The sequence below is a fragment of the Mesoplodon mirus genome, assembly GCF_964341445.2.
Source record: "Mesoplodon mirus genome assembly, chromosome: 4".
Taxonomy (NCBI): domain Eukaryota; kingdom Metazoa; phylum Chordata; class Mammalia; order Artiodactyla; family Ziphiidae; genus Mesoplodon; species Mesoplodon mirus.
In genome coordinates, this window is record NC_138979.1 from 180,479,715 (window position 1) to 180,544,243 (window position 64,529).

Below are 64,529 nucleotides of genomic sequence, written 5' to 3' on the forward strand. Positions count from 1 at the left end.
ACGGGTTCGTGCCCCGGTCCAGGAAGATCCCACGTGCCACAGAGAGGCTGGGCCCGTGAGCCATGGCTGCTGAGCCTGCGCGTCTGGAGCCTGTGCTCCGCAGTGGGAGAGGCCACAACAGTGAGAGGCCCAAGTACCGCAAAACAAACAAACAAACAAACAAAAAGAACTCCTTCCTTAGACTGAAGCTAAATCCCTCTCGCACTGAGCACTGGGCCACTTTCTATCTCTTGGAGTTGGACTGTATAATTTTCATCCTATGGATCCTCCCTGAGCAAAACTTCCACAGCTCTTCAATCAAAATATACTTTCCAGAACAAACCCAAGAAGTAAAGTATCCCTTTGACTCTGGAATCTATAGGGTTCTACAGACTAGAAAAATGTGAACCCCCTCCAAAAAAAATCATCACAGGGCCTCCCTGGTGGCGCAGTGGTTGAGAGTCCGCCTGCCATGCAGGGGATACGGGTTCGTGCCCCGGTCTGGGAGGATCCCATATGCCGCGGAGCGGCTGGGCCCGTGAGCCATGGCCGCTGGGCCTGCGCGTCCGGAGCCTGTGCTCCGCGACGGGAGAGGCCACAACAGTGAGAGGCCCGCATACCGCAAAAAGAAAAAAAAAAAAAAATCATCACAGAACAAAGCAGGGTGGAACAATCACAGGATCTGCGTTCAAATTCTGACTGTTTACTGCTGGAGAAGCTCTCTGAGCCTCAGTTTTCTCAACTGTACGATGGGGATAGTCATGCCTATTTCTGAGGAGCATGGAGAGGTTTATCTCAGATGGTGTTAGTGCAGTGCAAACAGGGGCCAGGCTTACTGCAGGTGCCCACTTAGCAGAGGGATGGCAGCAAGGACCTGGGACTACCAGAGGTGTTGTCTGCCCTGCAGTGGGGTCACTACAGCTTGGGGGTTCCCAGGGAACAGGGTGCCCCAGCATGCCCACGCTCATATTCCTAGGCAGCACATCTGTGGGTGGTAACAGCTGGAGCCCTGTAGCTTTTCCCTTGAGGGCTCAGACCTCAGGTTTCCAGCCCACACTCCCCAGCGCCTCTGGGCCCCTCTGATTTCTCTGGCCAGTGGAACTCGGGGAAGGCGGGCGCAGAGAACTGGCTTCCATACCCCGATCCAAACTCGCTAGCTGGCTGAACCAGCTCAGCGAGGTCACTTTGCTTCTCTGAGCCTCATGAAATCAGCAGCGCCTGTGCCAGACACCTTGTGGGGTGCTGTAAACTGTAGAGTGCCAGGCACTTGGGCAAGCCCAGCGCTTCTGTGGCTGTTACTGTGCTGATGTGTACCTGTGACATTGTGTTCCCTCTTCTTTCCTTTGGGTCCTCAAGTGACCATATTCCAAGGGGGTGTGGCCTGACCGGGAAGACCAGCCACGGACACACACTGCCTTAGCAAATGGCTTTCTGGGGGGAGCAAATTTGAAAGGAACTCAGGCCCTGTCCCTGCCCTAGACCCCAAAGCCACCATCCCCAGACCCTCCTCTTAATCTCCATGGCCGAAATTCAGGGCCCCCAAACCCCGGTACCCAGGGTTGTATCACCGCCCCCTCCCATGTCATTTCAGGAACCAACAGACACACTCTCCCTGAGAACTCGGGGCCTCAGACAGCACCCAGCCTAGCTTCCCTGCAGGTGGATTTGGGCCTCAGGAAGCATCAAGCTGTGTCCTGCCTCTCCCACCCAAACGAAAGCCCCTCCAGGGAAAATACTGAACCCAGCCCAGCACACGGCACCTACTATGAATACCTATACAGCAGGGGTGACACCCTGACGGCAGTAGGGAGGCTCTCCGGTCCTTCCAGAGCCTCTGAGATTGCACCTTCCAGCCAAATGGGAAATTAATCCCATCAAATAATTCAAGAAAAGGAAAGACAAGTTATAGGGAAAATTAGCTGATCAGTTAAACCAGTTCAATTCTAAACGATGGCTAACAAATTGGTTGTACTGTGATTGTGAAGCTTTGTACCTGTTTAGGCAGGATACTTAAAATAGACATAAAAATTAGGAAATAATCTGGAACAAAAAGTTCTTATTATTTCAGCTAAATCTGAAAAGTGAGAAGAGAAAAAGAAGGGAGGAGGAAAAGTGTGCTAAAGATTTTTTTAAATTGAAGTATAGTTGATTTACACTAAAGATTTTATCTTAGCTAGAAGAACAGTTATTTTTCTACTCTTTTTTTTTTTAATGTTGAGCCTTCTTTTTTAATTTATTTATTTTTATTTTTTTGGCTGTGTTGGGTCTTTGTTTCTGTGCAAGGGCTTTCTCTAGTTGTGGCAAACGGGGTCTAACTCTTCATTGCGGTGCGTGGGCCTCTCACTGCCGTGGCCTCTCTTGTTGTGGAGCACAGGCTCCAGATGCGCAGGCTCAGTAGTTGTGGCTCACGGGCCTAGTTGCTCTACGGCATGTGGGATTTTCCCAGACCAGGGCTCGAACCCGTGTCCCCTGCATTAGCAGGCAGATTCTCAACCACTGCGCCACCAGGGAAGCCCTATTTTTCTACTCTTGATGCTAATAGATGGATACAAGTTTTAATATGTTTGTTAAAATTTTAAAGATAACCACTAGAAGAATTGAAGAGTATATATATATATATATATATATATATATATATATATAATTATAGTATGTTATATTTGTAACATGTAATTATTATAAATTATGATAAATTATCTTACATTGTATTCAACAAAGGAAATACATTCTAAGGAATAGTTACAGAAATTGATTATGTTCTAGGCCCTAAAGAAAACCTTAATATAGTCCCAGATATAAAACTCTTACTGGCTGCATTACTTGACCATACTGTAGAAATTAATATCAAATATAGAAACTAAACATCACAAATCACTTGTAAATTTTAGGAAATGCTCTTCCTCAGAGCTCTCCCGTCAGAGATCATCAAAGCTGAAATTACAGATATCTGAGACAAGATCAGTTACAAGAACACTGTTAATCAAATTTATGGGATACAGACAAAGCCATACTCATAGTTGAACTCATGTTAATAATAATAATTATGATGATGATTATTATATTATTGTTTATAGAGATTGCAAGTAAATGAATAAAATGTTCAGTTCAAGAAGCTGGATGGACAAAAAAAGTAGAAGAAAGAACAAAAGAAGAAAGAAAAAGAAGTAGAAGAAAGAATAATGATGACAAAACAAAATGATTCATTAGAAAGGAAAAAAACGTTAATATCAGTATTCCCTCTAAGGAAAAACCAAAAGCTGGCTCTTCGAAAATAGGGAAGGGGAAGGAAATATTAGGACGTGATCTGTGCTATGCGAAGAATTAGAATAAGTTGCTGAGACAGGGAGGGCTGGGCTGCCACTTTATTTGTGGTCAAGAGTGGCCTGCAGCAGGGTTTCCCTGGTGGCGCAGTGGTTGGGAGTCCGCCTGCCGATGCAGGGGACACGGGTTCGTGCCCCGGTCCGGGAAGATCCCACAGGCTGCGGAGTGGCTAGGCCCGTGGGCCATGGCCGCTGAGCCTGCGCGTCCGGAGCCTGTGCTCTGCAACGAGAGAGGCCACAACAGTGAGAGGCCCGCGTACCGAAAAAAAAAAAAAAAGAAAGAAAAAAAAAGAGCGGCCTGCAGCAAAGTTGGGGCCCAGCATCCCAGCCTTTCCAGGCTGTGGGAAGGAGGATCTGCCTGGTTGGGGGTTTCTGTTGGCCCCATGAAGGCCTTTTTTCCATACGGGCCTCCTGTTCACTGGGAGGGTCCCATGTCCCTGAAGGTACGAGAGCAGAGCTCAAAGCCCTGCCCTGCCCGCCATGACCTGGGCCTGGAATCCCATCATCTCTGTTTCAGCCTTTTATACCTAAGTCTCAGTCAGAGCCCACGAACCAACAGGCTCACAGATGTGCTAAGTATTTAGCCACCAGCATTTCTTAAAAGAGTCAATATTTTTAAAATGGGATATTGCAGAAAAAAATCAGCTCCCCAGCTTCTCTAGGAATGCAGACAGCTCTGGCAAGGCTGAAATTTAACGCCCCACCTGGCCACACACAGCTCTTTAGGTCAGACCTTGGCCGTCCGAGTGCCGACCCCTCCCCCAGCGCCAGCATCGGCTCTCACCTCCAGCACCCCACTTTAATGGGCCCCTGTGGGCATTTGAATTCGAGGCCCTGCTTGGCGTGTTGGTAGGTGCAGGACTGGTGAAGGCCACTGAGGTAGAGCTGAGCTGGGTACGACTGGGAGGAAGAACTTTCCGAGCAGATGTACGAGGGCAGCCTCTCCCCCAGACAGCCTCTGGGGGCTGAACTCTAAAGTGGGCCTGTGATGGTGCAGCAGAGTGCCTTAGAGATGGAGCACTTCCCAGGCCTAAAGCAGGAACACCCAACCGTGGATCTGAGACCATATTGGAGGGCTTGACTCTTCCAAACAGAGAGGGGAAAAAGCTGGTGTGAAACTGAGGAAACTCTGAACTACCCAGGATCCTAAGCACACGATGCTCTCCAATGCCTCTGAGCCTCCGTTCATGCTGTTCCCATGCCTCTGATGCTTTTCCACACCTTCCTCAAGCTTCTTCTCTTACTCAGCCTTTGAGATGAAGGGGTCCCTCCTTCCAGGAAGCCTTCTACACCCCTTCCCAGAAGCTAGGTCCCTCCTTGGTGACCCGCAACTGCCTTTGGCCCCTCAGTGACAGCACTAGCCATGCTGTGTTGACATAGTCTCTGTGTTTGCCTCTCCTGCAGCCTGCGAGCCTCCTCAAAGGCCAGGGCCTCATCTTACCCCTCTGTCCATCCCCAGCCTGGTCCCCAGGGGACCTGCAGTGCCCTCCTGGCTGTTAGGGCCTGTCCCCTGGTAGGCTCAGCAGGCCTCCTGGGAGGTCGGACTCTACAGTGACAACAGGAAGGGCATCTGGCCATCAGACGCCAGGGCCAGTGAGCACTGGCATTCCCTGAGTGTGGCCTCTGGCCTCCTGGAGAGAGCAGGTGTTCCAAGGAGGCCTTTTTGTCACTGCAGACTAACAGTCGGGTGGCAGGTTTCCAGACTTCCTTTCTGTGGGTCTTGCCATGCCCCTATGTCCTAAAGGCTCTGGGGCACAGATGAGATTTCTGAGCCCACCAGCTCTGAGCCGGGGTGCCTTCCCCAAAGGAATGGGGTCCGACCCAGGGGGTCCCGTGGCAGCCACTTGTAGGCCTGCATCACTCTGCAAAGTCCCTTCTTTTGGACCCTGAGTGCCAGCTTCTGCGAAGGTGGCCTCCAGCCAGTTCCAGTCCCTGGGCAGAGGCCATGGTGGAGGACACCAGCCTCGTTTTCCAACAGCCCTGCATTCTCATCGAGGCTTGGCCAACTGCTTGCTGAGTAACACAGGGCAGGTTGCTGACCGGCCTGAGCCCCTCCCTTCCTACCTGCATCAGGGGATCAGGATGACCATCCACAGCTTTTGTGCAGCCGACCCAGCAGGACTGGGTGTGAAGGTGCCCACACCGTGCAGGGCCCGCTCATTCCTTCCTTTCTGAACCACTCGGGAGAGACTCTCTGGGCTCCCAGCCCGGAGGCTCCTGCCCACGAGGAGTGCGGAGCCTGTGGGAGCAACAGGCGAGGGCCTGGGAGACTTGGACTCAGCACCCTGCTCCTGTGACCCCAGGGGCCAGCCCAGAGGACCCGGGACGGTCACGTCCTCTGCTTGTCCTGAGCCTCCTGAATCCAGAGCCAGGTGGCAGGATCTCCACCTTCCCCTTCCTGGGCCTTTGTGTGCCAGCCTGCCACACACACCCACACATCACACACACACACACACACACACACACACCACACGCTCTCACACACACACATAAACACACACACAACACAGACACATACACACATGCACACGCACGTACACACAAATACGCCACACCACACACACACAGAGCTCACACAGACACACATATACACTGCACACCACACGCTCACACACACTCACATACACACACATAAACACACACACAACACAGACAACAAAGACACATACACACATGTACACACACATACACACCACACACACATTTCGCACACACAAGTATACACAAATAAATACACCCCACACACACTACACTGCACACACATACACACATGTACACACACAGACACACACCACTACCTCTCTGCTGCCTGCATGTCCCCATAAGCATCTTGTGACATCTATGCTCTCTGATTGTTGTTGTGGGCAGGGTTCAAGTTCTCTCCCAGGAGGGTCCTAGACCTTTAAAGTGGAGGGCGGGTCTAAATGGGGAAGAACAGGTGGGAGCCCACCCAGGGCCCCAAGAGTGTGTATCTCGGCCCTACCCTGGGCACCCTCGCCCTCAGAACTCTGCTAAAGCTGCTAAGCGGGGATGCTTCCCCCCAAAGCGCGGACACAATGCTCTCTAGAGATGACAGAGCTGGTCAGAGGCGGCGCTAGGATCGGGACCTGGTCTGGTTCCCCCACGAGGACGCCGTGGCTCCCTGGATGGGCAAAGATGTCAGGGTGGGCATCAGGAGGTGCGCTCAGGCCGGCGGCGGCAAGGAGACCAGCCCTGCCACCGCGGGGGAGGGAGCAGGTGGGGAAGCAAAAGAGGGGCCAGGGCTGGAGATGCCGGGGGGAGCCCAGGCCTTCCCACTCGGGGGCATCATCCCGAAGCCCCAGCTGGGCGCTGACTGCCCTGACTGGGCCGCCTTGCATGTCCCCAGCGGTGTACACGTGTGTTTACTGCAAAAATAAATCACAGCCACGGGGACTTTCAAGTGGCCTGGGGAATTTCTTCCAAGAGCGTCTGTGGACCGTGGTGGCTGTGCCTGAGGGGGTGCGTGTGGGCCCCCCGGGGCGGTCACCGCACAGAACACGTGTGGATCTGGGGTGCCGTAGAGGCAACGGTTACTCCGAGGCAGTACAGGGAGCCGAGGGCTAATGAGATCCTGATGGCCAGGGCTGACCCGCTGGGTCCTCACCACAACCCGCAGGCAGGAGATAATGTCTCTAGTCCTGCACATGGGGGGACCCAGGCCCAGAGAGGCGGCCACCGGCTCAGTCACCCTGTTGGTAAAGGGCAGAGCTGGCGTCCGGTGGCCTGCAGACTGATGCTACCTCCCAGCCTTTTCCGTTTTGCTGCAGGTTTGCCTCAAGGGCCAGCACTGGCCTGACTGAGGATGACCTGAGAGGGTGGTGAGGACGGGCAGCCAGATAACCCAGAGGCGGGGGAACGGGGGGAAAGCGGCGAGCCACACACAAAGGAAGGAAGATCAGGCTGGCTTCAGGGCTTCCACAGCAGAAAATACACCAAATCCAACAGAGGAGCGATTCCAGACTCAGGAGGGAAGCTGAGGGAGGCTGTGACAGCGCAGGGCCTTCCGTGAGTGAAGGGGGCGGAAAGACATGCTGAACGTGAAAGGGCTCAGAGAACCTGCCATCCTTGCAACCATCGTGAAACAAATCCCTCAGAGACGAAACCCAGGTGACAGAGACATGAGTCAAAATGAAGAACAGAGGCTGGGGAAGGATTTTTGGTTCATTGGGACCCCAAATGTAAAAAATCAGGCTGAATCCTGTGACAAGAAGTGGCTTTTGAGTCCAGCAGGAAATCCCACCTTCCCAGAGTCTCCCTCAGCAGCTCCCCACATGGGTGCTCTTTCTTGGGTGCTTAGAAGCCCACTGACTCCACCTGCTTGATACTGACCAGGGTTCTTGGACTTCCCCAAGCAATAGAAATTGACTAGAGGCCAGACAAGAAATTCAGGCAAGACTTATTGGGGCCCCTGCTGCAGCGGGTGGCAGGGGGTGGGTGAAAACAAGTAACAGTTTCCCTTGCTTGCCCCCGCCCCCAGGAGGGGCGAGCTTGTTCCTTATATGGGGTGAGGGTAGGGGTGTGTCCAGGGATCCAGCCAGAGGGGTGGCTTAGGTGTTTTACCCACCCCTCTGGCGGTGTTGAGTGCAGGGGGCATGCGTAGTACACTGCTTTTGCTGGCGACACCCTGTTTTTGCTCCCAGCTCTTCAGAAGTGGCAGTTGGAGTTTTTTTGGTCTTTTTGTGTCTTTTTGTCTGTAATTTGCCCCAGCTGCACATGCACACAGTTTTATTTTTAGTCCCTTATAATTTCTTTGTAATTTGTAGCTGGAGGAGGACGTTTGTCCAGGTGCGAGCACTGCAGCACTGCAGCAAAGGGTCCCAAGTCCCAGCCTGTCTCATGCTCAGGACTGGTGGTTGGGTAAGACAGGACATCACTGAAGAAACAACTCATAAATACACTCAGCATTTCATTTTATATGAAAACAAGATTACGCATTGATTCACCAGTTTTTAAGCAAGCAAGGCCTTTTCTTTGAGCATGAGCTGGCTGATTATCTTTCTTACACAAGCTAACCCATCATTCATTCTCTATTTTGAAAAAAATAGGAGAGAACACTTGGCTTATTTAAATAGTTTCATTCCAAAAAGCAATCAAGGTTCTTCACAGAAAATGTGAAGGCTACTACAAAGAATAAAGAAAACACAAAAGCAGCACAGGGTCCCGCTGGTCAAAGGCAACCACCACTAGTAACCATTTGGTATTTTGCCTTCCAGATTTTTTCCTGCTGTGCTATACACATGATTTAGTGCCCAGCTTTTTTTCCCACCTGGCCTGACATCAGAAGTATTCTCTCTTTTGGTGAACTCTTTGGAGCATCATTTTTCATGTATAATATTTATTCAGTCCCCTGGTCCGAAAAGTTTTGGTTGTTTCTTATTTCCCTCATCAAAAGACAGGAGGCTTTCCCTGTCTTTCTGATTGTTTTCAGAAATCCCAAGCAAAAAGTAAAGGGTATTTTTTTAGGTTCTTGATGTGCTTCATTGAATTATCCCCAAATCAAATGTTCTGGAGGCAGGTTTGAGAGCCAGTCAACCCTCTCTGCCTGACCCTATTTGGAGAAGACCATCGAAGCTGTCGTCTGCCTGCATCCCCACTCCGTGTGTGACTGGCCCATTAAACATTTGCAAACCAGATTGTTTTAATGCGGTCTTGGCTCCGAGGGTTCCTGAGGAATCAGGTCCGGGCAGCCAGGGGCTGGAGGCAGTGGACTTGGCATCTCACCAGATACAAACTCCTACTAATCCCTCACTGAGTGCCTATGAGTGACCAGTCCCATTCCACCGATAAGGAAACTGAGGCTCTGAGGGCTTCAGGGACCTGGCAGTGAGCAGAGGCACAGAACTGTTGCCCCTGTGTCTCCTGGGCAGGCTTCAAGCTGGGTGGGTGGGAAGGTGAGCTGCTTGGTTGTGGCCCCCGTCTGGCACAGTCTCCCCGTAGGCCGGGGACGTCATTTTCCAGGTTCTTCCTTCTGCTTCCCAAACTGGGAGGTACACGGGGATTAGGCAAGCTCGTGGTGTCAGAAATGCTCCTCCATCCCGGCTCAAAGATTTGGAATTTTCCGCTGCTTTAGCACTGAAATGATAAACCCTGGGGCCCTGCACCCACAAGCAGGGTCTGCGGAGGTCTCAGAGCCCCGGGCCAGGACACACAACCCCTTGGGCCAGCTGAGCTGCAAACCAGGCTTCCTCTGCAGGGTTATATAATAGAGATAATAGCACCCTCCACACCCCGCCACTGCTTCTCTCCCCCTCCCACAAGGAGAAGGCAGCCTAGTGCGGGGTTGAATAAGTGCAGATGTTGGGTGGTCTGAGGCCAAACCCTGCTTCACAGCTGGGTGGCCTTTTGCGGGTTAGTGACCTCGTTGAAGTTCATTTTTCTCCCTGAAATCGGATGGTGTCTTACCCAGTGTAAACTTCCTATGGTGTTCTTGGAGAATTAAGGGAGATAGGGTCTGTGAATCTACTGACGTACAATGGGCAATTGCAGTACCTTCATATCATACAAATTTAATATATATGTCTCAAACCAGAAAGGCCGAGGGGCAGGGGAGCCATGCATTGGATGGGACAGCCATATACAGTCCTAGGGCTAAATCCATAGAATTTAAGGAATCTTGGTCCAAATACACCAAAAACACTGCCCAGACTTTACTTGAATACTTCCAATGACAGGGAACTCACTACTGCTAATAGCAATGCAATTCAACAAACATTCAACAAGCAGTTACGTTGCCAGGACTGCGGATTCAGAGAAGCAAAGACTGTCGTGTGCTTGAGCGATTGACAATGTGGCAGTCCGGATGCATGTAAAGAGAAAGAAAATTGCATGTGTGTGTGTGTGTGTGTGCATGTGGGAACACCAATGTCTGGAATATGTATTAAGAGGAAGTCACTACAGTGGGGAGACCCACCCCAGCACCAGAATGAACAGATTTAGAAAGCTGCTAATCACAGACTGTCACAGTGGGAAAGACCTTACAAAATAATCTGTGTAATCACCCCCCTGCTTGCCCTACAGATGAGGAAACTGAGGCCCAGAGAGGGAAAGCCACCTGCTCAAAGGCACATGCTGAGTCAGCGGCGCAGGGTAGGTCTAATAATAGTAATACTAACAATAGCAAAAGCAACTCTGATGGCGGCTACCGTGGGGGGACCCCAGCTCCGTGCCAGCCCCGGGGCTCAGCATCTGACAGCACCAGCTCATTTCAGCCCCAGACAACATGGAGGGGGACACGCTACTACTATCCCTGCCTTGCAGATGAGGACACCGAGGTGCAGAGGGAAGTGGGGAGCTGGGGGTCAAGCCAGGTCTAACTGTCACCGCCCAGCCTTCCCACTGCCTGGCCCCAGGCTGACATTTGGGAGCACTGAGGAGACAGCCCCATAGCTGGGGGACGGGGCTCAGGAGGGGCTCATGAGCGGGGTCTGCCTGATGCACTTGACCACAATCAACCTGGCTATTCTTTGGTTCTTGTCGTCTCTCTGGTGGCTCTGGGAGTTGTCACCTGGGTCCCCACCTAGGAGTCTGTGACCTTGGATACATCACTTTGCTGAGCCTCTGTTGCCTTGCCTATAAAATAGGCGTCACATCCCCTGGCAGGACAATTATGTGAGGATCAGGGAAAGAACCGCTGATCAGGGTACAAACCTCCCTGCCATAAACTGTAAAGTGCAGTGCACACTGCCACTGAGTAACCGGCATCGTGGGGTTGTGTGCAGAGGGGTAGGGTCGGGACACTCATGCACGACTAGGGACAGGCCACCTCCCTCTTAGAGCTTTAATTTCCTCACGGTTAATATAGGGTTGGACTAAAAAAAACTTGTAATGGCGAGATCCTTCCAGCTCGAAACTTCCATGGCCTTAACACATCTGGGCTACTTGGCACTTTACAAAGCACTTTTGTATCTGCAACCCCTGAGTTCGAATCCTACCCCATTCCCACCCACTTAATAGCTGATGACCTTGGCCAAGGCCCTTTACCTAAACTTGGACAAGCCCCTCTCTGGAGTCGGAGCCTGTTTTGTTGCTTATTAAGATGAGAGCAGCCGCATAGCACAGGGAGATGAGATCAGCGTTTTGTGACCGCCTGGAGGGGTGGGATGGGGAGGGTGGGAGAGTGGGAGACGCAAGAGGGAAGGGATATGAGAACAGATGTATATGTATAACTGATTCACTTTGTTATAAAGCAGAAACTAACACACCATTGTGAAGCAATTATACTCCAATAAAGTTGTAAAAATAATAATAATAAATAAATAAATAAAAATTAAAAAAAAAATGATGGCAAGGCTGCGAGCCCCGCCTTTCTTACAGGACTGAGGGAGGCACTTCTGCACAGTTTCCCAGGCAGGGCTCTGCCGCTGAATTTTGCTGAGGCTCAGTTTCCGCATCTGTAAAATGGGGTTAGCAATGCCTGTCTAGAGTTGTTGTAAGGATTGAGTGAGCTGATGCTTGTTATGTGCTCCGAACAGAACTGGCATGTGGAAGATGCTACATGTTTTGCTGTCAACATCACCATCATCATTATTCGTCCTTTCCAGAATACTTCCTGAGGCACCTGCCCTTGGCCAGGCCCAGCGCTAGGAGATGGGGATACAGTGGAGGGAAGACTGAGACATTTATTGCAGTCAGGGTGCTCCCAGCCTGGTGGGGAGAGAACCAATTAAACAAGCTATTTACATAAGTGTACTGAGAGCCATGAGAGCACAGAAGCTAAGGGCCTCTGTGCAGAGACACTCGAGTCCAGGAAGACCTCCCGGAGGAGGTGATGTTAAGCTAGATCTGAAGGATCACCAGGAGTTGGAAGGGCTCCTGCCCTGTGCAGCGGGGTGGGTGGGCAGGGAGGCAAGGCCCTGAGACATGGTTGCTGGGGCTCTGGTCGGGGCAAGTCGGGAATCAACGGTCACATTGTCAGGAATTTCATGAGCTCAACTGGGCTTGAAATCAGCCATGGTAGGAATATTTACAACACGGAAATTTGCAGATGCTACCAGTTAGCGCTTTCCCCCCCCCCCGAGATCCAGTTGGTAACAGGTGCCAGCACACCACTGCCTCTTTCTCCTCTCGGGTGGCCCGAAGAAGCCCACCCTTGCCCAGAGGTCCCCAAGGGCGCACGGCAGGGCAGCAGGAGCTTCTTCCTGTGAGCGCTGGTCCTGGGCTAGTCCGAGGGAACACCAGAGTGTTTATGGAAAAAATGTTTACCAGGAGTCCACCCGTGCCAGGGGCTCAACGGTGGCGCAGGAGGCATGAATGCGGCTCTTGGGGACGAGCTTTCCACGCCAGGACAGGTAGTCCCAGGGTGCTGTACATCGACTACAAAAGGCAGAAGTGAAGGGAAAAGGAAGCTGACAGACCTTCGCTTCTCAAGAGAAGCAGAGGCTTGGGGATGAGAGAAACCGTTAAGGTCTTTCTGTCTGCCTTCTGAGGAGTTGGGGAGCACCTGAGACCCTGCAGGTGGAGGTACCAAGCCCAGACCCAGAGGGCTTCCCTCTGCTGTTCTGCCCTCCCTCTCCCCACCCTTTTCAAGGCTACTGATGTTTCACCTTCTCTGGAGTCCATCCCCCTTCTTCCATTTCCTCCTCCTACACCTCCCCCTCCCTCTCTCTCACCCTTCCTGCATCCCCCCTCCCTCCAGCCCCCCTCCCTCCATATCCTCCTACCTCCATCCCCCTCCCACATCCCCTCTCCCTGTATCTCCCCTTCCCTCCCTCTCTTCCTTCCTCCCTCTCCCCATCCCTCCCTCTCCCCCTCCCTCCTTGCCTTCCTCCCTCCCTCCATCCCCCCTCCATCTCAGGCACCATCTCCTCTCCCACCTGGCTGCCACAGCCTCTGACTCCCTGCCTCCAGATTTAGCCGGCCCCCTCATCTCAGCCAGAGTGATGGTGCCAGTCACCCATCAACAACGTCACGCTTTGGCTGTGCCAGGCGTCCTAGCAGAGAAGCCAAGGAAACAGAGCTGTACATGAGCGCTGAACAGTTGAGATCACCTGGTGCTCTTGGGCAGGGTCCAAATCTTCCCCAAGGAATCCTCCTGTGCTCCCACCCTTGGGCATACTCCCCATCACCTGGGAGACACCTGAGGGCAGGTGCCAGCTCTCGTTTACCACTGTCCTCATACCATAGAGACAGTGTCGTGAGGTTCCAGTGTCAAATCCCAGCTCCACCAGTTACTAGCTGTGTGACTCTAGACAAGTCACTTCACCTCTCTGTGCCTCTGTTTTCTCATCTATAAAATGGGGATAATGATAGAACCTCCATTTAAGATAGGTGTGGATCACCTGAATTAATTCATGGGAAGCACTTAGACTACTGCTTGGCAATCAGAGTGAGACAACTGGAAATTGGAATAGTTGCCTGGATAGTTGATGCTGCTAAGGATTTATTGTTGGCTTCTTTTAGATGGAATAAGGGGTATGCGATTATGCTTTTTGAAAAAAAGGGTCCTTATCTTTTAGAGATGCACCCTGAAAGATGTACAGGTTAATGATAGGCATGTGAGATTTGCTTCAAATCATACAGAAGAGCTGGGGTGGGGTTTGGCATGGAAGAAACAAGATTGACTGTGACTTGGCAATTATTGAAGCTGGGTGGTAGGTACATAGAGTTTCATGATGCTAGTCTATCTACTTGTGTGCATATTCAAAAATTCCATAATAATAAGCTAAAAAACAAAATCAAAAATCAAATCTGGGGGTCTGGCTTAGACCACCTGGGTTGAAAATCCCAGCTCCACCGTGCAGGCTGTGCCTCGGTTTGCCCATCTGTAAAATAGAGATGATAATAATAATAGTTCCTACATGCAGAGGTTACTCTATAATGTACTTAGAAACATGCAAACAAAGTTGCAGGCACTTTACACATTGATGCCAGTCTTCACAACACCCTTTTCAGGGGAAGCGATGCCCATTTTACCAAGAGGCTACGTCGGCTGCCCCAGGTCATCCAGCCAGACAAAAACCAAGACACATCCCAGGCTTGCCTGGCTCTTGCATCCAGGCAGGATGTGAGTGCCAGAGCTGGGGACATGGGCCCAACGTTTCCCTTACTCTCTGCTTCTCCATTCTTGGGGGATTCCGAGCTCTGCAGATCAACTCTAAGAAATATGTACCTCTCCCACTCTTTTCTAAAAAACGTATCACACTGACAGAGCCCAGAGCTCTGGAATTCTGAAGGTTGACTCCCTGGATTCCAAGGAGATCAGCCTCCCTCAGTGGAATTGGGCAGAGGGAAGCAGTCATGTGGCTAGGGCAAGGCTGTTTTTTTTTTTTTTTTTGAAGTATAGTTGATTTACAATGCTGTGTTAATTTCTGCTGTACAGCAAAATGATTCAGTTATACATATATATCCATTCTTTTTCACATTCTTTTCCATTTATCACAGGGTATTGAATATAGTTCCCTGACTATTCAGTAGGACCTTGTTGTTTATCTATTCTATATATACTAGCTTGCATCTGCTAATCCCAAACTCCATTCCATCTCCCACCCCCCTTCCCCTTGGCAACCACAAGTCTGTTCTCTATGTCTGTGAGTCTGTTTCTGTTTCATAGATAAGTTCATTTGTGTCATATTTTAGATTCCACATATAAGCAATATCATATGGTATTTGTTTTTCTTTTTCTGATTTACCTCACTTACTGTGATAATCTCTAGGTCCATCCACATTGCTGCAAATGGCATTATTTTGTTCCTATTTTATGGCTGAGTAATACTCCATTGTATCTATGTACCACATCTTCTCTATCCATTCATCTGTCCACAAACTTTTAGGTTGTTTCCATGTCTTGGCTATTGAAATAGTACTGCTATAAACAGGGGTGTATGTATCTTTTTGAATTATAGTTTTGTCCAGATATATGCCCAGGAGTGGGATTGTTGGATCATATGGCAACTCTGTTTTTAGTTTTTTGAGGAACCTCCGTACTGTTTTCCATAGTGGCTTCACCAACTTACATTCCCACCAGCAGTGTAGGAGGCTTCCCTTTTCTGCACACCCTCTCCAACATTTGTTATCTGTAGACTTCTTCACCACAGCCAGTGAAGGTGAACTTGCTAAGACTGGCTCATTCCGCCCATCTCCATAACAGTTTTTGGATGCCAACGAGTGGGGAGATGAACCCTGAAGATTCAGTGTGCTGACCCTATTGCCTCTGCCTGCATGCTTCTTAGAATGGGGAGCTCACTGCTTCCCCACAGCAGCTCATTTCCCCCCTAGGGACATGGTTCTACAAAGGTCTCCAGAACCACCTAGTACAATCTCTCATTCTCTCAATGAGGAAATGAAGTTCCAGCGTTGTCAAAGCATTTATCCAAGGTCACATGTGGCACTCAGTGATGGAGGCATGACTAGAACCCAGGGCTCTGGTGCCCAGAGGCTTGCACCCTTCCATTTCTTTGCTATAGAGTCTCAGACAAGGGAGAGATCTCTGCTGGCTGAGAAGTCAAGGAAGGCTTCTCAAAGGAGGTGACGTTTGAAGTGGCCCTTGAAGGATGGCACTAGGTTGTGTCTTGATGTCCAAATTCTTTTTGTCCTGCCCACCATGCCTGTGCCCTTCCCATGATATCTTACACTAAGCATGGCAAACACATGGGGAATAGAAGTTTGTTGACTGAATGAATGAATGAATGAATGGGCAGGAAGGCCACTCGGGGGAACTGAACAGGTACCGGTCCCTCAGGAGCCAAGGGCATCTTGTGGGGACCCTGTGCAGGAAGGGATAAAACTCCACCTGCCTCAAATTTGGTGTTCACCACTCCTTTTGCACGCATCTTAGGCAGGACCCAAATCCCTTCACACTACGAAGGAGTTTTTTCTCTGTGGTTGGCTCAGAGACTCCATGGTGTTTTCCTCCCCCATGTTTTATAACCGGGCTGGATGGGAAGACAGGTCATGGCACACACTTGCATGTGGCCGAAGCCCCAGGTCAGCCACCCTCTCCTCCCACCCCAGCAGGGCCAGGGCCACCCCCGGGGCCACCAGGACATTCAAGGAGCTGGAGTGTCTACGGGGAAATGAGCATCTTCAGCTCACCAAGTCCGAGCCGTTCCTGAGCAAAGGCTTTTCTGGAAAACAGACTCCTGCTGGACCCTAAATGGTTTTTGCTTTACCGTCTTGCAAAGATTTCTATTTCTTCCCATTATAAATTATTTACACGCTTGTAACAGAAACCCCAGAATGTACAGGAAAGTGGGAAGAGAACGTCATTCTTTAAAAACATTTTTAATTGGAGTATAGTTGATTTACAATATTGTGCTAGTTTCTGGTGTACAACAAAGTGATTCAGTTATATATATATATATATATATATATATATATATATATATATATATGTATGTATATTCTTTTCCAGATTATTTTCCATTATAGTTTATTATAAGATATTGAATATCTGTGCTATACAACAGGACTTTGTTTATCTATTTTATATATAATAGTGTGTATCTGTGAATCCCAAACTCCTAATTTATCCCTCTCCCACTTCCCCTTTGGTAACCATGAGTTTGTTTTCTATGTCTGTGAATCTGTTTCTGTTTTGTAAATAAGTTCATTTGTATAATTTTTTAGATTCCACATAAAGGTGATATTGTATGATATTTGTCTTTCTCTGACTTCACTTAGTATGATAATCTCTAGGTCCATCCATTTGGCTGCAAATGGCATTATTTCATTCTTTTTGATGGTTAATATTCCGTTGTATATGTATACAACATCTTCTTTATCCATTCATCTGTCAATGAACATTTAGGTTGCTTCCATGTCTTGGCTATTGTAAATAATGGTGCTATGAACATTGGGGTGCATGTATCTTTTTGGATTAGAATTTTCTCCGGATATATGCCCAGAAGTGGGATTGCTGGGTCGTATGGTAGTTCTATTTTTAGTTTTTTAAGGAACCTCCATACTGTCGTCCATAGTGGCTGCACCAACTTACATTCCCACCAACGGTGTAGGAGGGTTCCCTTTTCTCCACATCTTCTCCAGCGTGTTATGTGTAGTCTTTTTGATGACGGTCATTCCGACTGTGTGAGGTGATCCCTCATTGTAGTTTTGATTTGCATTTCTCTCATGATTAGTGATGTTGAGCAGCTTTTCATGTGCCTGTTGGCCATCTGTAGGTCTTCTTTAGAGAAATGTCTATTTAGGTCTTCTGCCCATTTTTTGATTGAGTTGTTTGTTTTTTGTTATTGAGTTGTATGAGCTGTTTGTACATTTTGGAGATTAAGCCCTGTCGGTCACATCATTTTGCACATATTTTCTCCCAGAAGGACACCTTTCTAATCACACAAAGGCAGCAGCTCGTAACGTTTTGGCGTGTGCCCTCACCATCCCTTTGCGTGGGCTGTGGGTATGAGCTTGGGTTTTTGAACATGATCACAATCAGACATTAGCACACAGCCCTGTCTCTACACGGGATGGGAGCAGCTGTAGGACAATAAAAAACAAAAACAAAAACAAAAAAAACACAGAAACAAACAAACAAACAAAACACAGGGGGCTTAGATACTATAATTGCAGGACCTGGGTTCAAGATTGAGCTCTGCCACTAACTGGCTGTGTGTCCTGGGATAATGTCTACCCTCTCTGGGCCTCCGTGTCCACTTATATAACAGGGGCCTGATGAAGTAGTGTCCAAGAGCCCTTCCCACCCAAATATTCCAGGATCCTGTCATGTTAACCCAGGAAGGGTTTCCGGAGCAGGAGAAGGAAGGAGGAATATGCTGGGTATAGGAACCCATGCTTCCATTAAGACGGCCACTTGGGCTCTGTCCCCAGTGGCCCCAGACCTGTGAGTGTGTCCCAACCCCTGGTCACCTTGGGCCTGGAAGAGACCCCTAAAAGGCCACTCCAGGAGGAGACAGGCCAGGCCGTGGCTCTTTCTGCAGGCTGGCATTTACTCGCTGTGTGGCTTTAGGCATCTCCTCACCTCTCTGAGCCTCAGTTTCCCCCTTTGTCATGAGGGGTTGGAGGTAGACTGAACATTTTCTTTTTAAGTAGAACATTTTTTTTCCAATAAAATTGTTTGCAGAAACCTAATACAGAGCAGAGGGGAAGGAAACCCTGACACGTATAGAGAATTTAAAGTGTGTCAGGCATTGTTCTAAGCACTTTATATTCATTGACCTTCCTATCCTCACAGCAACCCCACAAAGTGGGTGCTCTTAGCTTCCCATTTGACAGATGAAGAAGCTGAGGCCCTGAGGGGTTGGGCTGCTTGTCCAAGGTTATACACAGCTAGTAAGTGTTGGAATTGGGATTCTGAGCTGGTTGTATCTCAGTCATGAAACCCCAGGTCCCTTGTCTTTCCAACCCCTTAGGGACATCTCGGGGCACCCAACCCATGTTCTTACACACACACACACACACACACACACACACACACTGTGTCTTGCCCTCTGCAGTTCCAATCAAGGTCCAAACCACAAGTGACTGGCGAGATTGAGACACTGAGCTTTCCTGCCTCCAAAACCCGCATTACCAAAAGGTCCCAGGGACTGAGTCCCACGGGCTGCCAATTTCTAGCCCTGTGCGAATCCCCCTGCCACCTCCACATGGCCAGCTGAGCCCTCGTCTGAGCTGCCCGCCTGCAGCTGCCTGCACAAAACTTCTTCCCTTGAGGAATGAAGTCACAGTGCCCCCTCCAGGCCAGGGACAGCCAAGCCTGCAAGCCCACTTAATCCCTCAACTATTCCGAGGGGGGGCCTCGCACCAGGAACTTCGACGAGGGGGAGATGCTTTCTTTTTTTTTTTTTTTTTTAGTTTCTGCTCTATAACAAAGTGGATCAGTCACACACATACATCTGTTCCCACATCCCCTCCCCCATGCATCTCCCTCCCTCTCACCCTCCCCATCCCACCCCTGCAGGCGGTCACAAAGCACCGAGCTGATCTCCCTGTGCTCTGCGGCTGCTTCCCACTATCTATCTACCTTACGTTTGGTAGTGTATATATGCTTTCTGATGCAAGAAAAATGCCTCGGGGTTTGGAGTCAGGCAGACCTGGGTTTGAATCCTGGCCCTGCCTCTGGCTAGCTTTGTGAGCTTGAACTATCTCAGGTTACTTAGCTAAACCTCTGCCTTCATGTCTGGTATATGGGAATAATGATGTATCAACCACACAGTACAGTCTTGAGGATGTCGCAGGAAGGGCACACAGTAAGTTCTTCCATTTCCCTTCACCTCTACCCTGCAGATGTGTCTGCTGGGGAGAAAAAGAAAAGTAGGGATCGCCCTGCCCTCTATCAGGTCAGTCAACGATCATTTATTGAGTACCTAATAGGCATCAGGCACGGAACAGAGAAAAGAAGAAGCAACATAAGCATCTCTGATAGACCTGCCCTAAATGAATGTCACAGAGAAGGAGGGGGGAAGAGAAGGAAGAGAACTCCACTGCTCAAGGGCGTTCAGCGAGAAAAAGAGCCAGTGGGAGAAATGTATTAACAGATTTATTGCAAGGAATTGGATTACTTAATTGCAGGGCTGGCTAGGCAGGTCCAGAATCCATCGGTAAGGTGGTCAGGAGAGGCAGGCCAGAACTCTTGGATATGCACTGAAGCTGCTGTTCCCAAGTGGAATTTCTTCTGGGAAACCTCAGTTCTGCTCTTAAGGCCTTTCAACTGATTAAGCCAGGCCCACCCAGATACTGGAGGATAATCTCCCTTACGTAAAGTCTGATGAGGGACTTCAATAACATCTACAAAATGCCTTTACAGCGACACCTAGACCAGTAGTAGATTGAATAACTGGGGGCTGTAGCCTAGATATGCTGACACATAAAACCAGCCATCGTAGGGCACTTAAGGAGGAGGTTCCGTGGAAGGGTTGGTGACTCAGCTGGTGTCACCTTCAGACAGAGGACCGAGAAGGGCACTCAGGCAGAAGGGGCAGCCCCAGCAAAGGCAGAGGTGGTGGGAACGTGAGAACTATCCTTGGGATCATCCTGACGGAGCCCCGTGGAAATACATTACATACGAAGGGATCGGAATCGAGGAATGGTTTCATAAACCACAATATACCAATACAATGCATTCTTTTAAAGGCATCCTTATGACAGCAATGGAACCACATGGGAAAATCCCCTTGATGCGATATTCTACAGGAGATGAAAAGCTGGTTGAGTGTGGATATAAAAAGAGCTGTTTGGGGATAGAACTCTGAGAGATTCTAGTATTTTTTTTAATATTTATTTATTTATTTGGCTGAACGGGGTCTTAGCTGCAGCAGGCAGGCTCCTTCATTGTGGCATGCAAACTCTTAGTTGCAGCATATGGGACCCAGTTCCCTGACCAGGGATCGAACCCAGGCCCCCTGCACTGGGAGCATGGAGTCTTATCCACTGTGCCACCAGGGAAGTCCCAAGTTTTAGTATTTTTAAATGCCCTTTACTGTGGTCATATTATCTTTTAAGACAAAAAGGGAGATGTTATTTTTTTTAAGGGGAAGGAGTGGTATTAGGAGATCAGATAGAGTTGCTCATTCCTTAAAACTACAGAACCCGAGGTGAGGGAAGCAGGATGTGCTGAACAGAATAAGCGAACAGTAAGAAACAGGAAACAGATGAAGCCCAGCAGGAGCCGGCGGTGTGTGAGGGGGAGCAGTCAGGGAGGCACACGCCGTCCTCGGCTGCAGAAAGCAGGTGCGGAGAGGGGCTCTGCTTCTCAAGGCTCCCCCCGCTTCCCGCCACCCCACCTCCACCTCCGTGTTTCCAAAACATTCCAGGCCCACAAAGTGTCCAAACACAAGAAGGGCCCACACGGACGTCTAAGGTTGAATGGATCTTCTGATCCAGCTCTTTAGGTGTTCCTGGAACCGAGGTTGAATTCCCAGAACCCCATCCTTCCCCGACAGACAGCTCTGACCTTTTCTCAGGGAAAAGGCGAAAAAGCCCCTTGGAAACTGTACTCAGGCCACACTTCTCCCTACAGACAGCATCCGTAATCAGCGATCACATAAAGCAGATTTTAGAGGAAAACATTTATTCCGGGGAGAAGTCCAGGGAAGGGCTCTGAGCTGAGATTTGGGAGACCTTGGTTCTTTGTAGCTCTGGCCTTGACTCCAATTTGCTGGGTGGTCTGAGAGATTTTACTTATTTATGGAGTAAATATTTTCCAAGAGACTGGGATGTGCAAAACACAGCAGCAGGCACGGCAGAGGGTGGAAAGACGAGCGAGGCAGGTGTATTTAATATAACGGGACAGGAGCATGCGTGTATCCACACACAGACACACACAGAAGGCTATCACTGTGAGAGGGGATGCCAAAGGCGAAAGGGGACCGCCCTCCCGACAGGATAGAACTGTGTGGTCTTAAGGGTTCCCCTGGATCAGCAGGCTGGTGATGTCCCAGCGACACACTCATCTCTCCATCCAGCTGTGGAGCTGTGTCTGAAAACCTCAGCTGGGCTGTGGGTGGGAGAGCAGGCCACGTGGGGGGCTCCTGCAGCAGACAGGCACCCCTGGGGAGCGGGGGTGAAGCAGCGCCCATCCTGGACACGTTCACCACATGCTTCATGCATTGGACATGGATTCACTCATCTAGTCCTCACGGCCACCCTTGGTGGTGAGGGCTCTTTTTATACTAGCCCCCATTTTACAGTTGAGAAAAACGAGGCACCACGAGGTTAAATAATGACCCGATAGAGGGGGACCCAATTCCAGCTCTGGCTCCAGAGCCCGTAAGCCTGACCGTGGGGCTGGGTTTCCCGTTTGTGACGTGAGTTTCCAGCTAGACTCCTCAGACTGTGTTTCCCTCATTCGGTCATTCCATGCACAGGCTCTGACATCTATGTCACCTGTACAGTTACTTCTTTAATAGCGGCTCACTTCTGAACTGGTAACTCCATATCACCAACTTAAATGGGAAATGAGTATCATCTGTCACCAAAAAAAAAAAGCCTGTAAAAATAAATACAATGGACCATAAACAATCCGGTTAAAGTCTGGCTAGATTTGGGGGCCAGCCCAGGTGCTGGGCCTGCTGTGTTTGTTGAAAGGTGGGTTATAAACACCAGAGAGGTGCTGAAGACACTTTCTCCAGGGCTAACCCAGAGGAGTGGCTCAATGATTCGAGGTTATTTACCGTCCAGTCCACAACCTTCGCTTTGGGAAATACCTCCTATCTCCAACACACCGCCACAAAACATGGGGCATGAGTTGGCTACAGGATCAGGGGCTCCATACAAGGCAAATCCTGGCCCTTGAGAAAGTGACACTGTGTGTCCTGGGGTGGCCACAGCCGCAGAGCCCTCAGACATGGATTCTTGGGCAACCAAAATAGACTCCCTTGGAGACTAAAATGGAAATACTCTCCAAAGCACCAAGAGCCAGTGTTTATGTGATTCAACCAAAGGAAATACTTTTAAAGTAAGTCTTCTTGGACCAATTTCTGAGGGAGAATGTTGGATGTTTCTTCTAAAGCATCAGCTTGCAAAACAAGGGGAAAGCCCAGCTGCGGAGTCATCGGCCCAGCGCCCCGACCCAGACACGAGGATCAGAGTAGAGGCGGGAGGCGGCATGGGTCCATCCCCCTGCCCGACCACCGCTCCCACCCCCAGCCGTGTCGGCGAGGACACCGAGGCCCAGGGGGCTAAGGGGACTCCCTCAAATAACACCCAGAACCTCACACCTGATCGCCACCACCCTCAGCGCCGACGTGCCCGCCACACCACGCCCGCGCCCTCCTCCCGACAGTCCCTTAAATAGTTCTCTGACATCTGAGTTTATAATCCCAAGATATATTAGTCAGGGTCCAGTAGGAAAGAGAGGGCACATTCAGACCAGCTAATACTGGGTGGCGGAAGAGAATTTTAACAGAGGGTCTATTTTCTGCCTGTAGACAGCGCATGGGGACACTGCCAGGGCCTCAGAGCTAGAGCAGCAGAGGCCTCGGCAGACGACCCACTCGTGCCTCCCTCCCTCCGGGCCTGAGGCCTGAGCGGCAAGAGGAGGTGGCACTTACCAGCATCACTGGACAGCGAGTTGGAAAGGGCCCCGATAGGAGCTGTGAATGGGGCCAGGCTCAGCCAGCCCCTGGAGGCCCCCAAAGGAGGGAGCTGGGAGCCGGCACCCCATCCTCATTCTCCTCCCTCCCTTGGCCTCCTGCTGGTGCCCCCCATGGGCCAAAACCCATGGGAAGCCAGATGGCAGCCATCTCATCCCCAGGGAGTGGTCCCCGCACTCCCGGGACAGGGCTGGTGAGAAGCGGGGGGTGATGGATGCTCCCACATGTGGAGCATCCAAAACAGATGCAGAGGAACTAGAGTCGCCTCAGACTCCTACATTCTCCCTGGTCCTCAAACTACCTGCTCTCTGCACATCTGAAAGAGAAAAGCCCTCAACTTTGTTTTGAACAGGAAAGCAATGTTGACAGTCCTTAGCAAACAATTAGGGTCCAGTTGGGCTGATCCTGCCAGATCTGGGGACACCTGGCCGTGCAGACCCATAACAGAGGGCAGAGAGGGAGGGCTGCCACCTCCCCAGGGTGACCGAGCTGGGAGACCCTGGGTTAGCTATGCGGCTGTCACTGTCCTGGTGGAAATGGTGACCTCAGCAGGCAGCCTGAGGTCCCTCGGCTGGACAGAGAGCCCCATGGGGGCAGGGGAAGCTCGGCTTCACTCTTCCCCACCAAATCTCCAGCACCGGAAAAACACTCAATAATTGCTGTTGAGGAATGAATGATCTGAATACATGACCTCTGACCCCTAGTTGAATTTTCTTTCCATGGGCCCAGCAGGGCGCCTCAGAAAAGCATTCTACTAGGTCTTTCTTTCCTTCCCCTAACCCCCCTCCTCGAAAAATCAAAAGGACTTGCTGTGCATTGCATCTCTTGCAAGTTCTAAATCCTGACCTCAGCTCAGCTTGGGGGTTTGGGGAAACACTTTCTGGGTGTTAACTGAAGATCTTTGGCTTTATTTCCTGCTTACCAACCCAGTTTTTTTTTTTTTTTTTCCTAATGTGTTCAAATTTCCAGAATTGTCTGCTAACTGATCTCCGCCTCCCACAAGTGCATTGGGAGAGCTGGGCTTCTGGAAGCCAGGTGTGCAGGGTCTGCACAGACTCCTCTAGCTGAGAAGCTGCTGAAACCTAGGGCAGGGCAGATCCGTGGCTAAACACACGCACACACGCACACACACACACATGCATGTGCCCAGCTTTTCACACCCTTCCCAGACAGCAGCCAGAGGTCACATGGGATACTGGTCCGAGCTCCAGGTCTGGCACCAGAAGGGTTGAAGTCCCACCTCCACCTCTTGCCAGCAATGGCACTTGGATAAGTTACCCCACCTCTCTGCACCTCGTTTCTTCCTCTGCAAGGCAAGCGTACAGCCAATGCCTACCTCTCTGGATGAGAGTGCAGTTGAACTTGAAGAGGGAGAGGGAGGTTGCGTCAGTGCAAGCCCCATGGGGCAGAAAGGTCGTCACTTTTCCCCGGGGCTCAGGTGAGGACCCGGCTCAGAACTTGAGAGCACGTTGCAGCACTGACCACAGCTGTGGATTAGAAACACTCCTCTGTATTTGTCTATTAGGCTCGAAGGCCCTGGAGATCCTGTGTCTAATTCATCTCCACTGCATCAGGACGAGCCTGTCCTCCAGCCCAGCCCCCTCCCCGAGTTCCAGACCCACGTGCAAGTCTCTAAGCACTTCAAACTTCACAGGTTCAAGTCTAAACACATGATCCTGTCTCTCCAAGTTAGCCCTTCCCATTCATCCCCTTCATAGGACACAGCAGCCCTGGGACGGGGGTAGCAGCATCCTTGATCCCTTCCTTACCCTCATTTCCAACCTCTCCATGTCCAATTTTGCTCCAGACATGTCAGTGTTCCTCCTTAAACACCTCTGGAATCGGTCCTCTACAGTCTCCATCATCCCGTGCCTAGAAAAACAGGCAGCAACTGCTCCTGCTCCCACCACAATCCAGCCACCAGGGCCTAACACACATCCACACCCAGCATCTTCCTGCCCCAGGGCCTTTGCACCTGCTGCTCCTTCTGCCCAGACATCCTCCACCACCATCCTTTCACCCAGCTTACTCCTGCTCCCCCTCGGGTCTCATAATAAATATCCACTCAGCCCCTGCCCGTGGCTGGATTAGAACCCCACATTCCATGCTGTCATGGGACCTTGCATTTTATTTCATAGGATTTATGTCAGTTTTCAGTAATTTAGTGATTGAGTTATGTCTGGCTTCTCCATGAGACCATAAGCCCCCGGAGGACAGACGCTGTGCCTGTTCTCACATTACGTCCTGGCACCCAGTGTGTGATGGATGCTTAATAAATATTTGTTAAGTGAAGGCCTCCATTTCTCTTCCCTAGTGGAGAATTCATGTGTTTTATGGTCCCCAGTCCCACCACCTAACTGTCTTTTCTCCTCCAGTCAGCCTGGGCAGGCCGTTACTCAGGTCCCCCTCTGAGTCCAAGTGTTCTCTGCCTGGAAGAGATCAATGATCCAATCTGTTCATGAGGACGCTGTGCCCACCACTGCCTCTTTCAGCTGAGTCAAAGGGGTTCCTCGATTTACTATTTATGGGGCAGAGGGGAGGGGACAAGCTGGAGAACACCTAGGAGAGCACGCCCTTCCTCTCCGGGCCAACACTTGAAGCAACAGGCAATGGTAACCCAAAGACAAAAGTTCTCAAGGGCTGGTGAGGCTGGTGTTCCAATCCCCAAAGGCCTGTCGGGGGCAGAGGGAGTGGATTTTTATGTTTGAGGGAGGGGTGTGCAGGAGGAGAAGCACACACTACACAGATGGTCACGTGTGAATGACCCCAGGTGAACGTGAAAAGAAAGAGATTGAAATTCTGAAGTCAACACAAGAAATCAGACAGAGATGTGGCATGTCTCCAATGGAGATGGGACGTCTCCAGCACAAGGCTGACCTCTGGGGAAGGTCTGAACACTCTCAAGAGATAATGTGGGGGGAATTGATCCCGAGTGGAAGCAGAGGAAAGGGAGAGTCAGTCCTGAGGGGGGCAGGGTTAGGAAGACAAAGGGGAGCTGGGCCCAGCCGGGCCTCTAGGTCCTGTGTCAGGTGTGACCTACTATGGACATGACCAGATGGCCATCTCAGCTGGGGCCATGGAACACGGGCCCTCTAACTCCCGGTCAAGCACTCCCCAGGCCACCTTCTAACGATCCTGTGGCTTCTCAGAGCCAGGTATGGGCCAGGTGCCATCCCGTTGGCTAGGGACTACCTTGGGGGGGAAATTAACAAGCAGCATGTGGTGTGACACTTGAGTGTCTAGAGAGCTGGACCATGAGAGACAGTGCCCCAGGTCTGGGGCGCTAAGGAAACAAGTATTTTGTACCTGCAGAAATTGGGCCAAAGCCTGGACCAAGGGGACCGTGTAGGGGAGGTCTTACCTTCAGAGGCTCTGCAGAGAAGCCTGCCAGTTTCCATGGGTCAGGAATTTAGGGTCCAGTGGGGATGGCTTGTCTCTATTCTGTGATGTCTGGGGCCTCAGCTGGAAGACTCACAGGCTGAGGGAACAGAATCTAACCGAAGGCTTCACTGGGGCCAGAGGATCCATGACCAAGGTGGCAAGTCGGTTCCTCTCCATGGAGCCTCTCCATGTGGCTGCTTGAGTGTCCTCACAACATAGCAGCTAGCCTCCCCCTGAGTAAGCAACCCAAGAAGCCAAGGAGGAAGCTGCAAAGCCTCTTATGCCTCCGTCTTGGATGTCACACACTGTCACTGCCACCATGGGTGGGAAGCAAGTCACTAAGTCTGGCCACATTCACTGGAAGAGGACTTAGACTCCACCCTTTGAAAGGAGGAGTATCGAAGAATTTGTGGACATATTAAAACCACCATCCACTAGGAGGGCCTTTCCAGAGCGTATTTCCAATAGGGACAAAGCCTCACTTTCTCAGCACCCACTGAAGACTGCCCTTATCCCCTTATTCAACCCCATCACTTGCCACTTCCCACCTCCCCATCCAACATCTAGTCCACCTGCCAGAACACACCAGCGGCTTCCCCACTCCTGTGCCTCTGCCCAAGCTGCTCCTTCTGCGTGATCTGCCCTCCCTCCTTCTTGGCCCCTGTTGACATACTCTTCATCCTCTGAGACCCAGCTCCAGAGTTACCTCCAACCTCCTCCCCCCACATCTGTGTCCCTTGCCCCTCCTCCCACCCCTCGGCACTCATCGCGCACACTGGGTCGCAGGTGTTGGGAGCTTGGGCAGGGCAGGAGACGTGTGGTGTTCCCCTCTGGGTCCCTAGAGCCAAGGTGGAGCTCAGCACAGAGGACATGCTCAAGAAACATTTAAAGATAAATTGCATCAATGAATGAGTTCATCACACATCTCCAGTCTGGCCGCTCAAAGCCAGCCAGCTGCTCCAGGACATTTTCTGGGAAATCCCAGAGACAATCAGCAGATTCTTTCCCATGATCTGTTGCTCAGCTCCTCTCCCACGAGCCTACCCAACAATCAATTGCCCAGGAAGAGCCCCTCCACCTCCACCTTCCTTCATCCACCCCACGGAGCACTAGGAAAGTGCCCAATTAGTCCTGCCCTTTGCATTGTGCTTTTAGTTTTTCACTGTGTCTTCATACCTACTCTTTGATTAAACCTTGCAAGAGCCATGCAAGGCAAGCCAGGGAGAGAGCAAGACTCTATGACAATAAGGTGGAAGCTCAGAAAGGTCAAGCAATTTACCCAAGACAACACAGCTAGGGTTGGAGCCAATGTCTATCAAAACCCCGTGCCTATTTGCTGAAGTCGGAGGGGAACTTCCAGAAAGTGAACTAACTGCCCCCCGGTCTGAGTCTCACCGCTGGTCTGAGTCTCAGAGTGAAAGAGGAGCCAGTGGGTTAATGACGAAACCACCAATATAAGAGCAAGAATCTGCCAACAGCGGTGCTGGGGTTTGACACTGGTTACTTTAACAAGTTTGCAAAAAACAGGTAATTATTCATGTGTACTGAATCAAGTGCAGTGCTTGGGGCTTTCTGCACCTTGTCTCAGGTCCCCACCACAACAACCCTGAGAAGATTTTGTTATTCCCATTTTACAAGGTAGAACATTAAGGTTCAGAGAGGTTCATTAACTTACCCAAGGTCACACAGCTAATGAATGAGCCAGGACTGAACCCAGAGGACTGTCTGGCTCCAAAGCCCCTTCCCCTCCCTTTTCATCGAGCAACCGCTGCTCATCATCAGTGCTCCACTGACGGAAGGTACGGAAGCAAGATGCTGCCCTCTGCCGGAAGAGACAGGGAGTGGGCAGGTGGACAGTGGTCTCCAAGCCAGGCTGGAATCTCCCTGTCTGACATGATATCACTTTTCGCTTCTAATAAATTGCTCACCCATGGCCAGGCCACAAGAGGCTGAAAGAGACCAGAGCCCCTGGCGGGGGGGTGGCCCTGTGATAAGGAAGGAATGTGCTGTGTATCCTCCCATCATGGAAACTTCGAGGAGGTCCAGGGTCTAACACTCATGCTTGTTAGTCTGGGTGATGGATGCTGGTCAAGTACACATCCCAGGGGAGCCTGGAGGCGAAGAACAGGAGCTCTCAGTTTAAGCCCAAGGAGCAGAGACGCCTTTCTAAGACCCTGGGGACACAGGTGTGCCTGAACTGCCTCTGAACACTGCACAGACAGGGTCTGAGTCTCACCCCTGACTTTGCCGTCTGGAAGCATCCCCCTCTCCTTCTGCATCAGTTGTTTCTCCTTTCTCTTGTGACCCTGAGGTGTAACTGCCTCTTTTCCACTTTCCTGCAGCGCCAAAATGTTCAACGTCACCTCGCAAGTCCGTGAACCTGCTCTCAACGGGACCCCTCCCCAGAGCAGCAGCTGTGTCGACTCTGACTGGTGGAGCTGGCTGAACACCATCCAGTCCCCCTTCCTCTGGGTCCTCTTCATACTGGCAGCTCTCGAGAACGCCTTCGTCCTCAGCGTCTTCTGCTTGCACAGGAGCCGCTGCACGGTGGCGGAGGTCTACCTGGGCAACCTGGCCGCGGCCGACCTGCTCCTGGCCTGCGGGCTGCCCTTCTGGGCCATCACCATCGCCAACAACTTCGACTGGCTCTTTGGGGAAGTTCTCTGCCGCGTGGTGAGCACCGTGCTCTACATGAATCTCTACAGCAGCATCTGCTTCCTCATGCTGGTGAGCATTGACCGCTACCTGGCCCTGGTGAAGACCATGTCCATGGGCCGGATGCGTGGGGTGCGCTGGGCCAGGCTCTACAGCCTGGTGATCTGGGGCTGCACGCTCTTCCTGAGCTTGCCCATGCTGGTCTTCCGGACCATGCAGGAGTACAGGGCCGAGGGCCACAACGTCACCGCCTGCATCATCATCTACCCGTCCCGCAGCTGGGAGGTCTTCACCAACAGCCTCCTGAACTCCGTGGGCTTCCTGCTGCCGCTGAGCGTCATCACCTTTTGCACCGTGCACATCATGCGCGTGCTGCGCAACAACGAGATGCAGAAGTTCAAGGAGATCCAGACGGAGAGGAAAGCCACCGTGCTGGTCCTGGCCGTGCTGCTACTGTTCATCGTCTGCTGGCTGCCCTTCCAGATCAGCACCTTCCTGGACACGCTGCAGCGCCTCGACGTCCTCTCCAGCTGCTGGGACGAGCACGTGGTCGACGTCTTCACGCAGATCGCGTCCTACGTGGCCTATAGCAACAGCTGCCTCAACCCGCTGGTGTACGTGATCGTGGGCAAGAGCTTCCGCAAGAAGTCGCGGGAGGTGTACGGGCGGCTGTGCTGGCAGGGGGGCTGCGGGGCGGAGCCCAGCCAGAAGGAGAACTCCATGGGCACGCTGAGGACCTCCCTCTCAGTGGAACGCCAGATTCACAAACTGTCGTAGTGGGTGGGAAGCAGCCGGTGAGCACATGTCACCAGGGCTACTAATGCGGGTGACGATTGTTGCACAGTGATTCTCAGGCTGTGCCCCAGGAGGAATGGAAGGAATCCCAAGTGTGACCTTGGACAGTGAGTCGGTGTCTCCAGTAAATTCCTTCCCGGCTCAAGTTGCAGATGACAAGGCTGTGAGGTTGGAGTGATCTGGGACACAGCCAAGGGCTCCAGAAACACAAGAGTATTATTGTTCTTATTTGCCGCCACCTCTAGACCAGTCTGCTGCTTCCCAGGAGTGGAGGGAGCCTGGGGGCAGGGACAGGAGTGACCGAGCTTCCCTCCCTTGTGGTGTCCCACCTTGCCCCAGCATGACAGCTCAGATCTCCAGAAATGCCAGCCAGCTTTGGTGCAGCTGCTGAGTGCCCACGCAGGGCTCGGCTGAAGTTTTGCCTTGGGTTTCTTTAATCCACTCAGCTAGGACTTTGGAGGATGATTTCTCAGGTTAATGAAGGTTAAACTCTGAGAGATCCATGGTGTGAACCCGGAGACCAGGATTCTTTCATTCCCCTCATGGAAAGACAAGTGGTCTGTGCCAAAGAAGAACCCAATAAGCACTTATCCAGCACGTGCTGTATATGCAGCCTTGAGCACTGTGGGTAAGAGAAGAAAAAGAAAGTACAGTCTCGGTCTTGAAGGAACTTGCAGACTCATGTGGGGATAAGGCAGCACCTGCAGCCACCAGAAGGCTGTTCTAGACATGGTCAAGCAAGGCACAGTGGGCGGGCAGAGCAGAGGGGTGAGGAGAGGCCGCCCCAGCTCAGCCTCTAACTAGTTGCACGTGGCTGTGTCCCTGCCTCGGTTTCCTCCTCTGTAACACGAGGCTGTTGGGGGATTAAAGGAGCTAACAGGCATAAAAGCACTTTGACAAATGAAAGGTAAATGTGAGGCATTATTACGCCCACAGAACAGGAATAAATTTATTATAAGGAGAAAGACACAGGTTCAGCAAAAGGGCCGTAGAGGATAATCGGTAGCTAATGGTGTGGTGCAAAGCGCCCATCAGTGTCTGACACATACTAGGTGCTCAGTGTTAGCTCCCTTCCACCACCTGTCCTTCGCATCAACGTGCCCACACACACACACACGCGAGCACGCGCACACACAAGCATCTTCAGTGGAGGTGGGAGAACGCCCTCCCCAACCCGTAGATCATTTGCCCAAAGACGCAGCTGCAGACGGGTCCGCGGCTCTGCCTCCTGTGGGCGGGGCAGGGGCGGGTCGTTGTGCCGAAGGGCGGAGTGGGCAGTGATGGACGGGGCGGAAAGCCGGTACCAGGTGTCGGGCAGGATGAAGCTGGACCAGCATCCTTGGCCAGAGGCTTAAGACACAGCCCTAGCCCCAAGCCCGAGGTCCTCCAGGCAGAATTCGTTTCTTCTTTTTCTACACGTTTTATAATCTGCCTTCTGTGGCCGGCCCACGTGGAGATAACGGAGAACGCACCGCCCAGGCGCCAACATCAAGCCCTCAGAGTCAAGGCAGGGAGGCACGCTCAGTAGCAATGGAGTTCGGGACGCGTAATGCAGGCAGCGCCCTGGAAGCACTCACTCGATCAGTAAATGGGTGATTTGTTAGCGGGCTGTCTCTCTGGAGAGGATAGAACCTGGGGGACCAGGAGGATTTAGATGGCAAAGAGCCCATAAATACTGCCCAATCCAGCTCTGGATTTTAAAAGAAAAAGAGTCACAGAAGATTCTTCCCCATCCCAGCCTTTGTTTTGTGCTGCTCATACCCCGATGCCCAAATAAACATACACACTTCTAGCTGGAGAAAGAAAACAGAGGAAATAAGAAATAGGAACCATTTAGCATTAGAAAGAAGCAGGAACCATTTAGTATTAGAATGAAGTTAAAGCATGTGCATATTGTGAGTGAGGTAACACAAAAGGAGGCTGGGCTTTGGAATGTGTACCACTGATTCATCAGTGGGTGTGTATGGTCTGAAGGTCTCCTATGAGCAGAGCCGCATCACAGCCCTGGGCCCCTAATGGTCATTTAGGGTCCACCCGTGGGCTAAGGAGCAATCGGTCTGTGGGAAGGGAGCTGCCCCGTGGGTTGTGTTGCTACCATGATAAAGAACACCTGTCCTGTGAAAGGTCCAAAGAGCTACTACATTGTAAAGAGGAAGCATTTCGCAAACAGGGAGAAATGGATGAACTGCATAAACATGTGTTTTTGTCCAGCATAATAAAGGGATGAGGCATTTTTGCGCAGTTCTTTCATTTGTTACAACTCCCGAAAACCTGAGTCTTGTCACAGACACTGCCGTGGTGGTTAGAAGTCTTTGGGCTGGGGGTTCCAGTTATTTCCACTCAACCTACTTTAGGGCTTCTATAAGTCAGTGGTGTCCAAGCTATTGTAATTGCGTATCCATATAAGTAAAAAAATTTTGATTATATGTACCCAATACGTACACTTATTTACATGTATTAAAAGGTACATTCTAAAATATACTCAAGTACAATCTAAGGAATTTCAACAGGGTTTGAATATTTTCTCCCATCCCATATTCCTACACTGGTGACTCATTACCAAGCACTCATCAGGTGCGCATGAGGCCCCATGAGGCCCTAGAATCATAAGGATGACTGTAATTCAATCATCCATGCATGTGATATATATCTATTAGGTGCCTTCCATTTGACAAGGTCTAGATCAAACAGTTGTCTAACTACAGCTTGCATACTACCAGTGACGGGGAACTCATTATCCACTCCATTTTGAGGTCCCTTCATTATTCATGCATTCATTCACTCATTCATTTATTAAAAAAACTTGCTTTCTGTGTCTACAGAAATGACACTGCTCTGTCTCCACATCCATCAATCCATGCTAGAAACCTGGGGCTCATGGTAAAGAGGAATACCCTTCTCTGTTCTTCCTTACACCTAGTGAATCAGCACCTCTTTTACATTCCACCTAAGTATTTCCTGGATCTATCTGCTTCTTTCTATGTCTAATCATCATCTCTTATTGGTCTCCCCATCTCTGATATTAACTGCCACCATCTCCCAATTCATATTCTCCACTCTTCAGCCAATGACGTCTTTTAAGAAGGCAAAGACAATGATAGGGAAGCTATACATGTAAAGAACATGTAAAGATCAGCGTTTAAGAGCCAAGGCTTTGGGATCAGGCAGACCTGGATTCCAGTTCTGCTTCTGGCTCAGACTCATTTGCTGTGTGGTTTTGGGCATCTCAGTTATCCTTTCTGAGTCTACATTCCCTCATCTGTAAAATGAGGATAGTAATGGCATCCACATCATAGAACTGTTAGCAGACTTAGTGCATGAAAGTGCTTGCTTTTGAACTTCTGGCCTCCTGCACCATGAGAGAATAAATTTCTGTTCCTTTAAGCCACCCTGTCTGTGGTACTTTGATCTGGCCGCTCTAGGAGACGAATACAGATGTTTTAACAATTCTGAGTGCGTGCTCACCCACCAGGTGCCCGTCACAGTCCACACACACTCCTTCCCCCAACAATGGAGGAGGGAACCAGACACTTTCTTCAGGTCTCCTGGGGTTTCGAGATGCTAGTTGGTGATAGAAGGTGTCCTAAGAAAGAATGGGATACACCATCTTACAGAATTTTAGAGATTTCTTCACAGGGAAGATACTGAGGCCTCTCTCAAGGTAACATAGCGTGTTGGGGGCTGCCCAGGCCCCCACAGTGTGTGCACCACAGGCCTCGACACACCGTGTCTACTGACCCAGGGCCAGGGCTGCCCTGTTTCTCTCCTTCCCCCTAAGGCAGGCCAATTCCAGGAGTCTCAGACCGGGTTAAGAAGAGGCCACAGGGCCCAGCTCCCAGCTTCCTGACAGCTTCACCACCAAGCCCACCTTGGTGGGACGTTGTTTATAAACAACCCTGAAAAATGGCCCAAGACAGAGCTCTGAGGCTCCTCTGGACGCCCCCCTCCACGCTGAGTCACCGCACGGCCCACTCAGGACAGTCAAGTATGCCTGCCTATTCCTCTCCCCAGTCCTGGCCAAGGCAGAGGACAGCTTACGTAACCCTGCTGTGCTCACGCTACCACCGCCTTGTGCAACGGCCAAGTGATGAAACCAGAGCAGCTCCCGCTGGCTGCCAACGAAGGGCCTGCTACATCGCCATCTCACCTGATCCCCAAACTCGGAGAAGAGGCCCACTTCACAGATTAAGAGACTGGGTCTCCTTGGGGGGCTGGGGGAGAGATAAATTAGGAGTTTGGGATTACATATACACACTACTGTATATAAAATAGATTAAAAAAAACAAGGACTTACTGTATAGCACAGGGGACTATATTCAATATTTTGTAATAATCTATAAGGGAACAGAATCTGAAAAAGAATAGACATATTTATGTGTATAACTGAATCATTTTGCCGTACACCTGAAACTCACACAACATTGTAATTTAACTATACTTCAATTTTTAAAAGTGATTTTAAAAATCCAGAAAAAAAAATAATGAAGAAACTGAGGCCCCAGGAGATGGTATAAAAAATGGCCCAAGTTCACCCAGCTCAACCGTGATGGAGCTGGGATTTAAACCCCCGTGACGTGGTTCCTCGGCCAGACCTGCCCACCCTGGCTTCCGCATCAGACCTCAAGGACCAGGGTCTTGCTTTGGAATCAGATTCTTTCACAAAGTACCAGTCCCCTTGAGGAAGACAAAGCAGTGAGACCCCTGACAGCTTGACAGCTGAATGGCCTTCTGGGCTAGTCCGACCCCTCCCCCTCGGCCTCCAGCCGGAAGAAGAGAACCTCTCATTTGGCAACCCCTCCCCACTCCATTAGTTGCCCAAATTCTTTTCTTCCACTCAGTCCTGACCTCATTTTCTTCTAGAGCTGCAGGGCTCCCCTTCCAATGTTTAAGCTCTCTTTTTTTTTTTGCGGTACGCGGGCCTCTCACTGTTGTGGCCTCTCCCGTCGCGGAGCACAGGCTCCGGACGCGCAGGCTCAGCGGCCATGGCTCACGGGCCCAGCTGCTCTGCGGCATGTGGGATCTTCCCGGACCGGGGCACGAACCCATGTCCCCTGCATCGGCAGGCGGACTCTCAACCACTGCGCCACCAGGGAAGCCCTAAGCTCTTTTGATGCCATTATTTCCTTCTGCAGAGTTTCCGAAAGTTTCTCAAAAAACAAAAACAAAAACAACAAAAGAAGAGTCTGGCTCCTGATTGTTCAAAAGAGTCTGAGAGGGCTTGGCGCAGTGGTTGAGAGTCTGCCTGCCGATGCAGGGGACGCGGGTTCGTGCCCCGGTCCGGGAAGATCCCACATGCCGCGGAGCGGCTGGGCCCGTGAGCCATGGCCGCTGAGCCTGCGCGTCCGGAGCCTGTGCTCCGCAATGGGAGAGGCCACAACAGTGAGAAGCCCGCGTACCGCAAAAAAAAAAAAAAAGAGTCTGAGAAATGCAACTACTACATCTTTCTTGTGGGGCTGCAGAGATGCATACTGAAGGCCCTGGGAAGACCTGCAGGCAAGAGGCCAGTCCACTCTGCTTTGTCTAATGCTGGGCTTTGTCTAACCCATGGGCTCCCGGACTTGATGGGCACAGAACCTTCTTCACTGCCTACTCCTGCCTACTCTGCTTGCCCAGTGTCTCCTGCTCCACCTGAAGCTGAAATGTTGGAATTCCTCAGGCTTCAGTCCTAAGCCCTCTTCTCACCTCTCTACAGGGCCCACCTAACTAATCCCAGCCAGGGTCATGACTCTAAATATCATCTGTGATGCTTAATCTTATGTGTCAACGTGCCTGGGCTCCAGCACCCAGTTATTTAATCAAACACAAATCTAGGTGCTGCTGTGAAGGTATTCTGTGGATGTGGTAAACATCTCCTATCGATGGACTTTAAGTAAAAGAGATCATCCTCGATCATGTGTGTGGGCCTCCTCCAAGCAGTGGGAAGGCCTTAGGAGCGCAAACTGTGGTTTCTTGAAAAAGCAGAAATTCTGCCCCAAGACTGGAGCTTCAGCTACTGCTTGAGTTTCCAGCCTGCTGACCTGACCTACAGATTTTGGACTTGCCAACCCCTACAATGATGTGAGCCAATTCCTTGAGATAAATCCATAGATAGATAGATAGATAGATAGGTATGATAGATGATAGATAGACAGATATGATAGATAGATGATAGATAGATGATAGATGATAGATAGATGATAGATAGATAAATGATAGATGATAGATAGATAGATGATAGATGATAGATAGATGATAGATGATAGATGATAGATAGATGATAGATAGATGATAGATGATAGAGATGATAGATAGATGACAGATAGATGATAGATAGATGATAGATAGATGATAGATGATAGATAGATGATAGATAGATGATAGATAGATAATAGATTAAGAGATAGATAGATGATAGATAGATAGATGATAGAGAGATGATCGATAGATAGATAATAGATAGATAGATGATAGATAATGATAGATAGATTGATTGATAGATAGACAGATCATAGATAGATAAATAGATGATAGATAGGTGATAGATAGATAGATAGATAGATAGACAGATAGATGATAGATAGATCCTATTGGTTCTACTTCTCTGGAGAGCCCTGACTGATACACATGTACGCAAACAACTCTCTTCTGAAAAATCTGCTCTGATCTAAATGCCTACTGGAAAGCCACTTAGGTATTTCACATGCATCTCCAACTTAAGTCCAAAACCAGACTTTCTGATTCTCTTTTTAAGAAACATATTCCTCCCTTCATCTCCCCCATCTCGGTAAATGGTACCACCCAGTTACCCCTACAAAAATCTGTGATGCTTCCCTCCGCCCCTGCACCACGAGGCACCCCTGGTCCTACCTCCAAACAGCATCTCAGACCCATCCCCATCTCTGGCTCCTCTTCCCGCCTCAAACCCTTCCAGCCCATCTGCCACACAAGAGCTAGGGTGACCTTTCTAAATGTTTAAAACCCTTTGGTGGCTTCCTGTTTCTGGTCGATGTGCCATCCAGATGCTCCTTAGGGAATGAGGGACCTGTTACCCCAGCTGCCAGGGAAGCTGCCGGCAGATAGTGCTTACCTTAAGGGCTGCTTCACCCAAGGTCATGCCGTCTTCCAGGGCATCCTTCATCCAGTGGCTGAGAGAAGGTAGGAAGCCCAGCCCTCTTGCCCCGACTCAGACAGCTTTGAAGCATCATCCCATCCAGGAATTTTCACAGGTCTTCGGAAGCTTCTCTTAAGACGACGCTGCAGCTCAGTTCTCCCTTTGCCCGATCCTTCCTTCCTTTCACTCTCACAGGTCCTGATCCCTTGGACCTCCTGCACCCTGCGATGCCACTGGACATGGGAAGCTCCAAACTCCATCAGCCGCTGTCCCAGGCTCTGTCTGGTCTGGCCCTGCCCAGCGTCCACCTCCTCTCCAGCCCTTCCACCTTCTGTGTTAGCTTCTTCAGTTCCTCAAGCAGATGGAGCTGTCACAGCCTCAGGGCCCTTGTTTATGCTGTTCCCCCTGGCTGCACTAAGCTCCTCCGGCTCTGTAATTGGTTCCTCCTGTTGCTCCCAGTTTTCCCTCTGCCTCCCTGACCTCCCTCAGTACAAGTCCTCACACCCTCTCTGTTTCGTGGAGCACTGCATCCTGAGCTGTTTCTTCATAGAACGCACCACAATTACAATCACAGTTGGTTTTCTCTGTTTGCTTGTCTGTCAAGGGTGACCCTGAGTCTTACAGGAAAGGTGAAAGTTATCTTCCACATTCAGTTTCCCTGTACCCAGAGTTTGCAGCTCAAAGAAGCATCCCCCATCATGGGGGCCAACATGACCTATGTTAAAGACAAATGCTCACAGCATCAATTCCATCTCCATTAAATACATCATATGAGAACTACTGGTTTCAAAGGAAGAGGAATTTTACTTCATGATTCCATTTTTTGCAGTACATGTGGGCCAGTTAGGCATCTAGGCTGACTAGAAAATGGGTACTTTCTCCTAGATTACACAGAGAAAAGTCATAAAACTGGGAAAAACTATATCAATATATATAAACATTCATCTTACCCTGTGAACATATGTATAAAGTGATATTGACAGTTTCCATGCATGTGTATGATCTTCAGAACTGCTCTCAAAGCAGGGCATGATCTCAGATAAAGAAATCGAGGGTCAGAGCATTCCCAGGATTGTGTGGGTCACACAGCTCCCTTCCAGGAGTATTGCAGGTGGACGGCCTACCCCTCTGTACCCACTCTCTCAGATCTGAAACTGTTTAATTCCCTTTCCTGTGCCAAACCAAGAGCCTTTGGGGGCACACCTGCACAGGGCCTGCCCCAGGGTAAGAGCTATGTGATCTCACATAAAGAATGACTAAATGGGGCGGGGTGGGGGAACGGCTAGAACCTGGGCTTTCTGACTCCAAGTTCCAAGTGAGTGTTCCACAAACACATCTGTGCACATGTGTGTTTATGGTATGCATGCGGGTCCTTCCATCTACAATGTTTTTCTCAGCTTGCCTGCCTTCCAAACTCCTATTCGTCTCTCAAAACCCCACTCAAATATCCTTCCACCATGAATCTTTCCCGACTCTGCCTTGAGCAGAATTAAATCCTCTCAGTCTTGACACTCAGACAGAACCTTGGCACTTCATTGCCACTTTGCATTCCACAAAGTATAGTCACTGGATGTCTGCCTGTCTTTGTCCTCAGCCAGACCAAGAGCTGCTCAAGGGGACAGCATTCACCTTTGTCCCTCCAGCGCCCACACAGGACCTGGCACCCACAAGGGGTTTGGGACATGCATGTTGATACAGAGACAAGCTGTTGATGTTCTTGTATATAAATAAATAGAATTATGAAGTCATTCAGCAAATATTTATTAAGCATGTGAGCCCTGTTGTAGGGGCTGGGAACATGACTCTAATCAAAAGAGATAAACCCTTTGCCCGGTGCAGCTCACATTCTGCTGGGAGAGACAGGAAGTAAAAGATAAACGGATGAACGTATCCAGGTGATGATAATGGCTGTAACAAACAGTGAAACTGGGCAAGCGGGGGAAAGGCTATTTCAGGGGAAGGCTCTCTGATAAGGGGGGGATGTGTGGGGACCAGAAGGACCTGAGGGAGTGAGCGTGCAGGTCCCTATGGGAAGGGCGCTCCAGGCAGAGAGAATGGCCAGTGCAAAGGCCCTGAGGTAGGAGACAACGCAGCTTGTTCAAAAGAGAGTGAGGAGGCCAGGGAACAAGCGGAGAGAGTGAGAGAGATGCTCAGAAAGGCATCAGGGGGTGGGGCACTGTGGCCTTGAGGGCCACTGTCAAATCTTAGTGTCCTCCTGGGCCCGAGACAGGACATGCCATGGTCTGACTTAGGCTGTAGAACACCGAGGAACATAGCTGGTGATCCTCTGGCAGACCCCTTCTGAGTGTTGCCCCTGGGCGGGTATTTCCTGAGGGCCAGCCTGTGCCAGGCTCCAGGATGTGTTAGCTCATGGGATCCTCCCAGCTTCCCTAAGAGGCGGTTTCTAGCGAGCACACTACCCACCTGAGAAAACCTGATCTCCCAGAGCAAGGCCAACGTGGGGATGGAGAGTTTTCTGTGGACTTTCTTAAACTTTCGTGGTCCGTGGAACCCCTGTCCCAGTGGAGTTTTCTCTGCAGAGTGACAGGCCCCAAGAACCCTTGGCTTCTCAACGGCCATGAACTCAGGCCAGGGCAGCGCCTGCGCCGCCTGAATACCCAGGACACACTCAAGTTGGCAGCTGTCTCCCTGTTGATTTCTGGGTCTTCGCGCTTTGTTAAACCTACATGGAGGAGTTTATTTGTATCTCCCTGACGTCATGACCCCTTCCTCCAGCCCTGCCCCGCCCTGCCCACTTTGTGCAGCAGCTGTGCGGGGCTCTTCTGCCGTGGCCTTTGCCACACATGTCTGCGGGTGTCTGCTTGCTCACCTGCCTCATCCACCCGAGCGTGAGCGGCCCAGCACGGATGCTGAGACGTCCTCTCTGCCCCCGGCCCCCAGTTCGCCCCTGGCCCCAGGGAGCTGCTCCCCACGTGTTTGCAGAACAGGAAGAAAAACGCTCAGACCTGTGCTCAAAAGAGCAGAGCTTACAATGGGATGTGAACGATGGATGGACATGAAGCAGAAAGAGAGGATTGGGATGGTGATTTCTAGCGAACGCTCACAGGCCGGTGAGTCCAGATGCATTAGGCCCATGGGACTTCCCTCTCAGCCAGAATGGAAGAACCAGGTAGAGGTGGCTCTGGGTGATACGGCAGGACCGCCAAGGAGTGTGTGAATTCCAGGGGGCGGGGCCATTGAAGTGACAAAATCCAAGTCCTTATGGAATATTCATCTAGCCCAAGGATAAACTGAAGGGAAAAAAAATCAGAAAGCAAGGAGATTGGTTTGGGGTTCTTTGTTGCAGACTTATTTGTTGCATGAGTGTCTAAAACCAAGATGGGAAGGAAGGCTTAGGCAGAGGGGAAGAGCGCCAGCTAGACGGAAACAAAAATGCTGCCTTTCATCCTGGTGGGAAGCCGCCCCGCGGTCGTTTTCTTTCCTTAACTGCGGTGGAGATCCTAAGAGAGACGCCAGCTATTTTAAGGACTGAGCAGGACCCTCACCACCACCACCCCGCCCCCGCACAAGAGGCTAGGCATACAGGTGTCATTCGTAGAGTTGCACTGGATGAAATATACCAGAGTCTTTGACCTTGAAGAAGCTGCTGGATGTGACTAGGAAGGAGAAGAGACCAAGTGACTCCAGTGCTTCCCGGCTGGAGAGCCGGAAAGTGACCCTGAACTCCAGAGTGGGGACATAACCTCTTCGTCCCCAGCTTCCTACAACTCCAGCGCATCCCTTCCTTGAATCTGCATCGAGCACAGTCCGAGCCCACCTGTACCTGCCTGGGGTCCCGCTGCATCAACACTGAGGACAGTTTCCGGGAGGGTCGGTTTGTCCCGCCCAGCTGGCCAGGCTGTCCTCTGTTTCTGCGTCTTCCACCAAACGGTCTCTGCTGTAATCATTTTTAATTGGTTAAAATAATCATTTTAAATCTGTTAAAATAATTTTTAACACATTAAAAATCAGTTTTATTAACTAACGTATATTAAGTGCACACACTTAATGAACAAAGTGAACAAAGCATTTCACAATCCACTGTAGGACCCTCGATCCGAATACAGATTACAGGAATGCGGAAGCATTCTTCTCCTTCTGGTATAATGATCGGAGAATTGTGATTTCTATGGTTCACAAGACGGGGCCTAATGATTTAGTCAACGTGGATGAACGTTACTTTTGCTACCTCTTAGGGATGGGTTACTATACTTTTCTTGGGTATCTGTGAAGATGTCTTCATTTCAGCCATGTCAACTAATATTTGTGACTTCTATCTATTGCTTTTATGAATACCTAAGCCCACCTCCCCACAAGGGTCCCAGTGCCCAGGGGACTTCCACCCAGAACAGCTCACACCAGGCCTTTGCCATGTCACTCTCAGCGTCCTCCCATCTTCTCCACGTTCCAGGGATCTGTGGTGCCTTCCTACACGTGGGGTTCCCTCACCCTGCCCTCAGACCCCAGAATTCAGACTCCCACACCCCACAGCCCCAGAGGCAGAAGGAGACCCTCTCCTCCCTGGACCAAGGCCCACTTCCCTTTGCCCATCCCGGAAGGCAGCAGTGGGAGCATCCATTTTCTTCAGAGACCTTTCCATTCCACCACAGAGTGGGGCTCCGCAAGGCCTTGGCAGGGCTGCCACAGTGCCACTTACTCAGCCCTCACTAGTGGCATGTGACATACGGACAGTCCCGGCCACGTGGCCCTGCCACGCACAGGCCACTTCTCACAGTGAGGCAAAGCCAAGGTCAGGCCTGCGCACCCCACCTCCCGGCAGGACAGGAGTCATGATATCCTGTGGGTAAACCTGTGTTGGAGCCGGCAGACATGTCCTGAGAGCAGATACTTCTCAGAAACAACCCTGTGCAAACTCACATCAAAGGGAGAAAAGACAACCACCTTCTGCAAAGGCGGGTCTGGCTGGTGAGACTCTGATCTACATTACTAATTAGGAAGCACTGACAACTGGGATTTGGAGAAATTTCTCTAGTTAAAATCTACCCCAACATGATGGCAGGTACTCACCTAACATCTGCATGACTGAAAAAGTCCCAGATCTCTCCTGATACGAAGGGCGCTTCCCCAAAGATAAATTCCAGGTTTCTCCCTAAAATACACATCTGGTCCTTGGAGTGGCCTTTTTTTTTTCAACCTGCTTCCGCAATTTTAAGATGTCCAGCAATGGGAGAAAACTGCTAGGAAATTCAAAGGTGCAATTGGTCTCCAGTGAGGTGTTAGTAACAGAAAAGGGAAACACGGTGAGGAGGCCAGAGTCTGAGGACAAAGGGGACATTTTCTGCTCCAGACACGCCAGGCTAAAGGTGACATCAAGAAATACAAGCAGGGCTTCCCTGGTGGTACAGTGGTTGAGAGTCCACCTGCCGATGCAGGGGACACGGGTTCATGCCCCGGTCCGGGAAGATCCCACATGCCGCGGAGCGGCTGGGCCCGTGAGCCATGGCTGCTCAGCCTGTGCGTCCGGAGCCTGTGCTCCACAACGAGAGAGGCCACAACAGTGAGAGGCCCGCGTATTGCAAAAAAAAAAGAGAGAGAAATACAAGCAGAGCGTCCAAGAGGCAGGACTAGGGTGTAGGGAGGCCTGAGGCCTGAGATTTGGGAGTCACTTTCCAGAAGCTAGAATCAAGCCCTGGTGTGGAAGCATTCTCCTGCACTTAGGGAGCGAGATTAGAACGTCTTCATTTTTAGGAGCTAAGATAGAAAGTAGGCGGCATTCGGTCAAAGGCTGTTGAGGTCTGACTCTCAAAAAATGCCAGAAATGTCAGACTGTCTGAACACGAGGTCCTGAGTGGTTCAACTTGATATCCACAGACTTACATCAAAAACAGACTTCAGAACTGCCAGGGAAGATAAGGGGAAAGTGCATCTGACTTTACTCAGCTCTGCATATTGCATGAGTCAAGCTTTTTGTGGCTCACTCTTTGTTTAAAGGTGTCCACAGTGATGGATTCTTGGCGATGTACCCTTCATGACCAAAATTCAAAGGTGGACATTCAAGTCAGCTCCCACAAAATTAAAGATGGCGATGGTAGTTGAGTAATCGCTTGCTAGCCCCAAAGTGCAAAGTTGTTTTTCTTTCAAAATTCCAGCTTGCTTCCTCTGTCTGAAAGACTCACTTTTTCAGCAGTCCAGCTGGTGACATCACTGTAATTTAAGGCCACCACACTTCCACGGGGCTTCCCAGAACAGAAGATACCTCCAAAGGCAGCTCTCACCAGCAGAAAGCCCAGCTGAAGTTGTGACCTCTTTCATTTTGTCTGGGTAAGTAAATGACCATCTTTTTTTTCTCTCTTATAAGAGTAAAATATAAGAGAAGATCCATATCTCAGGGGGAAAAATTTTCCTTTTACGACTAATATTGGCAGAGCTTTCAGCTTTCTGTTGTTGTATGTTTTTTAAAAAAAAAACAAAACATCATTCGGAATCAATTTAAGAGACTGTATTCCATGCCTACTTTGGGTTTTAGCTGCTTTTCCAGAAGAGGAGGAGGGAGGCTGTTTGGAACAGGAGAGTACTTCCGGCAGCTCTTTACACCAAGGTCCCATGAAACGTGTAGAAGCTAAATACAGTCATCAGAGCTCCGTGTGGACTCTGACCAGTTACAGTCTACAAGTTCCAATTTATAAAAGTCAAATTGCTCTCCCCAGGATCGCTTACAAAATTTCATAACGCCAAAAACTGGTTGGGTTAGTTGTGGATTGAAAACAGTATCTTATGATGTGATTGGGTTGACATCCTTTAATATCTATGTCTATTTCAAATGCCTGTATAATCACCTCACTTCTGAAATTGGAATTAATTTGAAGAAGGCTAATTTGTTGAAGAAGTAGCATGCACCAATGTTTTAATGTGCAGAACTCAGAAAGTATCGCATAGAAATGACAGAATCGCTCATCTCTAGTAGACTTGCCCAATGTCACTCTTGACTTTTTCAGATAAGATCAAATATGACTAATAATATCAATAGCTGATGGTTTTTGAACACGTACTATGTGCCAGGCAAATATCAGAGCTAAGACTCGGAACCAACAAAGGAAGGTTTCTCCTCTCTGGCCAACTTTACATAAACACAGGCAGCAGCTGGTAAAGACAACCTCCTGAAAATAGGCTCGGCTTGAGCAAACACATGCCGTGGCCACAGACCCAGCCGGGTCGCATGGGATGGCGGGCAGTGTCTGCTGAACCAATCAGATTCGAGCTGAAGTAAGAGGTTTCTGCTGGTGGCATAGGTGACAGTTCCTGGTTTCCTGGGCAGGGTGAAGCCTTGACCCATGTATTAGTGTCCAGTTGCTGTTGTAACAAATTAGCACAAATCTAGTGGCTTCAAAGAACACAAATGTGTTATCTTATAGTCCTGGAGGTCAGAAGTTCAAAATCAGCCTCACTGGGCTAAAGTCAGGGTGTTGGCTAGGGCTGTGCTCCTTCTGGAGGCTCGAAGGGAGAAGCTGTTCCTTGCTTTTTCTGGCTTCTAGAGGCTGCCTGTGTTCCTTAGCTCATGGCCCCTTCTCCATCTTCCAAGCCAATGGCATAGCATCTTCTACTCTCTTCCTGCCTTTGATGGCCCCCTACCTCCCTCTTTTACTTATAAATGAAATCACTTTCACTTGTGATGATGCCAAGCCCACCTCCATAATCCAGCATCATCTCCCCATCTCAAGATTCTTACCTCAACCCCACCTGCAAAGCCCCCTTTACCACATAAGGGAACATATTTGCAGGTTCCAGGGACTAGGAGGTGGACATCTTTGGGGACCATTATTCTGCCAACTGAACGGCTCTGGGGTACAGCCCATGGTTTGGACTGGCGGTGCCCGGGCAGCCCCTGCCTCTTGCTGACCTGTGGTCCCTCAGGAGCACACAGGAGCCAGGCCCCCTTCACTGCCTCCCAAAGCCACCCTTTCCTGCCCAGACACCCACACTTCAGAGGGGACTCGACCCCTGTCCCACAACGTTCAAGGTGACCTGGAGGAGGAAAGGGAGGGAAGCAAAGCAGACCACATCCGGGGTCTCTCTCAGCGTCCACAACAAACCGCTTCCCTCCTTCCAGCTTCTTCTTAAACCTCCTGGTGGTGAAAGCTCCAAGGCTGGAGACGAATGATAATCCCACTGCCAAGAAGACAGCCCCTCCTGGAACTCAGCTTTCTGGAATTTTAGTTCCTTAGTTTCCTGGTGTGCTAGGTGCCAGGTAATCCCTGAACTGTTCCACAGCTCAGGAAGAGCAGAAAAGGGGTCTCTTGGTACTTTCCAACCTCATGTTCTGACACCAGGGTAGCCCACATGAAGGAGAGGTTGCTTACACTCGGAGGCACCAGGACACTTTATCATCACATTATTATTACTACCGTAGTTATCACCATTATTATTGTTGTGGTGGTTATCATCATTCGAGCCTCATATTTGATGCTTTGCAGTCTACAAGGGGATTCTACAGGTATAGTCTCCTTCAAGCTTCACCATGACTCTTTGTAATAACTGCCGTTATTCCCATTCTACAGATGAACAAACTGAGGCTCAGAGAAGTTATCTGACTTGCCCAGAATCACAGCTTGGTGACCCCAGGACCCAAGCCCAGGCTCCCTAACATGAGGCCCATTCTCTTTATGGTCACAGCACGCTGGGTAAAAGAGGCCTGACCCTGAGCTGGGCCTGGAAGAAGAGCCATGTATAAACAGACTGGCTCCTATCACCGTATGAATGTAGGCAAGTAATTTCATTTCTCTTCACCTCCGTTTGCCCATCTGTACAATGGGCACAAGACAGCCATCCCTCCTCCCAGGCATGTTGTCAGGATCAGGTTACCTAAAGCCCAGCACAGCCCACAGATCACAGGTGTGGCTGACAGTGAAGGGTCAGATCTGGCATCAGGGGCTTACTCTGCAGCCCCAGTGTCGGTGGGAGATTGGGGCTGAGACGAAGATGTTCGGGTTTTCCGTGGCACATAGAGCTTCCTCAGCACGTGCAGAGAAGCACACAGGAAGGAATGGCATGAGGCCCAACGGCAGTCTCAGGAAGCAGCTCCCACACGTGTGTGTAGTACAAGGGGGCTGCCGGGAGAGGGGGCATGGAGGGGCCACCAGGTATCTGAGAAATCAGGTTTGCTGAGTGTATTGCTTTCCTGTGGCTGCCAGAGCAAATTACTACAAAACACTAAAAACTAATTATATTATATTGATGGAGTTATAAAGTAGTTCTAATCAAAAGCTTTTTTTTTTTTTTTTTTTGCGGTACGCGGGCCTCTCACTGTTGTGGCCTCTCCCATTGCGGAGCACAGGCTCCGGACGCGCAAGCTCAGTGGCCATGGCTCACGGGCCCAGCCGCTCTGCGGCATGTGGGATTTTCCCGGACCGGGGCTCGAACCCGTGTCCCCTGCATCGGCAGGCAGACTCTCAACCACTGCACCACCAGGGAAGCCCTCAAAAGCTATTTTAAAAAAATATGTATATTTAATTATATATACATGTATATATATGCATATACACACACACACACCAATGAATCGGTTATATTATATCCATGGAGTTATAAAAGTAGTTCTAATCAGGGCTTCCCTGGTGGTGCAGTGGTTGAGAGTCTGCCTGCTGATGCAGAGGACACGGGTTCATGCCCCGGTCCGGGAGGATCCCACATGTCGCGACAACAAAAAAAATAGTAGTTCTAATCAAAAGCTATTTTCAAAATAATTATATATTTAACTGTATGTATTTATGTGTATACACACACACACACCCCAACTAATTGGTTATATTACACTGATGGAGTTATAAAGCAGTTCTAGTCAAAAATAGTTTTTCCAAAAAAGTCTAAGTATATTCATTAAAGCAAAATGAACGATTTTCTTTATGTTAATTAACTGAACATTGAAAAATAACATAAGCAAAATAATTAGTTTGGGTACATATGCAAGTGCTACAATTAGCTTCTTGGGCTTGTACCTGACTCTCATATGTCTCTGGCATTTTCCAGAGAATGTATTTTTCTCTCAATATGGTCTTATTATTTTTAATGATTCCATATAATTGCCTAAATTCTTTTTCCTTCAAATTTTATGGTTAATAAATTTAAATTAGCGCCTTCAATTGACTCTTCTCTTGGACCAGAAAATATTTAATGAAGAAAATGTTCTCTCTGCAGGTGTTGAGGTATCTGATAAACTCTGAGCAAATTCTGCCAAGCAGAGGCTATTCTCAAGTCTAATTCTTTGCATATGGAATTATGTAAATATTTCAGCCCAGATATTTTCACAGGTGCTGTCTTTTTGCCTCAGTTTGAGTTCCTTCAACAAATATTTTCATCACATTAAACTCTTCAGATAAGTTGTAGCTATTTATAAGTTTTGATTGCTTTGTCAAATTTAGATGTTGCAGATCCGGGGCTGTCCCAATTTCATCTCAATTTTGTACAAAATATGAACTTCTCCAATTGAAAAGATGCTTCCCACAAATTGAGACATTCCAAAGCTCGTTATAAAATTAAAAAATTAAATCCTGTGCACCATTTGACCTCTCATCGCTTAGTTTGATCATTTTCTCCCTTGCTTTTTTAGCTATAAATTTCAATTATTTTCTGCATAAAATTTTGTCTTCAATAACTACAATCTGCTAAAAGCTCCAAAAGCTGCTGTTTTGGTGCTCCATTCATTGAATACTTGCTCGAAGATTCCTCATTGATTTGGAACAAAATTCAACAAAAATTCTCAACTCTGTTGTAACAAATAGTTGAATAACATTTTAGGGCACTTAGTGTCTTCTAAAATTGATTTATGGGGCTTCCCTGGTGGCACAGTGGTTGAGAGTCCACCTGCCGATGCAGGGGACGCGGGTTCGTGCCCCGGTCCGGGAAGATCCCACATGCCTCAGAGCAGCTGGGCCCGTGAGCCATGGCCGCTGAGCCTGCGCGTCCGGAGCCTGTGCTCCGCAACGGCAGAGGCCACAACAGTGAGAGGCCCGCGTACCACAAAAAAAAAAAAAAAAAATTGATTTATTATGGGCAGCAGAGAAAGAAAATGCATGCTAAAGTTGTTTTAATTCCTCATCAAGGGAATTCCCTGGCGGTCCAGTGTGTAGGACTCTGTGCTTTAACTGCCGAGGGCATGGGTTTGATCCCTGGTTGGGGAACTTCACAAAGATTTCACAAGCCTCACGGCATGGCCATAAAAAATTCCTCATCAACTTCATCACAAAAGTTCGTAGTTCAGTAATTCTGAACTACAAATCTTATGTTTTAGAATTTTGTAAATCTTGTCAAATATAACCTCCATATCAATCGGTAAAATACTGAAACGTGTTTATATGCAATTACAAATTGTGTGTGCACCATGAACTGTTCAAAGTACATTTCTGCTTCATCGGTCTCTTATATTAGCAAGAATATTGTTGTTAGCATGACCCTGGGCTCCACCAAAATGTGTGTGATCATCAGAAAAATACAACTTTCTCTCCAATGTGAACAATTTAAAGTGAATGTAGGACTTCCCTGGTGGCGCAGTGGTTAAGAATCCGCCTGCCAATGCAGGGCACACGGGTTCGAGCCCTGCTCTGGGAAGATCCCACATGTCGCGGAGCAACTAAGCCCGTGCGCCACAACTACTGAGCCTGCACTCTAGAGCCCACGAGCCACAACTACTGAAGCCCGCGCGCCTAGAGCCCATGCTCCGCAACAAGAGAAGCCACTGCAATGAGAAGCCCGCAACGAAGAGCAGCCCCCGCTCGCCACAACTAGAGAAAGCCCGTGTGCTCCAACAAAGACCAAATGCAGCCAAAAATAAAAATAAATTAATTTTTTTAAAAAGTGAATGTAGAATAGCATTCACAAAATGTCCATTGCTTCACTTTGCCAGAGTGAACTCTCAAAAGTTTTGCTTTGATTCCATGAACTGGATAAAAAAATTGAATCATGATTGGAATTGACTGATTTTTCTATTTGAAGACTCTGAGGATACTGGTATCAAGCTGGCACCATTTCACTGTCCGTGGATTTCTTATGGAGCAGTCACGTTAATCAGCCATCACTTCATTTCTGTGTGTGCACAAGATAACCTGACACTAAAAATGAGCTGAATTAACTTTAAGAACAGTCGTTTGCTCTAAGTGAAAAATCACAGCATCTTCTGCAGTAATGTGGGTGAAATCAACGTCTTAGGGCTGATCTTTGAAAAATACCAACTTCTGAATTAGCAGCTTTGTGTTAGGTTTCCTTGTGGTCAGGGAAAGCGCTACAGCCCCCATCACGATATAAACGTCAACAAACATTTTGTGCAAGTTACACGTTCATCATTGACTTCCCTCAGAGACAGAAGTTCAGGACTTAAATTTTCATTAAACGTTCTTTTTTTGCTCATTGTTGCCAGAAGGACTCATTGCAAAATTGAAAAGTATTGCCAAATAACAAAATAAATACTTCATTGTGGATTTACGCCCTGAAATCAATGACAAAAGAAGAGTGTCCTTTCTCTTCCATATGCTCTGGGTCAGACCCTATAAACCACGGATACGTCATAGCCTCCTAACCCGTCATTTCCCGTGTCCTCTGCTGACCTGTCAATAGGCAGCCCAGCAGCTGATTCTCTTCTCTGCCTACATTCTCCCTTGGTGATTTCATCCAGTCCTGTGACTTTAAATACCAAATACCATCCGTGTGATTATAGCTCCCAATGATGTATCACTGTCTCAGACGTGGTCTCTCAACACCAGTGCTGTGTAGCCAGCTGCCCCAGTATGCCCACCTGATGTCCAACAGACAGCTCAGCCTTCACATGTCCAGACGTGAACCCCCGATCTTCCCCGCCAAAAAACCTGCTCCATCTTCACTCTGTCATCTCCGGTTCAGTTAACTGCAACTTCCTATCTCCAGGTGCTCAGGCCCAAAATCTAAGCATCATGCAGTTCCTCTTGTGTCATAACCCATATCCGATTGGAAATCATGGTGATTCTACCTTCGGACTCTATCTAGAGCCTGATCGCAGCTCACCGCTTCCATGGCTGCCCCTCCCCGGCTAACAGGTTTATTCAGTATACTTATTGTCATTGCCTCTCTCCTCCCACAAGGCTAGAAGCACCTTGAGGGCAGGGGGTTTTGCCTGTTTGATTCACTGCTATGTCCCAAATACCTAGAACGGTGCCTAGCACATGGTGTGTGCTCAGTACATACTTGTCCAGTGGATGAATGAATGGAGAGACCCATGGATTTTACCCGATGTGAATGGCACAGTGTGTGGGTTACAGTGTCACAGTGAGAAGGTCATCACGTCCTCCTCAGATGAGAAAAGTCGGGCTCAGAGACACAAAGTGGTTGCCTAAGACTGCAGAGCCAAAAGGACTTTCCTGAGATCAGCTCTCTTACGCAATATCTTGTGCTGGATACTATGAGTTTTGCCCAGTTGAAGGGAAGGACTCTTAGGCATCACTAAGGATAATGATGATGATGACAGTAGCTAAGGGGTAGCACGTGCCTACAAAGAGCCAGGAACCCTTTGAAGCACTTTGCATATATTAACTCATCCAGGTGGGCGGAGGATTTTTAGGTGTGGAGCCCCAGAAACCCCACACCTTCTACTACTGACCTCACCTCCTCCACCCTACTGGTCCCAGTCCCAGTGGATCAGCACCCCTGAGGGCCGGGCCTCTTCCTTGCTTCATTCCATCTTCGGTCATCGACCACTGTCTCCATGTCTGCCTCCCTCTAGATGGTGAGCTCCTTCAGGGGGCTGGGCCCTGTTCCCTGTATCTCCAGCACCTGGCAAAGTACTGGCACAAAGTAGGTGCTTCTTAAATCAAACACGAGCACCTACTTTTGTTTAATGAAACACTGCTAATAACAATGGTATGGTTGTAAATAAGACTCATCCTCGCCTTCCATTGAGCGCTTCCTCTAAGCCAGGCGACCAGGCCAAGCTCTCCACAGATACACTCGCCAGTCCTTGCCACAATCCCACAAGAGGGATACAATTAGTTCCAATGTTCAAAAAGGAAAATAAAAGTCAGTGGGTCTAAGTGGCCCACACCAAGTAGTTACGTCAAGATTTGAACTCGGGTTTCAAAAGCCCTGGTCCTTTCCTTTATATCTGGGGTCGTGAAACTTTTCCTCTAAGGGAATAAGGGGCAAATATTTTCAGTTTTGCAGGCCAAAGGGTCACTGTTGCAACCGCTCAACTCTGCTGTTGTAACACAAAAGGTAAATGAATGGATGCAGCTGTGTGCCAATAAAACTTTATTTTCCAAAACTGGGGATGGGCTGGATGGGCCGCAGGCTAGAATGGGCCGCCTCCTGTGTGATGCTCTGTGATGTTCATTGCAGGTCACCGTGGATGGCCTCCCGGACCCTCCTGGAGCTCCAGCCCTCCAACCAGAGCCAGCTCCCGCCTCCAAATGCCACGTCCTGTGACAGTGCTCAGGAAGCCTGGGACCTGCTGCATAGAGTCTTACCCACATTTATCATCACCATCTGCTTCTGTGGGCTGCTGGGAAACCTCTTTGTGCTGTCCGTCTTTCTCTTCACCCGACGGCGTCTGAACACGGCAGAAATCTACCTGGCCAACCTGGCGGCTTCCGACCTGGTGTTCGTCTTGGGCTTGCCCTTCTGGGCAGAGAACATCTGGAAGGAATTCAACTGGCCTTTCGGAGCCCTCCTCTGCCGCGTGGTCAACGGTGTCATCAAGGCCAATCTCTTCATCAGCATCTTCCTGGTGGTGGCCATCAGCCAGGACCGCTACTACGTGCTGGTGCACCCCATGGCCAGCTGGAGGCGGCGGCGACGGCGGTGGGCTCAGGCCACCTGCGTGCTCATCTGGGCCGTGGGGGGCCTCCTAAGTATCCCCACGTTCCTGCTGCGCTCCGTCAAAGCTGTCCCGGAACTGAACATCTCTGCCTGTGTGCTGCTGTACCCCAGCGAGGCCTGGTCCTTTGCAAGGATGGTGGAGTTAAATGTGCTGGGGTTTCTTCTCCCCCTGGCTGCGATTGTCTTCTTCAACTATCACATCCTGGCAGCCCTGCGAGGGCGGGGGGAGGTCAGCAAGACAAGGCACGGGGGGCCCACGGATGGCAAGACCACGGCCCTGATCCTCATGCTCGTGGCTGCCTTCCTGCTCTGCTGGACCCCCTACCACTTCTTTGCCTTCCTGGAATTCCTGTTCCAGGTGTGGGCTGTCAGAGGCTGCTTCTGGGAGAATTTCACCGACCTGGGCCTGCAATGTGCCAACTTCTTTGCTTTCATCAACAGCTGCCTGAATCCAGTGATTTATGTCTTTTGGGGCCGGCTTTTCAGGACCAAGGTCTGGGAACTTTATAAACGATGCATCCCTAGATGACTGACTCCTATCCACGTCCCCTTCAACTTTTCTGGAATAATTAAAACAGCAGGGAGGGACTTCCCTGGGGGCACACTGGTTTAGAATCCGCCTGCCAATGCAGGGGACACGGGTTCGATTCCTGGTCCGGGAAGATCCCACATGCTGCGGAGCAAGTAAGCCCGTGTGCCACAACTACTGAGTCTGCGCTCTGGAGCTGGAGAGCCACAGTTACTGAAGCCCACATGCCACAACTACTGAAGCCCGTGAGCCACAACTACTGAAGCCTGTGCACCTAGAGCCCACGCTCTGCAACAAGAGAAGCCACCGCAATGAGAAACCTGAGCACTGCAACGAAGAGTAGCCCCCGCTTGCCGCAACTAGAGAAAGCCTACGTGCAGCCACAAAGACCCAACGCAGCCAAAAATAAATAAATTTATTTTAAAAAAATAAATAGCAGGGAGCCAAGAAGTGTGACTTCCTCATCAACTATTACTGACGTAATAAATACTACTGTAATAAGCTGAATGATGGTCCCCCAAGATCACCAGGACCTAGTCCCTGGAACCTGTAAATGTTTATAGGGTAATGGGGACTTTGCAGATGTAATTAAGCGAAGGATCTTGAGATGGGAAATTATGCTGGGTTATCTGGGTGACCCAATGTCATCACAAGGGTCTTTATAAAGAGGAGGCAGAAGTGTCAGAGACAGAGAAGGCTGGAGGGATACGATGAAGGGACCACAGGCCAAGAATTGCAGGTCCCCTGTCGAGACGTGAAATGGCAAAGAAATGGATCCGCCCTGGAGCCTCCTTCTGGAACCAGCCCTGCTGACATCTTGATTTCAGCCCAGTGACATTTCAGATGCCTGGTCTCCAGAACCAGAAGATAATAAATCTGTGTTGTTTTTAAGTCACCGAGTTTATGGTTAATTTGTCCCAGCGGTAGGAAACCAGTTTCCAGGAAGCATCTCTTGTTACATTTCCACTTGCCTGTCCATCCAGAATGTTCTAAGTTAACTGCTAGGACTAGAGAGAGGACATAGCTAGAGAGCCTATCCACAAGGAACTTGCATAGATCGAAATGATTATAGTATTAAAAAAAGTAAATGAGAAATCGCATGCATGCGACACAGACCCAGTACCTGGAGCATTCAGAGGGAAAGGGGATGATCTCCTTCTAGGGTTATCACAAAAGAGGCTGTGAAGGGAGTGAACTGTGAGCTGAGTTTGACAGGGGGTAGAATCTGGTACATGGAGAGAGGGAGAAAGGGCTGGTAGAGGCAGGACCGCACACACAGGTAGAAAGCATGGGCTGCAGGTGAAAGGATATCTACCGAACACTTAATGCTTCAGTGCCTTTCTTGCTGCGAGGGTCCCAGTGGTGAGCCTGAGAAAGTCTGTCTTCCAGGAGGCCGTGGCAACGGGGACGATCGTGAGGACAGTGTCACAGTGTGGGATGATCCACCGCCAGGTGAAAGCAGGTGCTCTGAGAGCAGAGACAAGGGGTGTCCAGCCTGGGGTGCTGGGAGGGGACGTCTCGAGAGGGTTTCCCGGAGGAAGAGATAGAAACGCTGAGTCCCAAAAGACAAGCAAAATGGGGGAAAGGAGTGTTCCAGAGAAAAGAAACGAATCAGATCCGGAGACAGGATGGTTCACAGGTTAAGGAGGAGGATGAAGGAAGGAAGGATGAGGTGGCCCTGGAGGGGTTCGAGGTTTGAGGAGGATGCACGTGTTGGGAGGATCTATGAGGGTCAAGGGCAGGGAGGGAAGCCTGAAGGCGTTCCAGGGGCTTTGAGGGCCCGGCTGGAGCCAGGAGGCATGCATTTCTTATGTGAATTACTCTAGCCAAGCTCAGCGGGCCCAAGAACAGCAGACAGTGGATGGCTCCAGAGTTGGGGATTTGTCAGATGGGCAGCCAACGTTCAAGGGCGTTGGGGATTCTGGTTATACTATGGGACATGGCTCAATCGGGGAAGAAAATGAACATAGGAGATGAGAGAAGCGGAGTGCTGTTGATGTGGTTAAAGAACAGGCGTAGCAGGTGTACCTAGATGAGAGGGCCAGAAAAATAGGAGGCTGTGGCCACAGAGTAAGAGTGTTGGCACAGAACCTTCCAAAGGTGGGGCCATCCCAGGAGATGACAAGGACCAAGGGCGGCCATGGCATCGCATGGTTGGAATAGAAGGACAAGACAGTCAAAGACTAGCGAGGTGAGGGATGGGTTATCAGGCAGGCAAGATGATGGAAGGACCTGGGGAGGAGGGGCCAGTGGGCCAAGTGCCAAGGCCAGTCTCCATGGAACAGTGTGGGACGGCGGAGGAGCAGCCTCTCCTGCTGCACAGGAAGGACTGGTCCTTATGCGATAGCAGCAAAGACCCAGATTCATTCAAGAAATGGAAAGGGCGCCGGTGTTGTGGAGCCTGGTGTCGGAGCAGCTGGCAGGGGCTGGGCCACCAGGCCCTCCTAAGCTATCAGGGACAATGCTTTGATCGGTGCCCCAGCCCCTGTAGGTTTCCTGGAGAGCAGAGAGAGGCTCAGGTGGCCTGGATTTAGGTCAACAAGCAGGATCCCGCCTCCACACGTATCTAATCTGGACCACACGGTGTTTAACTAATATTTAAATTCCATACAAAAAATCCATCTTTGGGGCTTCCCTTGAACACTTGGAAGCTCTTGCAATGCTGAATCTGCGCTCATTCCTTCATCTGATATGTATTGAGCATCTGCTTTTGCCAGGCACTTAAGTAGGGAACTTAAGCAGGAAACAAGACAGAGGAGCATCCCTGGTCCTCTTGGAGCTGACCTCCTGGGGCTTCCCCAGGGCACCAGTTCTTCGGAGCCGAGTAGCTGCACCCCTGCTGACAGAGCAGGCCTCTTCCCCAGGGGTGGAGGCTGCACTCACTCGGCTTGCTTGCCTCCAGCGCAATGCAATTTCTGAGCCCCTGCACAGGAATCCAGTGAGCGAAGCCCCGTAGCAAAGTGGCCAGAATAAGCAGAAGTATCAGGCAGGAAGAGAGAGTTGGAAAGAGAAAATGACATCCAGTCTCTTGTGCAGTGACCTTCCTTCTTTCTCAGCCCCTGCTTTAAAGCTGTAGCTTACAACAACCCTTATAGGGCTTGCAAAGAACAATCCCACGTTCTAGAAGAGCGTGCTGGCCTGAGAAATCAGAACATTGCTCATTGGCCTGAAGTTCAACAGTAGACAGTCAACACAGGCTCTGATAAGCAAACGCCTGACTTATGGAATGCCCGTCACATTTACCAAAGCACAGTGCACAGTCCTACAGCAGGACAGAAATTGGCAAACCCCACAATTAGGATTCTGTTGTTCTTCTACTGGGAAGGTCAGTTATTCATTTGCAGATGAGGAAATTCCTGCCTTGGTTAACAGGATCAAGGCTGAGGGAGACATTAATATTTTTGAGTTCCCATGAGTTGACGTGCCTGCCGGGAATATTTCACACCTGGGTCCAGGCCCGGGCCTCACCTTGTAGGGCTAACTAACATCTGGCATGGCAGGTTAGCAAGGGGTCTCCTAGCATCCCAGCTCCAGCGCCCCAGCTCCCACTCTCTCTCTCTCTCTCTCTCTGAATGGCCGAGAACAGACATGGAGCTTCTTCTCCAATCCACTTCCAGCTTTGGGCCTGTCATGTGGGTCCATGGCCGCTGGCCTCCCTCCCCCACCGCATCCACCATCCCATCCATCATGGGCACTGAGAAGCGCTAAGCCCCCCCTAAATCCCAGCCTGGGGAGATTCCCCAGTGTCACAGTAGACATGGGCAGTTTCTTGTCCTCCGGAGGTGAGTCACAAGTTTGATAAAGAGCAGGTGGGAAGTTCCCTCCTATGACCTACAAGAGGCTTTAAATATCATCAAAATGAGTGCATGTCAAACTGGTGCCATCTGAATAAAAGCTGAACAATTATATCAACGTCAGCTTCCTGGCTGTGATATTGTACCATACTGAGGTAAGATGTTACCACTGAGGGATACTGAGTAAAGAGTACGAGGGATCTATGAATCTAATAACAAGTTTTAAAAAGAAAATATGGGCTTCCCTGGTGGCGCAGTGGTTGAGAGTACGCCTGCCGATGCAGGGGACACGGGTTCGTACCCCAGTCTGGGAGGATCCCACGTGCCGCGGAGCAGCTGGGCCCGTGAGCCGTGGCCGCTGGGCCTGCGCATCCGGAGCCTGTGCTCCACAACGGGAGAGGCCACAGCAGTGGGAGGCCACAGTACTGCAAAAAAACCAAAAAAGAAAATATCATCAAGCTCAGCCCCTCCATTTCACAGACAAGGACACCAAGGCCCAGAGATGGGTGGAGAATTACCCAAGGTTACCCAGTGAGCTGGACTCCTGGGGCAGGGCTCTGTCCAGACCAGGGATGCCCACGAGGCTGGCAGTTCAGAGAAGAGACCTGAGTGCCAGGGATGCCACCATTTGCGTTGCCTTGATGGTGGCAGAGCTCCCTGTATCTGGGGTCGGATTTAAGGCGGTGAGCAGGAGGCCAGGCTTACTTTCCAGGAGTTTCGGGAGACAGAAAAGTATCAGAAGGCCATGCCACTCAATGGAGGCTCTGAGCAGGGGAGTGTCATATTCAGGCCTGCATTTCAGAGAGATCACTTCACTAGAACATGGAGGATGGCCTGAAGAGCGTATCGGTCATCTATCGCTGCATAAAAAACACCCCCAAACTTAATGATTTAAAACAAGCACCTTAGCTCACAGTTCCGTAGTTGACCACGTGGGCTGGGTTCAGCTGGGTGGTTCTTCCACTGGTCTTGGCTGGCTTCACCCGCCCACCTGTGATAAGCAGCCAGTCAGCCAGTGGCTCTGCTTCTGGGGATTGAGCGGGGGATGCAGTAGGCACAGAGCTGACCTCGGATAGAGTTAAAAACCACAGTGGGATAGGCGTAATGATGGTGGGCTGGGCAGCACCCCAACCGTGACCTTCCCAAACTCAGGTGGAATCAGAGCCGCTAATTCATTCAGTGCTTTGACTACACATATTGAGTGTTCAATCCAGGCCGGGTATTGTGCCAGGCATAGGGGCGCAGAGTACATAAGGCTTTTCGTACCTTCAGAGAGTTCACAGGATGTGGAAGAGATCAGCCAGTGCAGCCTGTTCAATTTACTGACGGAAAAACTGAGGCCCAGAATGCTTTGCCCGTCCCATGGTGACACCATCCACGTGGGGTCTGGGATCAGGGCCAGCTCTTCTCCTGCCATGTCTAGTCCTCCAGCCCTGTCAAGTGGCTCCCTGGAAAACACTCCCTGAGATAAGCTTGTCTTTCCAATGGAAGTGCCTTTGCCCAGTGTTGATGGAGGCACTGGGAGGGGCAGGAAACCCTTCCTCACTCTTCTGCGCTAGACATGACTGCTGCTCTCCAACAATTCTAGTTCCCTGTCCTTCTGGGAAGTGGGAGGATTGAACTTCCTCACCCTGTTGAAGCTAAGAGTGGCCTTTGCACTTCTTGGGCCAATGTGAGGGCACCAGTGGGTCACTTCTAGGCAGGAGCATTTAAGAGCAGAGTCCTCTGGGACCTCCTTTCCTTGCCATAGTGAACCCTGGGGACTTGCGTCAAGACCGTGGTGTCATTAAGATGTACAGCCCATCAGCCTGGACCCCTGAAGGACTAGAAGAGCAGGGCCCCTGTGTTAAACATGCAGCATGAGTGAGAAATCAACCTTTGTTGCTCTTAAGCTACAGAGTTGGGGGATGTGTTTTACTGCAGCAGAACCTAGCTCATCCTCACTGATTCACCAGGTTTCAATGAGGAAGGTCTGCTCCCTAAACTCTGGGCCTCTTGCCCACCCCTTACTCCTCTCCAAGGAAGAAAAGTGATTTATCTGATTGATCAGTTTCAAAAAAAAAAAAAAAAAAGAGAGAGAGAACTGAGCCTACAGAGTGTATTTCCCTCCTCCGTACTCACACTTTGGGAAGTGCTGTCTGCAGACCCCGGGCTTCTCTCAGCCATGAGGTTCTTCCTCAGAGGCGGGAAACTGTCAGCACTGTCTGGGCCTGTGTGGGTAAGTCAGCCTGATTCTGGGATTCAGAACTAAGAAGCCCATTGTTGTCACATGCCTGAGTTACACTGTCCAACCGAGTTCTTCTCAGTAACAAAGATAACGGGCTTCCCTGGTGGCGCAGTGGTTGAGAGTCTGCCTGCCGATGCAGGGGACATGGGTTCGTGTCCCAGTCTGGGAAGGTCCCACATGCCGCGGAGCGGCTGGGCCCGTGAGCCATGGCCACTGAGCCTGCGCGTCCGGAGCCTGTGCTCCGCAATGGGAGAGGCCACAGCAGTGAGAGGCCCGCGTACCGAAAAATAAATAAATAAATACATAAATAACGTGGTGGCCCCATCTGCTGACTCCTGTTGCCTCCTTTAGTTCAGAACTGAGGCAGGAAAACAGGAGTGTCCTCAAACCCCAGCTCCTGTTACCTTGCCCATCCCTTACTCCACGGGACTCAAGTTCCAAACATATTGCATAAAAACATGAAAGCCTGTTGGTGAAATGCATAACTGATTCCTGAGAATTTTCACAAAATACCTTAGCAAGGTTGATGCAGCGTTCTTAGCACTAAGGACATTTGGGCCCAGCTCTTTGTTGTGAGGCCTGGCCTGGGCATTGTAGGATGTTTAGCAGCATCTCAGGACTCTACCCGCTAGAAGCCAGGAGCATCTGCCCTCCCCCAGTGTGACAACCAAAATGTCTCCAGATACGACCAAATGTCCTCTGGGAGCAAATCATCCCCCATCCCCAGCTGAGAACCACATTTTGGCTGATCGGATCCAGTTACTCAACAAAGATCTCTAGGAAAGGCTAGTGATCTGGGGGGACTTCTTGGAGGCGGTAGAATGTCAGCCCTTGAAGGACTGAACTTAACAAAGGGAAGGGGAGAAGCCATGGCGCTAGGATATTGTGAGCAAAGGGAGGCTTGGAGGCCGGCACGCTTGGAGGTTGGCGGGGTGGGGAGCGGGGACTGCACAAACAACAGGTGGAATGATTAAATAGCCAAACACAGAGAATCACTCAGCATTGTACATGCAATAAATGTTTGCTAATATCACAGCAGAAGCTCTCCTCCAGTCCAAACAGTGACATCGTTTATAGCAACTAGCCATCATTGATTCTGGCATCATTCCCAGTGTTTAACAATAAATACCCCTCACCTACACCCTGTGGCTTCTCCCAATGTTATTTTCCCCGCATCATACTATAGCCAACCTTGTGATGGGGGTGGAGGGGCGGGTAAGACTGGGAAAGAGGGAGCAAAGGGAAGAATGTGATTCAGTCATAATGAGCAAAATATCACATTTTAAGGAAAGACAGGGTCCAGCAGACCTGGCTGAGAGGGAGGCCACTGAGATGAGCATGGAGGTGCATGGGTCATCCTGTCTTTATTTAAAATGTCACCTTTTGTTCATCATGGGTGTTTGGCATTCATTTTGAGTTTTGAAAAACATTGCATTGAATTATTATCTTGATTACTGCTGTGCTCCTGTACTCACCCCCGCTTCCTTAAACTTTGTGCCCAAGGCGAGGGCCTCAGCCGCCACACCCTAGCCCCAGCCTGGAGTGGCAGGATTCAGGGCTGGGACTGCATTCCCAGTAGAGGAATGAATTAGCAGAGAAGCTTAAATAGCCTTATGTTTCAGACTCACCTTTACATACCCCCTGCTGGGAAAACACAACAAAAATCTTTATCTGAATATAAAGCACATTTCTGTTGTCTCAGGCCCCAAATATTCCCTTATCAACCTGTTGTGAAAACTGCATCAGGGCAACTTTCACAAACCTCGGGGATTGAGAGAGGGGCTGGCGGTGCTTTACCCCTCAACCCAGTATTTACAGGGAGAAATTAATTGTGAAATCACATGACGTTTTTATTTTAAATTTAAGCCATTTCCTCGACCAAGAGGACGCTGCCACAGACTAGCCTTGGGAAAGGGTAGGGATAGTTAGGATTTTTCCAAAACCTTCCCACCGTGTGCGGGGTCAGAATTTGCGCAGGCTCAGATGGGCTGCAGAGGCTTCAGAGGGGGCAAATGCTGGAAACCAAAGTTCCACTCAGGAGGGGAGCGGGCGCCCCCTGCTGGCCTCGAAGGAGGAGTGCTCTTTCCCCAGAAATGTTTCTGCACAAATATTCAAAGCAGGTCCTTGAATGGGTTACAACAGATAGGTTACAAAGCTTAACAAAACATGGAAACGTGAACTTGAGCCCTGCTGGTGGGTATGCCAGTAGGTACAACTTCTATAAGAGGGCAATTGGCAAGAGCCACTCAAATTTTAAATGGGTGTCACATATCATTGATTCAGTGTTTTCCCTCGTAGTGATCCATCCAACAGATAAACTGAGACAGGCTGATCTTGGGTGGCCTCGGCCAGCAGCGGCTTGAAGCAGGGTTTCAGTTCCCAGGCAGTGCTTGAGGTTGGGTCACAGCAGTGAGAGCACCGAATCCCAGCCACGAGACTGGTGGTCAGTGACAAGGCCCTGGCCCTACGGCTTTGCAGAAAAAGAATTCCCACAAAGAAGGAAAGTAGTGAAACAAGTAAATTATTTAGTAGGAAAAAAAAGTACAGTACATGGTGGATAGACACCCAGGCAGGCTCAAAGAGAGAGTCGTGCCCTTGTGGCAGTTTGAATCACTTTTATGGGGCATTTCTTCTGGGTTTCCTTTTGCCAATCATTTTGATTTGCCTGGTTCAAAAAGTCCGTATTTGGTGTATCTCAGTATCTTCCCACGTGTGCGTGTGCATCTCTTAGCCAAGATGGATTCTACTGAGAAGGACAATGGGTAGATTTAGCCACACTTAGCATCACTTCCCTTCTGACCTCCAAGGAGCCTTTCTGTGCATGTGTAGTTGGGGAGGTCTCCTGACTTTGAGAATGAGGAATATGTGGTCTCTTAACTTCTATCTGGGCAGGGCCCAGCCTCCTCTCTCAGTTGTCCTGTTATTCTTGTCTCGGAGTATCGGTCCACAGGACCAAACTCAAACTGTTTGCCCCGGGGGCCCATCTATCTCCTGCCTCAAGGCTGGAACCTGGGACCTTTTGCTGCAGTGCTGAAATGCTTGCACCTGGACAAACATCTCCTCGAGCTACAAGATACAAAGAATCTATAAGAGACTAAAAAATAACTGCGGGTATGCACAGTTGGGGCAAATTCTGGACGAAAGATACAAAAAGACCCAAAAACCCAACTGCCAGTTCTGAAGAACTGGGAGCAAAAGCAGGGTACTGCCCCCGGAACTCAACACCACAAAAGGGGTGGGCAACCCACCTAAGCCACCCTCTAGCCTGACCCTTGGACACAACCCTACCCTCACCCCACATAAGGAATGAGCTTGCGCCGCTCAGGGAGTAAACAAGGGAACCTGTTACTAGGTCTCAATCCCTCCTGTGACCACATGGGCCCCAGTAAGCCTTGCCCGAATTTCTTGTCTGGCCTCTAGACAATTTCTGTTGATTGGGGAAGGCCAAGAACCCTGATTGGTATCAAAACCACTGAGAAACTGAGGTGCAGCCAAGTTCAGTGACTTGCTCAAGGTCAATCCTTGGGGTAGTGAGTTGGCTGAAACCCCAGCTCAGCAAATAAGACAGAAAGACTGAGAAGATGGCTTTCAAGATGAAATCTGGTATGAAGGATTAAGGAGGGTTTTGAAGAAAATAATATTTTAAAGAAAATGGGGGTGGGGTGAGGGGAAGTAAGTAAAACTTAAGTTTAAACTGAAATGGAGAAGAAAGGGAGGTATTTATTTGGCCTTAGAAGTGCTTATTGTAAATGAAAAGAGGATTTCTAACTATAGAGCTATGACATTGATACTGATTTTTAAATAGCATATGGGGGGGTGGTATTGTGCTTAACTTTTACTAAATGTTAACTGTTTTTTGAGTTGTAGCCTTGAGGTCTCCATCACTCTAAAAATAAATGGGCCACATCTGGGCTGACAAATGCTCACATTAGGTTTTGGAAGCAACGGTAGTACTTGGTAATGAGCAGTCGTGTTTTCCGTTATACCTCAGTGAAATCTAAATTTAAAAGAATGTTTTACCCTCTTCTGACAGCCTTAGGAATTCTTACTGTAAAGTTGTGCTAATGCTCATTTTTCTCAGCAAACCCAAAAGACTTTGCCTCCAGCACCCTCCTTGACTTTTATTTCCAGATGCTACCCAAGATGTCTCCTTCAACTCAAATTTCCCTGTAACCAGTCAATCCTGAACATCAGGCTAAGAAGGGAAGCGGCTCCCCCAGCTTTCCCAAGGCTGCCCCGGATCTGTGTTTAACGCTAGGGAAGCAGATGTCTGGATGGCAGTGGAAGAGGAGACCCGGTGGTGTCTTCAAAACCAGGAATTCCAATTCTAAAACTGCTCTGAGCGGCTTCTGCTCCTTTCCTCGGCTTCCTATAATGCCATTCAATTTCTCAGAAGCAAAACAAATTGATTTCCATTTATAAGGAACAAATGGCTGGAATGATTAGCTGTGTCTAAGCTGTTTTATATTAGAGTCTGATGTATTCCCACTGGGTTCTGAGTTCCCCCAAATTGAGGACCGTATCTTTCATCTCTGGCCCAGGGCATTGCTCATAGTAGGCATTCGGGAAACAGTAACAGTATCTAACACTTAGATGGTACTTACTCTGTGTCAGACACTGTTCTGATTAACTCACGTCATCCTCATAATAACCCTATTATTAGCTCCATTTTATAGAGGAGGAAACTGAAGCACAGAAAGGTCAAGCAACTTCCCCAAGGCCACACAGCTAACAAGTAATGCAGCCTGGGTTCACACCCAGGCAGTCTGACTCAAAAATATATATTCTTAGCCACTATACCAGCAGTTCCCCAACTTGTCTGAAATTAGTCACCTAGGGAGCTTCAAAAGTACACCTTCAAAAAGTACATTTAATACATTATATTGTGATTTAATTGGTCTCAGGTATGGTATAGGTTTTGGAATTTTTAAAAGCTCCTCAGCTGATTCCCATAGACGGACTCATTTTGAGAACCAGTACATTATACTATCCTGCCTCATTACTCAGCAATGTTTGCTGAATTTAATGTGTTTGCTACAGGAGAAACTGCTTTCAGGAATGTAAACAAACAAGGAGGAAAAAATAATATCCAAACTTTGGTTGTATCAAATTACCCTGGACTGTAACTGATTGTAATTCCAACAGAGTCTGTGCTAAGAGCATGGGTCTGGAGTCAAGACATTCTTGGATTAACATCTCTGCACGTAGCAGAGTGTGAGTGGAAAATGTTGCCTGCCACATTACTAAACAAAGGATGTTGCAGCCATCAAGCCACTACAGCTGCCCTGATGGTGAGGCCTGAGGGAACTCAGGATGGAGACAAATGACCTCGCTGCCAGCCCTCAGCTATGGCAGCTGCCCCCAGTGGTGTACCCTGAGGGGAATCAGGATGGAAAAGCACGGGATACTGGCCCCAGATAGCTAAGGCGCACATCAAAGGAATGGTTTCAAGGAGCCCAGACTCTTGCATCTTCCCATACACAGAAAAGTGCTGAAGTCCTTAACTTGAGATACCTGATTTTCTTTAATTAACAGTAATCTTTTGAACTCCAACTACCTGGTCTTCATTGCAAAAACTCCTATGTATCCTGGCTCCTCCCTTACCTCTTCAGAGCTGTCCCTCAGAGCTAACTGAGAGGCTGTCTTCTGGGCTTGAAGTCCTCAGAAAGACTGCCAAATAAAACATAATTCTCAACTTTGAGGTTGTGCATTATTTTTTCCAGTCGACAAGAGTCTGCCCACCAACCTCCATTTCCTTCCTGCCTAGGCACACAGCAAGACTACATTACCCAGCGTCCCTTGAAGCTAAAGTGTGATCACATGACAGGATTCTGACCAATAGAATGTGGGCCAAAGTCTCCAGCGTCAGGCTGTCCTCTCTTTCCTGTGAGGCAGATTCTGAATGGGGAGGCAGAGCCTGGGCTCTTCCAGCACCACTTAGGGGAGCGCTG

At 49.7% G+C, this 64,529-nt stretch overlaps 2 protein-coding genes across 2 annotated transcripts; both read left to right on the forward strand.

Moving 5' to 3' along the window:
* Positions 1-25,756: 25,756 nt before the first annotated feature.
* Positions 25,757-30,127, forward strand: BDKRB2 (bradykinin receptor B2; the record flags this gene model as incomplete). The annotated part of the gene is made up of 2 exons (XM_082618194.1): positions 25,757-25,806; positions 29,038-30,127. The coding sequence occupies 2 exons, from the start codon at positions 25,757-25,759 to the stop codon at positions 30,125-30,127; spliced, it is 1,140 nt and encodes a 379-aa protein (XP_082474320.1).
* A 13,306-nt stretch (positions 30,128-43,433) lies between these two features.
* BDKRB1 (bradykinin receptor B1) lies at positions 43,434-52,559 on the forward strand. Its single transcript, XM_082618021.1, has 2 exons — positions 43,434-43,517; positions 51,549-52,559. The coding sequence occupies exon 2, from the start codon at positions 51,559-51,561 to the stop codon at positions 52,555-52,557; it is 999 nt and encodes a 332-aa protein (XP_082474147.1). The 5' UTR covers positions 43,434-43,517; positions 51,549-51,558; the 3' UTR covers positions 52,558-52,559.
* Positions 52,560-64,529: the final 11,970 nt, after the last annotated feature.

Coding starts and splice junctions, on each gene's coding strand:
- BDKRB1 (XM_082618021.1), top strand. CDS start 51,559: ATGGCCTCCCGGACCCTCCTGGAGCTCCAGCCCTCCAACCAGAGCCAG.